The sequence below is a fragment of the Silurus aristotelis genome (assembly GCF_946808225.1).
Source record: "Silurus aristotelis genome assembly, chromosome: 20".
NCBI lineage: Eukaryota > Metazoa > Chordata > Actinopteri > Siluriformes > Siluridae > Silurus > Silurus aristotelis.
Window position 1 is genome coordinate 6,422,592 of NC_139593.1, and position 72,089 is coordinate 6,494,680.

Consider the following 72,089-nt stretch of genomic DNA (forward strand, 5'->3'; position numbering starts at 1 on the left):
GCAAATTCTCTCTCAGCACTCTGTCGTACACTTTCTCTAAATCCACAAACACACAAAGGTCCTTCTGACCTTCTCTATACTTCTCCATCAACATTCTCAAAGCAAATAAGGCGTCTGTGGTGCTCCTACTCAGCATGAAACCATACTGTTGCTCACAGATGGTCACCTCTTCTCTCAGCTTGGCTTCCACTACTCTTTCCCATAACTTCATGTTGTGACTGATCAACCTAATTCCCCTGTAGTTACTGCAGGTCTGCACATCTCCTTTCTTCTTAAAGATCGGTACCAGCACACTCCTTCTCCATTCCTCAGGCATCCTCTCACTTTCCAAAATCTTGTTGAACAATCTTGTTAAAAACTTCACTGCATCTCTCCTAAACATCTCCATGCTTCAAACAAACAAAACAACTAATCCCCCAAAAGATTATTCATTTGTAGTATGACTCTGGTAAATACTGTTTGAGTTGAGCTTTATTTAAACCTTAAAAGTACTCCAATAACTTTACATATCAAGTAGCCTAAATAAAGACATGAGGACTGCTTTTACCTGCACCAAGCAGGGGCAAAATTTCACCACTGAAAACAGAGCATCTTCATTAGCAAAGCTGAGTGGAGCTGTATTGTTTCAGAGATCTTTGCAGGACAGTTACACTGTTGATCTTTTGCACTTGCGTCCATTAGGAAAGGTCATGTGCTGTAAGGAACAGAAGCTAATTGGGCATCTGCTGCAGTGAAAATCGTGTAAATTGGAACTGCTCAATGTGTCCTGCGAGGACCAGTGGACCTCCTGCCTCACCATGAGTGTTCTTATACATCGAATATCCAGTTTATTACATACATCAGTCTAATAGCTCATATTATACTGCCTATATTGTTTACTGTTTTACTTAATGCTTTCTGTATTATATTTTTTGTCCTGTTTTTCAATCTTTCTTTCTTTCTTTCTTGTTTGCTTGCTGCCTTCCTTTCTTTCTTGTTTGTTTGCTTGCTTCCTTGTCTATTTTCTTTGCATGTGCTGGTATTTTTGAATATTTTCTATCTTTATTGCATTGCATTGTCTGGGATTATTATATCCATCCATCCATCTTCTCCCGCTTATCCGATGCCGGGTCACGGGGGCAGCAGTCTAAGCAAAGATGCCCAGACTTCCCTCTCCCTAGACACTTCTTCCAGCTCTTCCGGGGGGACACCAAGGCGTTCCCAGGCCAGCCGGGAGACATAGTCTCTCCAGCGTGTCCTAGGTCTTCCCCGGGGTCTCCTCCCAGTGGGACGCGCCCGGAACACCTTCCCAGGAAGGCGTCCAGGAGGCATCCGGAACAGATGCCCGAGCCACCTCAGCTGACCCCTCTCGATGTGGAGGAGCAGCGAATCTACTCCGAGCTCCTCCCGAGTGACTAAGCTTCTCACCCTATCTCTAAGGGATCGCCCAGCCACCCTGCGGAGGAAGCACATTTCGGCCGCCTGTATCCGGGATCTTGTCCTTTCGGTCATGACCCAGAGCTCATGACCATAGGTGAGAGTAGGAACGTAGATTGACCGGTAAATCGAAAGTTTCGCCTTGCGGCTCAGCTCCTTCTTCACCACGACAGACCGGTACATCGACCGCATTACTGCAGAAGCTGCACCGATCCGTCTGTCAATCTCCCGTTCCACCCTTCCCTCACTCGTGAACAAAACCCCAAGATACTTAAACTCCTCCACTTGCGGCAGGAACTCCCCACCAACCTGAAGTGGGCAAGCCACCCTTTTCCGACTGAGGACCATGGCCTCGGATTTGGAGGTGCTGATTCTCATCCCAGCCGCTTCACACTCGGCTGCAAACCGTCCCAGTGCATGCTGAAGGTCCTGGTCTGATGAAGCCAACACGACAACATCATCTGCAAAGAGCAAAGACGAAATCGTGTCGTCACCAAACCGGACACCCTCCGACCCCTGGCTGCGCCTAGAAATTCTGTCCATAAAAATTATGAACAGAACCGGTGACAAAGGGCAGCCCTGCCGGAGTCCAACATGCACCGGGAACAAGTCTGACTTACTGCCGGCAATGCGAACCAAGCTCCTGCTTCGGTCATACAGGGACCGGACAGCCCTTAGTAAAGGGCCCCCGACCCCATACTCCCGGAGCACCCTCCACAGGCCGCCGCGAGGGACACAGTCGAATGCCTTTTCCAAATCCACAAAGCACATGTGGACTGGTTGGGCAAACTCCCATGAACCCTCCAGCACCCTGTAGAGGGTATAGAGCTGGTCCAGTGTTCCACGGCCTGGACGAAAACCACATTGTTCCTCCTGAATCCGAGGTTCTACTATCGGCCGTATTCTCCTCTCCAGTACCCTGGCATAGACTTTCCCAGGTAGGCTGAGAAGTGTGATCCCCCTATAGTTGGAACACACCCTCCGGTCCCCCTTCTTAAAAAGAGGGACCACCACCCCGGTCTGCCATTCCAGAGGCACTGTCCCCGACCGCCACGCGATGCTGCAGAGGCGTGTCAGCCAAGACAGCCCCACAACATCCAGAGACTTGAGGTACTCAGGGCGGATCTCATCCACCCCCGGTGCCCTGCCACCGAGGAGTTTCTTTACTACCTCGGTGACTTCAGCTTGGGTGATGGACGAGTCCGCCTCTGAGCCCTCAGCCTCTGCTTCCTCAATGGAAGACGTGACGGCGGGATTGAGGAGATCCTCGAAGTATTCCTTCCACCGTCCAACGACATCCCCAGTTGAGGTCAACAGCTCCCCACCTCTACTGTAAACAGCATTGGTGGGGCACTGCTTTCCCCTCCTGAGGCGCCGGACGGTTTGCCAGAATCTCTTCGAGGCCAGCCGATAGTCCTTCTCCATGGCCTCACCGAGCTCCTCCCAGGCCCGAGTTTTTGCCTCGATAACCACCCGGGCTGCAGTTCGCTTGGCCTGCCGGTACCCGTCAGCTGCCTCAGGAGTCCCACAAGCCAACCAGGCCAGGTAGGACTCCTTCTTCAGCTTGACGGCATCCCTTACTTCCGGTTTCCACCACCGGGTTCGGGGATTGCCGCCTCGACAGGCACCGGAGACCTTACTGCCACAGCTCCGAGCGGCCGCTTCGACAATGGAGGTGGAGAACATGGTCCACTCGGACTCAATATCTCCGGCCTCCCTCGGGATCTGGTCAAAGCTCTGCCGGAGGTGGGAGTTGAAGATCTCTCTGACAGGAGGCTCGGCCAAACGTTCCCAGCAGACCCTCACAGTACGCTTGGGTCTGCCGAGTCTGTCCAGCTTCCTCCCCCGCCATCGGATCCAACTCACCACCAGGTGGTGATCAGTTGACAGCTCCGCCCCTCTCTTTACCCGAGTGTCCAAGACATACGGCCGCAGGTCAGATGAAACGACCACAAAGTCGATCATCGACCTGCGGCCTAGGGTGTCCTGGTGCCACGTGTACTGATGGACACCCTTATGCTTGAACATGGTGTTCGTTATGGACAAACTGTAACTAGCACAGAAGTCCAATAACTGAACACCGCTCGGGTTCAGATCAGGGGGGCCGTTCCTCCCAATCACGCCCCTCCAGGTGTCACTGTCGCTGCCCACGTGTGCATTGAAGTCTCCTAGTAGAACGACGGAGTCCCCAGTCGGAGCACTGTCCAGCACCCCTCCCAGAAACCCCAAGAAGGCCGGGTACTCTATACTGCCGTTTGGCCCGTAGGCACACACGACAGTGAGAGACCTATCCCCGACCCGTAGGCGCAGGGAAACGACCCTCTCGTTCACCGGGGTAAACTCCAACACATGGCGGCTGAGCTGGGGGGCTATAAGCAAACCCACACCAGCCCGACGCCTTTCACCATGGGCAGCTCCAGAGTTGTAAAGAGTCCATCCTCTCTCGAGGAGTGTGGTTCCAGAGCCCAGGCCGTGCGTAGAGGTGATCCCGACTATCTCTAGTCGGAACCTCTCAACCTCACGCACAATCTCAGGCTCCTTCCCCGCCAGCGAGGTGACATTCCACGTCCCTAGAGCTAGCTTCCGTGTCCAGGGATCGGGTTGTCGAGGCCTCCACCTTCGACTGCTGCCCGATCCTCTTAGCACCGGCCCCTTACGGTCCCTCCTGCAGGTGGTGAGCCCACTGGAAGGCGGCCCCACGTCGCTCCTTCGGGCTGAGCCCGGCCGGACCCTGTGGGGGAAGGCCCGGCCACCAGGCGCTCGCATACGAGCCCCAACCCCGGGCCTGGCTCCAGGGTGGGGCCCCGGCTGCGCCATACCGGGCGACGTCACGGTCCCTGATGTAGTATCTCTCATAAGGGGTTTTGAACCGCTCTTAGTCTGACCCGTCGCCCAGGACCTGTTTGCCTTGGGAGACCCTACCAGGGGCATATAGCCCCGGACAACATAGCTCCTAGGGTCATTCGAGTACTCAAACCCCTCCACCACGTTAAGGTGGCAGTTCAAGGAGAGGGGATTTACTTTGCGTTTGCGATTTACTTTGCGATTTACAAAGCGTTTACTTTGGATTATTATATTTTCTTATTTATTTGATTTGTTAGACATCAATTTACCACAGGAGTATATGCAATGTAAATGTGCTTAGCTTTTCTAGAAATACATAACAATTTAGAAGTTAGCTATGCTAGTTGCTATTAAATTAACTAAAATGAATCCTAGATTCAAATGAGACGGTATATAGCTTTTTTTTTTATAAAATCTTTTTTATATAGCTAACCTTATAATCTAGCTAGGTAGTTATGCCATGCACTTACTGCTATTTATACTGTTGTTATATTAACACAGTGAATGTGTTTTTGAATTAGCAACATTAACTTGTTAGAGAGCTATGTAGTAGTTAGGATTTGGGCTGCCAAGAAACTTAGATAATTTTTTTTTAATTTTTTTTTTTTATGTTTATTATTAAGCAATGGCTTTTGTTTTTTCAGTGATAAGTGCCCACAAAATTTCCTGTTTCCAAAAGTTATAGAAAATGCAGACCCCTTTGTAATTGCCAGTGTTAGTTTGTTAGCTACTACTGTAGTTTCTTGCTTCTAAAACATTTTCTATATCTAGCTAGTTGCTAGTCTGTTGAAGAAGGTTGAAGAGAAGTGTGTTTTTTTTAAAAAAGATTTTTGCCCATTGGTTGTTCACTTCTTTCTTCCCTATTTCCTGGTTTTGAGGTGTAATTGTACTTGTCTGCTAGTTTCAGTCCATGACATGTAACCATTTAAATCTAAGTGATCTAATTCACTACATGACACCTTCAGGGTGATTTAATTGATTTTATTACTCATCAGCCCTGAAACACCTTGTTCAAAAGATAGCAGCCTCGTTTGTAATAATCATAAAATCAATAAATCACGTCCAGATACCCTGAAGTACCTAGTGCAGTCAAGGTGTAGAGAAAATCCTATGATGAATCAGGATGAAGAGGAAAAGGGGGCTTAGGAATTGCTCTCCGAAGCTGTTTATCATTGAGAAGATACTCATATTAGGTTCACCAAGAGCTGACTGATTGTCTAATGTATTTGTCTACACAAATGCAGTTCGGCATGTATATATTTTTTTAAATCACTTCACTGCAGCCGCTCTGGAAAATTAAGATTTATCTGTGACACGTGACACCATAGATTAACGACCTGTGATCACAAAGCTGTGTATTAATGTTGCGTGACTGTAGTGTGTAAATAGATCGTGCAGTCGGTTTCTAGGAAAGACCTTGTCTCAGGAGCATACAGGAGGTGTCTGGTGGCAGGCTTCTGTTTTTTGTTGTTTTTTTTTAAAGCTGTCTATCAAATCCTGTCACAGGGCTGCATTTTAATGCAACGGTTTGCCCTTGTCTCTGAGCATGGCCATTTCTGTCTCTCTGACAGCGTTTGTTTTTGTTTTTCCCCCGGTCTGGCCCTGCCATTTACCTTTTGCAGAAACTATGAACAAGAAAGCGATAGACCATGTTTCATAATCAGTCATCAGTTGTGACCTGGTGATAATAGGTGGTCAGTTTATTGGTGTGGCGTGCTAGTGCAGTAAGTACCATACTTCCTTGTCATAGCTCCAGGTTCCCTGGTGCAAATCTGAACATGGAACATTGTCTGTTTTGCATTATCTCGCCTCCTTGGTGTTCCCCTTGTTTCTTTTGAAGTCCCTAAGGCATGCTGTTAGGTTTGATTGGTTATGGTAAAGGTAAAGGCTTGGGGATTTGTGCTGTACTTAATGTCAACAGTCTACTACACTGGCTCAGGACCACAAGTTGCATTTATTCAGCTATCACTTCATACCTCAACAACAATCAGGTTTTCCGCAGGTTTCGCCAAGTCAAATTTAGACTTTTTAAGACCATTAGGAATGAAAATCAAGATCTATATCACAACATCAAAAACACACACAAATATGTTGTTAGTGACTGGCCATAACCGAGCCAAAAATTATTATTTTTTTCAAGCCAAATATCGTAATAATGTTTAACGTAAGTGGTACAATCCGAGAGAGATTTGTGCCAATAACAAAAATCTGATTGGCTGTTGCATGTTGGTCTCATTTGTAGTCTTAAAACAGCTAATTTATTTAGACTAGCGAAAGAAAGGACTACACCACCATGGAAACAAAGATGCGGATAATTTCCCTCTTGAATCTGGTTCCTCTAAAGGTTCCTTCCTCATGCCATCTCAGGGAGTGTTTCCTTCTCACAGTTACCACTGGCTTGTTCATTAGGGACAAACTTATACATTCTTAATTACCACTTTATCTCTGTAAAGCTGCTGTGACACAATGTCCATTTTTAAAAGCGTTATATGAATAAAAATGTATTGCATTAATTTACATTTACATTCATGGCATTTGACAGACACCTGTAGATCCCTGTGTGAAGAGTCTTGCAGCAGGTCTTCTATGTAACCTGAAAGATGGTGAGATCATTCGGTTTTATTTGAGATTTGGAGGTGGCTTGGTGCAGTGTGGGTGAGAAGTGCTGTGAGGTAAATGGCTGGTCCATTTTTGGCTTACTAGGTAAGCATCAGTGTTTTAAATCCATCCAGATTGTATTCCTTCACCACACCTTGGATAGTTCCTGGACTAATCACGACTCTGACCAGGATAAAGAAAATGAATGAATGTGCTTTGACAGAACTAAGATGGGGTACAAGTATCAGTATTGATGTATCCCCAGTCTTACCATTTGTTATGTCTCCCATTGTTTGTTCTTGGCACTTGAGCAATTTTTCGCGCAATGAAATCCAACAGAAATTTCTTGTTCTTCTGAAAGACTCGTCCATATTACGTCGATCGACAGGGCTCAGCTGGGCTTTTTTTTTTAATAGCCAAGCTGGAGTATTAATAAACCCACCATATAAACTCATGCTTCATTTCTGCTGCGATGAACCAGAGGGCAGCATCGATCTACACAGTCACACAGCTGTCACATTAATACACCTTCATGCCAAGGAAGCCAGATGCACAATATACACAATCAAGTGAGCCAAGCTGCGTAAATGCCCGTGACTTACGACCACTCCAGCATCAAACTGCGCCCAGCGATGTCACAGTGGGAGATATATTCGGCTTTTTAGTTTTGCGTGTCTAAATTGAGCTTGAGGTCTGACCTCAGAAAAGCACGATGCTTTTCCCTCGATGGCTGCCATTTTGAAACGCACCATTAGAAGAGGCATCTCATTACTGTTTGTAAAGATGCAAATACTTAATCAGTCCTGACATTTTGTTTCTTATCTTTGTTTCATCTTCTTGATCTTTTCTGTTCGGGTGCTAAAAGGACATAGTGGCAGAATAATCCTCATTAAATGTGTTAGAGATTGTGTGAGGAGGAAGCTGGTTGGAGGTTTAAGTTTCCATGTGTCTCAGCGGAAACGCCAGCCTTTGCTCTCCCAGGTTAGCTACAAAAAAATGTTGCCCTGTCAAAAGGAGTGAATTTGAACAACAATAATTTTACAGCTATCCATGGCCAGGAATCAAAAATGCTAAACTGGATTTATTGGTAGCTTAGCTAGCTTAGGTTAGCATATTGCACATGATTCCAGTGACATCAAGCAGCCACTCCTTGGCCCCTGAGCAAGGCCCTTAACCCCACAGCTGCTCAGTTGTATGAATGAGATAAATGTAAGTCACTGTGAAACGGTGTCTGCCAAATGCCATAATTGTAAACGTCTGCTTCTGGGTCACATGCATCTGTGAACTCGTGTATGCAGAAGAGGGAAGATAACACTGTCCTCTGAGGGTATTAAGCTGCCCATTGAGCATCATGAGTTGACTGCCTTTACATGTCTCTGAGGAAACATGTTTGCAGTCTTCCTCTGACTGTCATATGCTTGGGGGGAGCGATGGGAATTAGCAAATTGAACAGAAAAATTTTAAAGGAACAAATTAATGCTACAGTACAGTGTCTGGAAAACCGAAGGAAAAAAAATCCTTAGTTTGCATTGGATTTATTTTTGCTGTTTGTATGATTGCAAGGTTTAATCTTTAGTGCTATCGTCGACTCGATTTGGTCACACAACATTAACTCGTCTCACTTTCACATGTGCAAATTTGGTCTCTTGGTGATATCGCTGCCAAAAAAAGCTTGCCGTATTTAAAAAATAAGTATGTTACAAATTAATTCTAGAAAACTGGAGAGCTAAGAATTAAAAACAAAATGATGTATGGTGTAGATTTTATTTAATCTAGATTTTATTAACCAATTAAATGAAATTTAACATTTTCAACATTTTAAAGCTCCGGCATAAAGGAGTTGATGTTGACGTTAAATCAATAATGAGCTCGTTAAGTAAGTAGAGCTAGTTTATGAGTTGCTCAGGAGCTCCTGGTTACACAACTCCAACTGACTGCATAAGAAATATAAGAAAGGGCATTACACATCATCACACACTCCAGTGCTCATGATATTTCTCACTCTCCGGTGTTTGTAATGTTTTAATGTTTTATATTTACATGGATGGTGTTCCCATTTTAAGTCTGGTTCCTCTCAAGGTTTCTCCCTCATCACCATGTAAGGGATTATTTCCTTGCCACAGTCGCTCCAGGCTGCTCATCAGGTATAAATACACATACATTTAAATATAAGTGAATTCTGTTCTATAATTCCTACATTCTGCGAAGCGACTTTGAGACAATTTATTATTCATTATCATTTGATGTATTGTTTATGGATTCACTGTATATATGTACTGTGTTTTTTTCCTCTCCTCATCCACAGGTTATACTCATACATATACGCCATAAATATGCCACGGTTGATGGAGTAGGACCATTCTCGTTTTACTTTTCATCAACGTCAGAAGTGACCTTTGATCCGTTTGCGGCGGCATCCCATACTTCCTGCCGCACGACTCTCCTCTCCACCTTCTCGGCTGACGTGATTGGTGGCTCTGCCCCCCTTCTCTAAGGGTTATGGCTGCACCTCGACGTTTTAATCAGCTCTAATGGATCTGCTGGCTGGGGCTCAACTTGGTAAAAATCAGCCACACACACACATACACACACCCAGAGACTCCACCCTGTGTAGATATGACCCTCAGAAAGCCTGATGTGCTTCTGTTACTGATAGAGCCTGAACATCTTGTACAAATGCATTAGTGTAATGATAAAAGCTCGTTTTATAGCGAGGTGCTCTTCATAAATATGACAAATGTTCCTAAGAAAACTTTTTAAAGTGACTGCAATGAAAATGGGTATTTCTTATGTCTTTATTGCAAACACTGATACTGTGAAGTGTTATTGGAATGCTGTTGCCTTGAATCACTGCAAATAGTCATCATGAGCGTTTAGAAAGTATTATATATATTGTCATTTTTAAAGAATATATATTGGTGTATAATCCAGCAGGGATGGTATCAGTATTTAATTGATAATATTTCTAGAGGTGTTTAATAACCAGGCTATTTCACTAGGATTTGTTTTCTAAACTCTAGAATTTGAAGCACTGATAAACAACACTACATTAAAAAAAATAGTCATGTCCTCACCAAGTTCTTGTTCCTCTCTCTCTTTATGTGTAAAAACAATGTGGATTCATATTAACCTGTAAACAATGGTACATTATTTACTATATGGACAGATTTGTGCTTCTTAAACATTAACCCACATTTATTCGATTTACAGAGAGGACTGTGGTGAGCAGGACTATCGCATTCCATCCCTGGAATAGGCTAAGAGCAGGAACAAACAGGTCTTCACAAAGAGACAATGGAAACATTGGAGTATAAATACAAAAACTAATCAAAAGGCAAAAAATAAACAGTTGTGGGATGTTATTTCATTAACCACCTCCACACTTCTGGGAAGATGTTCCACTATATTTTGAAATGTCTGTGGAGATTTGTGCTTATTCAGCCACAAGTAAAGTCAGATACTGATGTAGATGAGGTGAGGTGACCTGTGGTGCGGTCAATGCTCCATTTCATTTCATAGGTGTTCAATAGGGTTGAGGTCAGGGCTCTACATCAGGAGATCTTCCACTCTATTATCATGGTGCTGGCATAGGGGCATTGCCATGTTAGAACAGATTTGGGTCTCTTAAGTGAAGGGACACTAGATGTTAACACATCTAGAAACATCCTATACAATTGTGTGCGTATGTGGTAACAGTTTGTTTAAGAAACACATATGAAGAGAAAAGTTGGATGTTCCAATACTTGTGTCTATGTACCATAGTGTAAATCCCCAACAGTAAAACAAGTTAATCTGATATCTGTCCACGTCATTTATTTAATAAAAAACATTTTTTTTCACCAAGGTTCTATGTCACTTGATTACACGGTTTAGATACCAGACGTCAGTTATATTTTGATTGAGTGCCAATCACACCACTGCAGTTCTCCTTCGTCTATGATTGGCATCCTGCAGTGAATAAGTGGACTGTGATTTTTTTATTTATTTTTTATTTTCCCCCACCCCCCTGCAGGGTTTTGTGCTCTTAATACATGGGAGGGGGGCAGGAGTGGTGTATGTGGAGTGTTAGAGTGGTGTATGTGTGTATGTATTAGAGGACAAATAACTGAGGGAGTGAACTGGCAAAAGAGAACGGAACGAGCAAGCTTGTGGATGTAGAAACCTTTTTGTCTGCTAATGAAACAGCACTGATTTATGTCCAATCAGCAAGACGTGAGGGAAAGCAGATGCTGCGTCAAAGCACGAGAGCCGAAAGTAACACGAGGCATAAAATAATGGACGATAATGGAAAAAATGGCATTTATTTTGAATCAAGTAATAGACATCCTTAGGAGAAAAATCCGATTATTTACTATACTCAAATCATATATCTTTGAACCGTTTGTAGGAGTGGTATGTGAATGTCATATCATTTTTTCTCTCATTTCTATGAAATTTCTCTTATTTGTAATAAGGGAACATATTGGAAGATATTTAAGAGAAAATAAAAATTCTAATTTTTTTTTTAGTTTTTTTTATAACATTTAATATTATGAAATTGGGATTATATTTCAATATTGTCAAATTATTTAATTGGACTGTGTGCAAGTAGGTAGTATGTGGAAAATCATACATGTGAGTCTAAAATGTATTGTTACAAAGACATTGATTATTATAATAGGCACCATTAGTTAATTATGCACTGACCAGACGGCCATCTTTATTTTAGGCAATAATCGGAGTTAACTTAAAGCAAGTCAAGTCAGTCAAGTCAAGTCAAGTTTATTTGTATAGCGCTTTTCACAACAGACATTGTCTCAAAGCAGCTTAACAGAAAACAACAGTGAAGGTGAATGGTGTGCGTTTGTCCCTGATGAGCAAGCCATGGCGACAGTGGCAAGGAAAAACTCCCTTAGATGATATGAGGAAGAAACCTTGAGAGGAACCAGACTCAAAGGGGAACCCATCCTCATATGGGTGACATCAAGAGTTTGGTCATAAATCTTTCAACAAGTCACGTGATACACATACTCGAATATAGTTTTTTTAGTGTCTGATCATGTAAAAAATTATACATAATGAACTAGTAAACTTTGTTTCATTCCAGCACTGTGTTGCTGAGATGCTCTGCTACATGTCCAACATGCTGCACTTTTTGCTTAAGAGGATCAGATAAAGGTGCAGTGCTCTCATCTGGAACCAACACGACGCTTTATTGAGATAAATCGGTAGAGGAGCGAACAAACGTGTGTGTGTGTGTGTGTGTGTGTGTGTGTGTGTGTGTGTGAGAGAGAGAGAGATGGGGGGGGGCATTTTTGGATCATCCTCATAGCATTCTTTATCTCTTTCCTCCCCCTCTTTCTTTTATACATATTGCTCTCTCTCCCATTTCCACCCACCATCTTTCTCCATCTCTCTCTCTCCCTCCCTACAAACCCCACTCGTGTCCTCTCTCTCTCTCTCTCTCTCTCTCTCTCTCTCTCTCTCTCTCTCTCTCTCTCTCTCTCTCTCTCTCTCTCTCTCTCTCTCTGTCCATTTTTCAATTAGACGTCTTGCAATTACATTATAGGGGACATCACTTAAGGAACACAGAAATAGTACAGCACTGTTCAGTTGACTAAAAATGAGGGGGGAGAAGAGGGAGGGAGGGAGAGAGAGAGAGAGAGAGAGAGAGAGATGGATGTAGACAGATAGAGGAGCAGTGAGGTTATACAGTTCATATGAGAGAATAAGACAGAGAGACAGTAATATACAAATCGGGTTTATGATTCCTACATAAACAATCCCTTCGGAAAGCAGTAGGGACATTTAATTTTCTTGAAGTGTAGATGTGGATACCTGCATTTTCAGCATTTCATTCATAAAAAAGTGACACATTTTTATCTATTCATAGTTACATTTAATCCCCTTAAGGGAGGTGGTAGCTCATTGGTTATGGCTCTGGGTTACTGATTGGAAGGTCGGGGGTTCAATAGACCTTTCAATAGACCTTTAAGTATGACATTTATGACCTGTATCACATCTTAAACTTACACAAAAATAAACTGACACACAAAAAAACTTGCACTTCCACATAGCTGAAAAATAAAATCTGTTTTACATCTGTGGAACAGTCCAAGAGAGATTAATATCAATAACAGAAAGCTAAATGACTGTTGCATGTTAGTCTCATATGTAGTCTTAATACAGCAAATTATATTCGGACTAGCGAAAAAATACTGCAACCCCACTTAAACAAACAAAAATAAAAGTGCTGTGGGAACAATTTATTGAGCATTAGAGGTAGCGTTACATGGACATCGGGAAAATTAAGACCTCTTTAAAATTAAGTCTTAGAACAGCAAAATTAATATGTTTTGAGGCCTATAACTTTTTGAGACCCCTGGGGAGACCTTGTGTATCCTGGCTGATCCTGCGATCGGACCCCAGCTTCTTAACGTCACTGGAATATAGGAAAAAATTATTTTGCTGTCCTGTAAAGTACATGTGACAAGTATAAAGCACCTTTACCTTTAATGGTAAGGAGACAATCAAGAAACCGAGAAACAAACACACACATTGAGAAATATTAAAGGCCTCCATCCATCATGAAGGCTTGGTTTTAGTTTGACCTCTGACTGGAACAAAGCGTTGAGACTGGAGATTCCTTTCATTAAACATCTCTTAAAATGTTTTGTCCATTTCTGTGGAAGGTCTGCAAATGAAAGTAGTTTGACAAGTGCATTGATACACAGCCAGAACTATCAGACCTGAGGGGAAAGCTTCTACTTTATATTGCTCTTCAGATGTGTGTGTGTGTGTGATGTCTCTTGTGAATTAGTGTATGCAGGCTTGTGCAGGCTTTGTAAAAGCTCAGACCCTCTTCTATATCACTGCTTTTGTTACATAACTGAAGCCATAGCTCATCCCTTGAGGCTTTAGCATGCTGTTCCAGCCAAAGATGAGGAGACGCAAGAGCAAGACACCATTTTAGCATCAAGTCACTTTATTTCTCTGGTTACTGGTTTGTGAGACATGCAACAGCGAAGCATTATCTGAGCTTGAGAGTAATTGAGACACAGATAGACGGTTTACTGAAAAGTCTCCAGAGCCAAATGGAGTTTGAATGTCTGTCTTCTTCCCCAGAGTGCCATGGACCCGGAGTCACGCCCAGCGATATTGATCACTTAAACAGCTCAGGACTAAAACCTAAAGTGACCTCAGTCGTTCAATTATCATAAAGAGCTCTTTGAATTATTACAGCCGCAAAACACCGGACTAGAAAAGGAAATCGATGAGACTTAGCATAACCACAGTGTCAGTATCGTCTGAAGATTCGAGTAACAAAAATCCACCTTTTTTGTTCTTTTTAAACATCCGGTCACGCTGATGTATAACGACACTTAGAAAAGCTTGAGACACTGGGGCATTCATGTGCCAATCTGCAGCTGTATTGTGACTACCCGGGCAAAAATGGCCCCTTTACCTGACTGACTGCTCTTTTGATTTTGCTGTCATCGATCAGAACCCTGGCCTCATGACAGCTCTGGTTTGATGTTGACGTGATCTCTTACCTGACGTTGGGGAAAAAAAAGGCAAACAAATATAGGGAAAAAAATGTCTCTGGATTCTATTCTGGCAACAGTGACATGACTGCTGTCAGGAGGAGAAAAAAGGAAAATGGAGAGATCGAGAGAGAAGGCATTGTGAATACTAAGATGCTAAAATAGAAAAAAGTTGATGTGATGAAGATGAGGAATCTTGTTGCTTGGATGATATGCGATGTGTAGAGCTTAGACCCCCATGCATGTACTGTACACATTTCTGGAGAACGTTTAGATTATTATTTGTCGCACCACATAAGTTAAATATTATTTCAGTCTTTGAGATTACGTGTATCACATTTTACTAAGCTTGAGGTAATAATACATTTTATTTTTGAAGATCTATTCATACACTATATGGAAAAAAAAGTTGTACACCTGACCATAAGATTTATTTGAGCTTTTTGAAAATCCCATTTTACATTTAGTCTCCATTTGCTCTTATAATAACCTCCACTCTTCTGGGAAGATGTTCCACTAGAGTTTGGAGTGTGCTTGTAGACATTTATGCTCATTTAACCACAAAAGTGTTAGTAAAGTCAGGTACTGATGTAGGTGAGGAGGCTTGGGGTAGCTCATCTGTTAAATCGGACCGAACAGACCAGTCTTTACTCCCAACGTGCATCAGTGAGCCTCGGCTCAAGACTGTATAGAGATATATCAAGATATATCAATCTACTGTGTTTTTTAATACTTCAATTAAACTGCCTGTCTTTATTTCTGCTGAATAAAATCATCATCTTTGACACCACAACCCTGAAAGCTGAACTTTATATCTTTATTTGGTATAGTAAAATTTTTTATGAATTTGCTCCTACTTAAGGTGAAGGGAGGATTTTATGCTACAGCATCCAAAGACATCCTATAAAATTGTGTGCCTCAAATTTTGTGGTAACAGTTTGGAGAAGAACTACCTTTTGCTGGAAAAGTCAAATTAGTTTAAAAGAGACAACCGATACCAGTTTCGGTTATGACTGAAGTTTGTAGCTCGGTATGGTAATTTCTTTATTTAGGCAATTTATGCCTGTAGTATAATCATACAAATTTGAAGCTGTTGCCTTCTTAGCATTACTTCCTTTTTTTTTTTTTTGATGTTTAAAGCTGATATTGTTAAGACTTGGGATTTGAGTAGATTTTTTATTGATTTTCTTTTCATTTCAAAAGATGAGTCAATTAGATAAAGAAAGAAATAAATAACCTTCACATCTATGCTAGTTGGTCATGCTTAGCACAGCCATGTGATTTTTTTTTTATTTAATATTTTTTAAGCAATACACTCCACTCAGGAATCATCACAGAGCTTGTAACTGATGATCAGATCCATCTATTGATCAGTCACAATTCACACTATTTTTTAATAGCGTGCTAATACAAAGGCAAATTTTATGCTAATGTTTACCGATTGATCATTTTTCAGGCTTGTTTTCCAAAAATTGAAAACTAGTAAATGACAATATAGGATATTTCCAGGGCAGATTAGAAAACCTGCTATTAGGAATCGATCTCTTCAGGGCCGTTCTGTCTGGCTATTACCAGAAATGGCACCAATGTCATAGCCATGATTGATGTTAGGCCAATGCCCAACAAACAGAAAAAGGAAATGATACATTTGATCATATATAGTTGGTCAACAAATGGAAAATATTTATTTTTTATTGTGATTTTTTTTTTATGTCCAAAATATGAGCATTTTTTCGTTCCGTGCTTATGTGCTTGGTCTGAAAAAACAAAAGAAACAATTTGCCATTAAATATTAGCATATCAGGAAAAGAAGTCATGGTATCAAGCTATCTCTGGCCATTACGGCTTCAGGCTAGCAAGCTACGGTTAAAGATGTTTTGACTAAAAGGAGCCCAGCTCCATATCCGCTCACATACGACTTTCCTTATCGCTCTGATCACATTAAACCTCACGTCTTCTGGTACGATTACGTTCCCCATCACACTCAATTAGCTAGAGAGCTTTTAACGAGGGTCCGATCTGATTATACGGCCTCCTCTGATAAGACTGATGACTCCTTTACAGATGCTGAGGCAGTGAAAGAAGCTGGTGCTACAGATGGCCTTCTGAAAGGGCTTCTGCTCTCTAACAGCACACTGGGGAGCACACTGGCAGTCTCGCAATTAAAGCCAACAATATTAATAAAACGTGATTCGCTTTACAGGACCGTTTGCTTTCAAAAGGAATGTGCCTAGGGCAAAAGCGTTACATTCGCTTTCATCTGTGTTTTAGGCTGGAAAAATAATGGCACAGGACAGAATGTTACTGGGTTTATTAGGGGCTTGATGGGCATATCTCATAAACTGGCAAGTCACAAGTGTGTAATATGAGAAACCATATTCAGAGAACATTAACCTCAGAAAATGTTAGGATCAACACTGTGAAGCTTTTCTGACTCTTCAACTCATTTTACAATTTTTAATCAGTGGTTGCTTAGTGGTTGGACTTTGAATCAGAAGGTCATGAGTTTTAAATCACAGCACTGCCAGGCTGCCACTGTTCTGCCCTTGAGCAAAACTTTTAACTCTCAATTGCTCAGTTGTATGAACGAGATCAATGTCACTCTGGATAAAGCCTGCCAAATACGATAAATGTAATGAAGTATAAGTGAATAACTAGGAATAACTTTGAATAAAACACAATCTTGGACTGTCCCACTGTTAATGCAAGTAGACCACACTTTAATGTAGTAGGCTCAGTTAAAGCCATCTATAACTCCTGTATTATTCTTCTTTCTGCTTGATGTCTTTTGTTACTGTATTTGGTTTAGTGTATCTATGCAACATTTGTACTTTTGTAGCTCAGTTTTGCCATGAAGATAGCTTCAGTTGCTGACAAATCATTAGCATTTATAGTGCTACTACATTTAATTGTGTAGACCTCAACAAAACAGTTTGTTCCTGTTTTCACTTTGCATCATTACAGCATTGGTATTGACATCTTTTTTTCTTTTACTTGGTGGTAATAATAAAAAAATGACTTGTCAGGTTAATAGGAAATAGCTTAATAATAATAATAATAATAATACACTTTCTTTCGGCTTCTCCCATTAGGGGTCGCCACAGCGGACCATCCGCATGTTTGATTTGGCACGTTTTTACGCTGAATGCCCTTCCTAACACAACCCTCCCCATTGATCTGGGCTTGGGACTGACACTAAGGCTTGTGCAACCCTAATGGCTGGGGTCGGTTCCCGAGACCGAGAACCCTGTCAGAACCGCAGCGTAGAGAGCGCCGCATGCTAACCACTAGACCACCAGGGAACCACAATAGTAATAATAATAATAATAATAATAATAAAGTCCAATGATGAATGAAATTACAGCTTATTGAATGTCCTTGTAAAAAAAAAAAAAAAAAAATTAATAAAGATGTAAACTCTAAAAGATTAAATGTATATTGTTTATGTAGAAAATCCAATTATTACTATAAAAACATTAATGTATTAGAATGTGGTGTAAAAATTTATGATTTGTTTAATGAAAATCTAACCAATCAAAAATTTACAGCATTGTACGATAAATAATTTACACATACTGTATTTTTTAGGACATTTTTTTGTAAACATTTTTACACCAATTCTGACCAATCAGAACTGAGCAGTCAACAGCGCCTTCAGAGAACTTGATATGTACTTGTAGCTGAAGTTTTGACAGTGACACCAAGTTTGTTTAATATACAGGATGTATTGAAAATCAGTAAGAGGACAGAGCCCAGACAGTCACTGTCACACTCAAAGACTGAGCTCTATAATTCTATTGTTGTAGAAGAGGTGATTGATTAGACTATAAAGCAAGACACATGTCCACTCGCCATCTCCCCAAGTTGATTGAATCAGAAGTCCCCATATTTCAGAGCGTTCCATTAATAGGCCGAGTCGTCTGTGGGATATGACACCATATGTAAATCAGCTAGCTGATAGAGCATAGAAGCGAGTAAACGTATAAACCCTAAAGACTATTTTTACATTCGGTTGATTGATTCGTGTGGAAACTCATTGGGAGGGTAAATCCTGTGCGTGCACAATAACCAGACTTTTTTCAAGTGCTATTCCGGATGCTCACAAATAGCCCGCCCTTAGATCGATTTGATTTATATATTTTCATTCTGTGGATATTAATCAGGAGAAAGTGCTCTTAGTCATTGTTAGAGAATGGAATCTCTGGCAGCTCTGGCGACTTAACTGAATTAAACTTTCGGTCCAAGGACATGATGGGGGACGAACAAGGGACGCAAGAGGATCCACGTCACCATAGTCGTTATCATCATCATCATCATCATCATCTCCAACCCCCCAGCCTTCACCACCCTCAAGAAACTGTCGCAGCAGAGAAGTAAACGCCCAACGCCAATCCCAATCACCCCCCCCACCTTCCTTCCCCTACCCCCTCTCCACCTCTGGCAATATAATCAGAGCACTTAGTGGAATGTACGTCAAACAGGAGTTTTTTATTTATTTATTTATTTATTTTTAAAGCTACATTCGCTTTCAAAGCTGGGGCTTACACGCAGCAACGAGACACAATCCTCCAACTTTGTAATACATAATTTATTCATGGTTTCTTTTACATTTAGAATCTTTTTTATGGCTTAAATAAATAAATAAATATAGATTTTTTTTTTTTTAAGCCTAAAATCTTTTTTTCTTCACCAACTTGGAGTAACTCCAAGAACACAGTAAAATAAAATTATTGATTTGTACAACTTTAAAATATATTAAAATATACAGTTTATATGTACACATTATCCACACACACACACACACATCTGCAAAAAGACAACAAATGAACACCGACTCAAAAATCACAGCACGTATCCTTTACAAGACTTTTGCAGCATCGACTACCTTTCTTTAGAAAGTTTCTGCTGAACCGTTTGCATATCAAGCTGAAATCGAAATGGCACCCGCATTTAAATATAGTGCACTACATAGGCAGTCGTTTGAAATTTCTAATTGAACAACGCATCTAGTTAAAGCGATTAACATAGCGCTCCCTTATTCTGTTCTTAGAATTACACAAAAATATGAATATACTGGATGTAATTATCTCACAGTTATGCCATATGTTGTATATCATTAATTGGACTGAAAAACTTGCTAGATTAATGGAACAGCTAATATAATAACATTAATACATACATTAAATTACAAGAGAATAAGATGGCAATACTGTTTAAAATGGAACTCTAATTTTGGGTGTATAGCTTTTAAACCTGTTTGCTAATGCACACTGTATTTTAATTCATTTTAATAAATAAGTCCTGACCTAGGATAAGGTTATGTAATAAATATTGCCTCAATTAGAATGGGGTGTAGTCACAGTATCTAGGATTTCTCTCAGCGAAGAGGAGCAAAATTAGTTTATACATACCATAGTGAAGCGTTCTGAACCTTCATCAAACCTGTGTCAGGTTGACATGATGTAATATGTGATGAATATGTCACAATTCTTTCCCACATCTGCTCCTGTTTTGCTATTCTGACTGATCCTGTGGCAGCAATGTAAAATCCAATACATACAGTTAAATTGTCCATTTTCATTCGGTGTCAAGGGCGTACATCTGACGAGGTGCTGTCCTTCCCATCATGGCCATAGTGCTAATTGGAAAATTATTCATTTACATGAATAGGAGACTCTGGGCTGGTGTCCTCCTCCTCTTCAGTCAGGGTTTCCTTCCTGCTGAAGGTGCTGGCCAAAGTGACGCTAAGACGTTGCCGCACCGGCGCCATCTCACTTAGCCCGATAACATTCCTGTTCACCAGTGTGGTCCTGTCCATGATCTCAGCACTGTGTTTGGCCACTACAGCGTCCAGGAAGTCGTACTTGGCTGACAGTGTGCCGCTCTCGAACAAGTACTTGAACAGGTAAGAAAAGGCTACATTGCCCAGGAAGGAGGCCAACATAGAGACCGTCTTATAGGGAAACCTCTGCAATATCAAATTCTCCACTTCCCCTGTGCTGTGGTGCACCTTTTTGATAATGTACCACCCTGGGTAGAAGATAAAAGGGGGCAGTTTGAGGTAAGGCTCACCTCCACCAATGCGCAAGATTAGGCCAAAGACGTATCCTGCCACCGAGCCATAGGTGTTGGTGCCTCGCACAAACAAGACACTTAGGAGCTGTGGGAAGATGATCACGTAGACCAGGTCTGAGCTTAAGTACCAGAGCCCGTACACTGTACCCGTCAGGAGAGCCATGGCTGTTGCTAGAGCACCGAAAACGAAGATGGTGATCCGCATGACCCAGACTATCTCATTGTCTGATGCCTAGAGCACAAAAAAAAGACCAAAAATGGTCACTAACTGGTTGGATTGTTTTACTGTTTAATGTACAGTTTTAATGCAAACTTTTTTGGAACTCAAATGGTTGAATGGTAAACTTAACATCATGCTCTGCAACACTTATGTAATGAGTGCTTACAGATTGGCGGAAGGCCAGCTTGTAGATGTTCCTGGCGAACATGGAACTGGCTGAAAGGATGGATGAGTCAGCAGATGACATCACTGCAGCAGATACTGCCCCCAGCCCGAAGAAGGAGATGTAGGGTGGGCACAGGTACTGCAATACGATTGGAAGAATCATTTCTGACTCGTCTTTCTGCATGGGAGGGATTGGCCCATAAGTCGTCTGATTCCAGTCTACAAACAATAGCACATAGATAGATACCATAACTGTTACTTTCAGCCCATAATTTCTCTAATAATTACTGTATTAGGTAGAAATATTCATTTGCATGCTAGACATTCCTCTAATCCTCAAGTGTTAACAATACACACTTCATAAATACAGTAGGGGGTGACCCTTAGATATCAGGATGCTAAACAGCAAAACTTGTGGCCATTAATGGCAAACTTGATAAGAAAATTGGGTACAAATCTGCAAAATACAAAACTGTTTTCAGTTGGACTGAGGTGGTCTGGCCATTGTTGAACTGACCAAAGACTTTAATATTATTTCTGTCTATTTACTTCACTACCTTTCAAGGTCAAATAGACCTCAAGGTCCACTACATTTTGCGAAATCAATCGTTCCTTTTTATTTAAGAGTCAATAAAAACTGTTCAAGTGCGCAGCAAGCCACCAATCAGGGTCGAGCACGTGCTCTGTTTTGAACTTGTTTTGATTGTCTCTTGGTGGCATCTACTCATCACCAACGTACAGTTCAGCATCAGTTCAATAGCAAGAAAAATATTTTAAGAGGAATATATATTGAAAAATACTCCTAAATCCTATCTTGCCATAACACTTGTGGCCTTATTTGCGTGATCTTTTTGAAGTAGTTGAAAAGAAGGTTTTAAGCTCATGAAAATTTTAATAATGTAAGTGTTTGACTCATTATTATTCTATTAATAGATCGGTGTGCTGAGAGTAACACATAAGCTAAGTTGATTAGGCAAACAGCCTTGTGACAAAAATAATTATAGGGACATTATTGCCATATTAGATCATAATACTGTGGATACTTAAGTACATTTAAAGGCAAATAAAAAGTTTAAATGGAGCGCTTTTACTGCAGTAATATTTTACCTACTGTATCTTTACTTTAACTCAAACACATGGTTACATCCACCACTGAATTTAAGACAAATATGTATATCAATCAGATACACTGTCCTACTGATGATACTACTCGTAACATCTGGTTGCATTGATATTTCCTAAAAACCCAGGCTTCACTTCCACTTTGATAGTGAAAATCAGTAAAATAAATCTGATTCGTCAGGACTGCCTCAGATGTAATATTTACAGAGTTCACATCATTAAACGGATAAACCCTCAATAATAGATGAGAGAGACCAGCTGTTGTTATTTACACGTTTCTTTAGAGATCTGACGGGAACATGGCCGCCACCCTGTGTTAGTACAGGCAGGGAAAAGACCTCCCTGTTGTGAGAGTTCATTTTAGAAAAAAAGAAAGGAAAAAAAAAAATATTTGACAGTAGCAATCAAAAAATGTCCCATGTGAGGTTCAGCAGCTGGCACATAATCTTCAGTACATTCATGCTCTAGTGCTGTTTAGGTACCGAGCAGGAATGAGATTTCATGTACTAAAGAGGTCTTAGGCTAGAAAAATTGCTTCATCACCTGTATGATTGATTTAAAAGTCAATGTAGAATGAAAGCCTGGATAATACAACAGTGTCATATTATAAATGAGGGGACTGGAACATTTATTAAAAGGGCTGGTTGTTTTGAAGAGTGTGGGATAATGTCACTGATGGCTGCCATACTGTTATGCTAAGAAAGCCAGCATCAACTAGCATTCTTATTGAATTTCATCTAGTTTGAGTTAACTTAGCATTTGACATGAAACAGAAAACAATGCATTATCTTATGTAGGCTGGCTTGGCTTTTGCTAGTTACAAGCATGGACCAAAATAAACTAGCAAAATCCAGACCATTGATCCCATCACATATTGAGCTGATTGTCTCTACCAGAGAAAAATGAGAAATATTGCACAGTGATGGGGGTCCTAAATGATCTTGCTGCTGTTTAAAGATTGCAAGTTAGAATAATAGCGCTGAAGCTATCTTGCCAGGATTTAGCTGGTTTGCTTGTTAGCTGCCCCATGATGGTGTAAAAGTGGCATTTTACAGAAGGACTTATCATGGCAGATGCTGCCCTTGAGGAATGTTTGCCATTTTTGGTAGCGGTAACCGTGCTTTAGCTTTGGCTGCTTTTGCTATGCATTTGATTTATTTTCTAATAACAGCATGCACCACATGTCTTTCACCTTCTTTGACACTACTACTTTAACTGATCCTACGAGAATCCCAAACCATGTACCAGCTCCAGTTGGATCCCACTTAATGAAGATTTCGGACATAGGACTTTGAGAATAAACAACCTCTAAATCAATACTCAATGTTCTCCATCATTGAACCTTTAAAGGCTCTGGCAGGAGCTCCTGGTTCCACAACTGGCTGTATAACACTATAGACGGGGCTTTACTTAAAATCACAAACTCCAGTGTTTGATATTTCTCACTGTCTGGTGTTTGTAATGTTTTAATGATTTATAATGAAAATAAAATTTAATTGAGCAACTATTTAATTTGCAGGGTCCATATGTTTCAGCTGACCTGTGGAGGCACCAATAGCTCCGATCAGGACAGAAGGGATGGCCATAATAATGCAGCCGAAGGCAGCCAAGAAAGAAAGGACCTGGGCATAGGTAGCTGAAGAGGCAGAAAGAACCCGTTGAAAATAGACTTGCCAGGGAATTCCCCCCAACATCTAGGAACAAGAAGGGCATTGTTAAATACAGACATCAAACAGCAAGACAAAACAAAAAGCAACAGTTAACAGGCTTTATAGCTTTTAGATGCAAGTCGACACGAAATTTCACAGGCTACATTATGTCAAGTCACAATACAAAGATCTGTTTTGCTTTCAGCTATAGTTTGATGATCATGAGTGACCCTTCATACATTGATGGGGTTTTCTGGCCGTTTCCTGCAGCACAGACACGACAGAATTGCTTGCTTTACAATTTCATTACAAGCCCTTGACATTTAGAAATACATATTGCTTTCTTTTTTGAGCTTTTTATTTAGAACAAGTTACAGGGTTCAATTATATTCTAGCATTTAATGTTATTTAGTAATTTGGTTTGCTGTATGTGTGGCAGCCAGTGAAATTCTAATATTTTCTTCTACAGTATATACACTATATGGACAAATGTATTGGGACACCTAACTGTTCCAGCCATGTGTGGTTTTTCCCCTATTTTTACCACAATTTTTCACTGAACTAGAAGAACCAAACCTGTTTCAGCATGGCAATGCTTATTCGCACAAAGTGAGCTCCATGGAAATATAGTTCAAGTGTATGTTTATTTATTTATTAATTTATTAATTAATTTATTTATTTTCAACCTGATAATTTGACAGCTGGTATCTGATCACAGTTGATTAGGTGTGTCTGTTTCACTACAGTATGTAGATATAATTCGTATCAAAGCAAGATAATGAAAATTGCACTTAGCTAGCATGCTTAGCTAGTTCCAAACACCTTATTGACAGTTCTCATTGATTGGTTCCGCTTGAGGCATAAAATGATGCTTGTAGGAAGAAAGCCAAGTCAAGGTCTTAGTCACAGTATATAGAAACATGTTGCTATATATAGCAACGTGTGTGTGAGTGTATAACATAAACACGTTAATAACTCGTTAATGCAAATTCATTTGAATAGCACTAGTTTTTTTTAACGCTCAATTAATGCAGTGGGTATTTCTGTTTGTCCATTTTTATAAAAAAATAAATATAAAGAAGGTGAAATTCTTTACTCAGATATACATATAAAAAAAAAAACTCAACTAAAAAATTACTGTAAGCATAAACAGTAAACATGTGTTTTACTGATGTGCCAAGTCTTAAATCAGCAACAAAATCCCCCAAGATGCACACATCCGGCAACTTAAACCATCCGTGTGGAAACATAGCAAAAGTTCCATTTGGTGTCCTGATGATTTAAGTCATTTAAAACACCATAATTCATTTGAAACATTTACAAGAATAATTTGACTTCATGCTCTATGTTGAGTTTGGTTTATATAATAATATACATACATTTGCGCAAAGAATCCATATTTGTCCATGCTGATAAGAGTATTAAAAAACTTGAAAAGTATCAATTTAAGGTACATTTATAACAGATAAAAATGTGCAATGATGTATATAATAATAATAACGTATGAATGTGTGTGTGTGTGTGTGTGTGTGTGTGTGTGTGTATACAGTATATATACTTATAAAGAACATATTATTAATTTTTATTCCTAATTATTATTAATAATTATTATATATGTAAAGCTGCTTTGAGACAATGTTCAACTAAATTGAATTTAATATATATACTGTGTATATATATATATATATGAAGCCATAGTGATATCCAATAGGGTTTTCCAGACTTCTTCACATCTATTAGGGCTTTAATATGAAAAAAAATGTGAATTTCAGTTTTCAATTAAAATGACATGATAGTAAGTTGCCAAAATCATCACTAAAAACATATAAAAAATTAAAAAAGAACAGTGACAAAACTGCAATGTACCAGCATTGGACATAAAGTAAAGGGTAAAGAAATAATTGTGCCCAATAAAATAAAACCGTAAACTAAATGGAAAAATCTATTAAATAAAATGTCTGTTGTTTATGGCAAATGTCTCTATGTTAAAATAATCGAAAGTGAACTAGACTCACTAGAAGGAAGAAGTTGTCTGCCCACATCCATTTATCAGCGCTGTCGATCGTCCCCAGCCAGGACTCCTGGTAGAGGCTCTTAACTGCAGTCAGGCCGATGTCAGACACAGCAGGGTTGGACAGCGCGAACGGGACACTGATCCACTGCCGAGAAAACAAAAACACTTTCATTTGCTTTGTACACATTCTGTTTCAGCTATAGCTATAAAAAGTATTTATTTAATAAAATAAACACAAATATAACACAAGTATCAGACTGTCGAATACGAGTTCCTTTTTACACTCAAGAATTTTGACACCAGTTTTGTTGGTTATAAAAGCTCTTAGGTTAACTTTGTTTAGTAATGTCTGGCAGGTCAGGTAGAACATATGGTGCTAAATCGTACTTATTTTGTACTGCAAAAATATTGCCATCCTTGGTATAGAATTGCCTGTGAATCTATGAGACCTCAAAACTTGAACTGAAGTCAATATATTTTGTACTCTGCCTCCAATATCCTGTGTTTCAAACAGAAGCTCCTGAAAAGAAATATTTTAGCCATTTGGCCTTTCAGTGACCTTCACCCTGGTCAGATCTATTCGAAAATCCAATCAGTCTAATATGCTGGTTGAAATAATACTTCAATATCCTACATTCAGATTCAGATAATTGAAAGAATTTTTTTCCCATTCATGATTTCCCGTTTCGCTGGGTAGGAATATTATGCGACAATATGATATAAATTTCCTGACTGTAGGATGAAGAAAGGTTTATCTTATAGTATCTTGACACAGATGTCAGATTGTCGCACTTATTTGTTAGCATGATTAAATATATACATACAATGAGTCAAAAGAGAAACCTGCATAAAGTACCTAATGGCCATAATTTCATTGTTTAAAACATACTCCATGTGGGTGTGAACAGATTCCTAAATAGTATCCTAAACTCACAGAATTCCCACAACTGTATATAAAGATAAAACATAAATGTACCAGTCCCAGAAAGATGCAGAAGAGCTGAACCACATCTGTGTAGGCCACTGAGTAAACACCACCCACCAGTGTGTAGAAAATGGCGATGAGAGCAGAAATGATGACCGACATGTTAATATCAATGTCCACAATGACGCTCAGTGTTGCTCCTGTTGAGAAATAAAGTAATGGTGTGTGATTTATAAATTAGGCACGCTGTCAATGTTAATGCCTTAGTAATGAATTTGGGGAGGTTTTGCAAGGCTTGTTTTTTTCCAATAATCTTCTAGGACTGTTGATGTATATGGGTTTCATTTTATTTACTCTGATTTACACACCACACAACATTTATGCACCATTTATTTGTTGTTCAGGGCAAAAATCCTAAATGTTGTATGGATGATGGATGAGCTACGTAATATATAAAAATGGGATTTGCAATATTAGAAAGACACAACAGGAAAGAGCACTATTGTCTATTCAACTTCAACTATAGATGAATTTCATTGTTCTAGACATGTTCTAAAAATCTCTTTATTTACTCAGAATGTGTTTTGAATTATCCTCATCCATATGGACCGCTTATTAAAGCATAAACGTTTGCTGATAACATAAGCTGGTAACTTTTTGATGCATTAGTGAACATATACAGGTATTAAATATTTATGGTACACAGGCTTCAATTAAAAAATAAGACGTCCAGGAAATGCTGGACAGCTTCCTGGATCCTGGATACTGGAGTTCACCCTATTCTGTATGTTTTTAGGGTTTTCCTGCAGTAATCCACCTGATTCTACACTGGTTGGTTATTAGCTGCTGAGCTAATTAGTTGTTAGCACAGGAATATATGATAAAGGGCTGAGATTTTTGGGCAACTAATCAGAAGGTTGTAAGGTCAAATACCAGCATTGAATAATGGGTCCTTGATCATGATGGTTAAGCTTCTAACATTGCATTAGATGTTAGATGAGAGCTCAGAACCTAGATCTTGTTGTTGGATAGTTACTTATGCATTTAGACAGATGACCATCCTACTAATGTACTGTACAAATCTAAACACATTATGGCATAATTAAATAATAAAACATCCTTTATGCAGAATCCATGAATTCTTCATTTCTTAATTTTTTTCCCCTTTGCCATTGCAACCAAAGTGCTGTAAAAAAAAAAGCTAAACACACTTTATGCAATGTAATAACATTAAACAAAGCAAATATAAATTTTTGAACATCTGTGTGTACTGTATGTGTTTCCACGAACTTTCCTCTCTGTGCCACTGATGATATTGGATTTTTTTTTCTTTCTCTAACTCAGGCTCTGGCATTGATTGAGCTCCCAGTGTTCCTTACCGAGGGCTGATAAGATGGCGGCCGACCAGAACATCTCCCCCATGAATGCGGGGATGAAGAGCAGGCCACCCATGCGCTTTCCGTACAGCTGCTGGAAAGGGTCCAACATGGTGACGTAGCCACGGGAGCGCATGGGCTTGGCGAAGAACAGGCCACCTTATTGTCAGAAGAGAGAGAAGAGAGTAGATATGGAGACGATGATGATGATGATGATTGGCCATGGATGTGAGATAATGCATGTAGAGTACTCAGAGAGAGCACATGGTGGTGCAAAAGAATAATAAGGATTTGAACATTGATATAAATAATAATAATACATTTCTAATCAGAATAATTTTTATTAATAATGATCCTACCTAATACAAGACTCATGGCGTATCCAAATGGAGCCTGCGCCCAGGCCAAGCCGAAACCTGGTAAATACACATTCTCAGCAGTGCCGTTAATGTATCCACCTCCCACCCATGTAGCTGCAAATATAATACAGCACACACACACACACACACACACACACACGGGTTAAACACATCTATTTTACCTGACACCACGAATTAAACGCAGAAACATGCTGATATTAAATAAATTAATATATTCAAAGTATCTACAGCCTAAACTCCACGGCACCAATCTTTAATTTCTTTATTGTCACTGGTGATTTCTACTGGTGAAACTTTTTTTCCCATGTTTTTTTTTTTTATAATATATACTGATAATTAGATTCTGGCTCGTTCATAGCGATACACCCCTGTTGTATATCTAAATAAAGAGAAGCCAAACATGGATCTTCTCATGTGAAGGGATCAAGGACATGCATAGAAAATGTAGCAAAAAAAATATACCTGAGCACAATATGTTTAATGTTTTACTTATATCTTAAAAAAGATGCATAAAAATATATTTATTTCACTTTTTTCCTTTTCTTGAAGAAGCAAAGCGCATTTCTTTCTCTTTCTTTTATAAAATGAGGAGAAAAAGTGTTTTGTGTTTCGCAAAAAAAATAAAAAGTATTAAATCATTTTACTAATGAAGAGACATGATTTAACACAAGGATTAAACCCATGCTTTTCTCCTCCCAGAGTCGTACCCGTCATGGTAAACGCTCCCACAAACAGTCCGATGTCTCGTCCCCCGACCATGATGGTCTCACTGCGGTCTGTTCCCTCCTCCACGCCGGAGTTCTTGTTCTTCCAGGCGGCCCATATTCCCACTCCGAGGATCAGCAAGTAGAAGATGACGATCGCCACCAACCCTTCCACGTGGATGGCCATCTTCACTGCGCTTCCGAACACCTCAATGACATGGAGGAGACCTGGTGCGCGGAGAGGAGCGAGGAGCGAGGAGCGACCACCACACAATGGATCAACAGTTCACAAGTGTGCGAAGGGATTTCAACCCAACAGGAGATTAGTAAAAAAAAAAATACATATATATATATATATACACACACACACACTTTTTGAAACCTTATTGCAACGTTTTTAAAATAATTATTTGCTAAAATTATGGAGATTCTTTTCCATTTTTTATTTTTGTGAACATTTGATGTTTACTTTCCATCATGCAAAATGCCTGAAACTCCTTTAAAAAGGCAAAGCAATGCATCATAACGTCTATTTCATGGTTTAAAGTCTATTTTGGCAACGTGTCTGTATCCTGAGCTGAGTGAATCCCGAGTCTTACCTTTCTTTTCGGAGTAGCGGATAAACCCCAGGCACCGACCTGCAGGGAAATGAGTGCAGGGTGTTGCGGTGCGCGCATTGACGCACGGAGCGCAGTGGTGGAGGAGGCAGTGCTCCGCGCTTTGCGCGCTTATACGAGAGTAAGATTTCGTCAGAAGGTCGATGACGGACGTCAGAGTTGTGAATGGAGGCCTTGCAGTTTAAAGATGTCGAACAAGTCCATTGGAACTCAGCCAGCGGTCAGAGCCAAAAATAAAACAGGTTTGGCTTCACCACATTTAGTTTTTTTATTAATATAAAATGCATTTACTTTTATTCATCGATTTCAATTGTTTTGAGGTTCATCACAAGTATGTAAATAATAAAAGATGTAGAATAGTCTTTAATGTTTTTTGAGATCATTTTTCTATGCAACCAACTAAGAAAGAATTGGACTGTGAATCACTCGTGGACAAAGGAGTCCAAATTGGAAATTTGTCTCTAACAAAAGAACTTCTTTTACACAGTTCAGGAGAGAAGATGTTTTCAGACTGCCTCACCCCCACAGTCAAACATGGAAGTAGATGCTTAATGTTTTGGGGATGTTTTAAACCAGGGTGGATTGGAGACTTATTCTGGGTAAAAGAAACCAACATGGCTACCATTCCGTATTTCAACACCATGCAATTCCATCAAGACATTGAGCCGAAGCATACGTCTATGCTCTGTAAGCGTTATTTAGAGAGTCTGGAGTGTTATCTCTCGTGAAATGATCTGCCCAGTCATTACGCCAACTGTAAATCCTATTGAACTGCTCTGGGATGAACTGGATCACAACAAAGGAATCTCCAAATAGTAAAGAGCACATTTGACAAGTTTTACAAGAGGCACAGCAAAGTATTTTATCCAAATGTTTGGAGAAACATTACATTATTAAATTGTGTTGCATAGAAACTAAGGGAACATGCATGTGTCTCTCAAAAACCATAAAAGAAGGTGTTTCCATGGTTATTTTACAATCACTTTAAATAAATTGTCTCCAAAATAAATGAAAAAAGCTCTTACAGTAACCTGACGGTGAAGTAAACTGTATCAAACTATTGATATATAAACTTTCAGACAAATTATTAGAACATAACTTTTCCAGCCATATGTGGTTCTTCTCCAAACTGTTATCACGAAGTTGGAAGCACACAATTGTATAGGACGTCTTTGGATGTGGTAGCATGACTTTTTTTTTTTTTTTTTTTTCTAAAAGCCCACGCCTGCCAACACTTTTGCAATTTTATAAACACTACCTCATCGTGACACTTGACCACATTCTGACAGCCATAAACAATTAATTATCCTCTGTGGAGGTAAACACTTTAAATAAAAAAATTAGCAGACCATGGTCATGCGGGAAAGGGTGTGTTTATAATAGCTCTCAAAAATATACGAGGAGAGGAACTTGCGGAGAGAGAGAGAGACAATTTACCGGTGACAAGACTCCAACTTGGTCTAGCTGACCTTAACTCACAAGAGTCGACTAATTTGACTCAACAAAAAAAAATAAAAAATTCGGACAGCCTGCCAAGATGCTTCCAATTACGAGCGTTGGGCCTCGGACACGCTTCCCATGCAGATGGTAATGTAGCGGAAGGAGATCCTCATTTCCTGTTCAGCATCATACTCCATAAAAACACTGCAGCAATTTGAATTTTCTAGAAATTGAGTCATAAAAAATGTATAACCGTGCTTTTTAATCTGGATAATGAAATTAAAACCTGGGTGTGCCTTTATGACCTACATTTCACTTTGCCCAAATATGGAAATATTAAGAAAGCAGATATAAATCAATTCATTTTTATTTCCATAGAGACTTTTTACAATGGGCAGAGTTTCAAAGCAGCTTTACACAGATAAAGTGGTTATAAGGTTATATAAAATAATGAGTACGTTTATTGTGTAGAAGTTTGTTCCTTATAATTGTTTACTGTAATAAGTGAGCGCAACTGAGGCAAGGAAAAACTCCCTGAGATGACATGAGGAAGAAACCCATGAGGAACCAGACTGGGTGGTGGCACCGACTGTCCATACATTACAGTTCCATTGTTGAGGTGTGTAGTAAAAGGTGCTTAAATGCAGAACTGTTGAACCTGTGGCCCCGAGACATTGTAGTTCTGATGATATTAATTACAGTCCAAGTTTACCCTCAAAATTTTTTAGTTGCTCAGCAGATTCATGGATCTTTAGGCTGTTGATGTGGAACCATCCCCAGCTGCACAGAGTGATTTCCAATTGAAGAGAACTGGGGCTGTTGCTATTGATTCTTTTAGTAATCGAGTATTTTAACAATGATTCCATCGTTTAATCAAGTAATCAGATAAGAAGTACTTTTTTTTTTATTATAGAGCAATACTACTTAAAAGAGAGAAAATAAAGACTGGTCTCTTAAAATGAACAAGTTATTTGTGCCCTTTTAAATTATTTTTATAAAATTTTTATTGCTGAAATTGAATACAAGAATATCGGTGAATATATAATAATCCTATTTAGTGCATTTAATGGTGGCCGCATAGAATAGGTTGGGAAAATATTAGTTTAATGAAACTCTAATATTTTCACTCATATTTATTTATTAAATCTCGCACAGTAGTGTGATGTGGTATTCTGGTCTCTGGAAAAGCTGCTTGAAATTTTCCATACACTAAATAAATGCATTTTCGGTTTCTCAGACCAGAACTAAAATTCTCAAAACTACTTGTTCAACCTCCACATCATGTCGTCACTTGTGCACATCAAAAACAGCATTTTTTCAATTGCTTTAAACAAATTGATTGTGTACAAGTGTCTGCTGCTTCCTACTTTATCAATTGTTTGTTATGTTGATCAAAACATATTATACTTCTTCTCACCGGAATAATCTTATTTCCCAAAACATTTCTGCATCAGTTCAAGTCATTGAATGCTAAATGGTTGAACCAGTTGTCCTCATTTGTCAAATCTTATCATCTTTACATTTCTATTACATTAGTTTTTTGGTAAATGTGTTGAATTGATGAATTGTGCAGATGAATCTTGAATGTCACTAATGAAGGCGAGTGAACGGCATCAGATCAACCAATGATCAAGTAGTTCTCTAAAATAGGTCAAAGGTTATTCTCATGAACCTTTAATTGGAAAGTGTATACAAAACACAGAATTACAAATTCTGAAAATGGATGAGCAACCAAGAAACGAACAAACACTAATACAGGACAGTAAAAGTGTGAATCCTGTCCGATCTCCTGCAATCAATATAAAGCAAATAAATTAATTTGTGCTGCTGAAATTTATAGATGCCACACAGATGAAATTCAGCCCTGTGCTTTTTCAATCACTGTGATCCAGCCCATAGTTTATATCAGGAAACACTGAAACTGTGCAGCGTCACACTTACAACAAGACTAAACGTTGTGACGATCTTGTTTGTCAACAATGACAAAAGGACTTGTTATTCTGATGGTAATGAGATTTCCATTGATACAAATACTTACTTTTGAAAGATGAACTAAGGATTTTGAGAAAGGTACAGGCTTTTGCAAGATGCTTGTCCCCAGCGAACATGACATTTTTTAATTCATGTATCTTATTATTGTTTCATCTTACACTAGCAAAAAAACTGCCATGGAACCTCAATGAAATCCCCTCCTATTGGTCAATCACTGTTTTTTTTTTTTTTGTTTGTTTGTTTGTTTTTTTGCAAATGAAATCTAGAGTCTATTTTTCTCTGAAGTTATGCTAGTACTTCCTGTCACTGTTCACGGGTTTGCTGCTGGTAATGGATTATGAAATTTTCCAGCTCCCTAAACTGAGATATTTATATGAAGACATCCTGTAACCACTATTTTTCCCCCTTTACTCGTTCTGCAAAAAAGGTGGATCAATAACGTTGAATGTAAACGGGACTGATGTAATGCATATTCAGATCCCACTGTGCTCTCATTATTTCTTTTTCCTAAGGTTTGCATATAGAATGTTCTTAATGACAGCTTTTCGCAACATTCCATATCACAACATTTCGTATCGTCACCCCTTTATCTAATCTCTCTCTCTCTCTCTCTCTCTCTCTCTCTCTCTCTCTCTCTCTCTCTCTCTCTCTCTCTCTCTCTCTATATATATATATATATATATATATATATATATATATATATATATATATATATATATATATATATATATATATACACTGTACTTATCTTAGCTAGCTAGTTTAATATAAACACCAAAGACTACTAATTCTTAGAATTAACTTTGAAATTTCTTGCAGAAATCATGTCATCTTAGTGCAGAACATCAGCAGTGAGGATGGGAAGATTTAATAAACATTAACTAAAAATCCTCCCAGCTACTTTGCTTTAAAAAAAAAAAAGAAAAAAAATGTGTGTATATATATATATATATATATATATATATATATATATATATATATATATATATATATATATATATATATATATATATATATATATATGACATGATTTCTGCAAGAAATTCTAAGTTTCTCTTCTGCAAGTTAATTCTAAGAATTAGTAGTCTTGGGTGTTTATATTAAACTAGCTAGCTAAGATAAGTACAGTTGGCAGGATATTTGGAAAAAATCCCATTCTGTTAGCTAGAGCACTTACTCAGAAGCATTTCTGAGACTGTATAGGTTTTATTTGTATATGATCTGTTATAAGAATGGTTTTCTAGCCTGCCAAAAGAATCTTCAATACAGATGGTATCAAAAGGTTTTGAGACTGGTTTTGTTTACAAGAAAGTATTTATTTACATTCACAAACTATTACCTTCAAAATAGTCAACTTGCACAGCAATAAAGCGCTTCCAGCATTCCTGCCCTTCTGGTGTCCTGGAAATATTTTTTTCGAAGCGTGTCAATCACCTTCTTCGATTCACGCTGGATCTCTGTAACGGTGTCAAAAATGGCGACTTTTGAGCTGGATCTTCATCTTTGGCATGTCAGCGAGAGCCAAATCGGGCGATTAGGGTGGGTGTGGAAGTGAGATCATGTTAAGGTGGACAGACTAGCAGAAGTGGTAATGCAAGTGGTCAGAATAGCACCAGTTGCACGGCTCCCGATGGACACAAGATTCTGTCTGTTGACGCACTGACTTATGAAGGTTGGTGCTCCCTGTGACTGTGTGTGCAGCCTTGTGCTGCCATCTGTTGGCGTGTTACAAAACTAGTCGGAACTTTTTTAAACCACTTCATATATACTGTAGGCTACAGATCCAGCTGTCTTATAATATACCATATACATATCTTTCCAATTTTACTTATGTTAGCTAGCTACACCCAAGACTATGAACATTCCTGAATATTAACTTTGAAATTCTCACAGAAATTGTCAGCACAGTGCAGTTCCTTTCAGCAGCGAGGATAGAAACTAAAATTAACATGACCTAAAATTATCTTAGAGAATCCTGTCAAGCATAAGTCATATCTAATAAATATTAGCTTCTTTACTGTTCTAGCTTTAAGTAGCAAAAAAAGAAATTGCCGAATGTGGACAGGAAGTGGATTTCAAAGAGGTTTTGTACTGGTTTCGTAGTCTGTGGAAAGTATCATCACATACACTGTAGGCAGGTCCAGCAAATGTTGATGTATGTCAGAAAAACAGCATGTGGCTGGGTGGGAAACTCGGTCTGTTGGGAGTTGTTGTGCGAGTGGCGCGTGTTCGCTCGGTGCAGGAGACCACAAAGCTTTAATGAGCACCAGACGCATCTGTCAAATGCCCTTTGAAGTGTGCACTAAGCACAGTCAAGCATGCAATACTCACTGCTAATGGCAAATTAACACCAAAAGTGTTTACACAGTCTCAGTAATTCATGGGTGTGGCTACATGGGCAGTACTCAGGATAGATCGCCTTCAATATATACCTTTTCACCCTAATTTCTACTTCAAATTCTCCTATAGTTTGTCACAAATGGAATCTACAATGTTTGAGAAATCACCAATAAGAGTGGAATTATATGCACTTAATACATGTTTTGTGGATTTTGCTCAAGATATTCCTGAAGGTTGCAGACTTTCACCGACACCTTGAATAACTACAAAGCCAGGTCATTAATAGCATCATTTTGTACCAAAGTAATAATAATCCTGTTTTGCCACCTGCTGGTGTGCTTCTAGAAACTGTGTTTATATATTTAAATAAAACGACATCATCCGAGTCCATTAAACAGTAATTTCACTCTGACTTTTCTCTGTAATACTTCTGGTGAAAGATAACAGGATGTTGCAATATTTATGATAGAATGCTGCCGCCTTGTGGCAAAAAGTGGTCCTGCATCCACTATTATAAGAAAACTGAAATACAGTTAAGTAGTGATTGCAAAAGAATCATCCTCAGTCACATGCTGATATTTTCCTTAGAGTTTATTATATATATATATATATATATATATATATATATATATATATATATATATATATATATATATATATATATATATATATATATATCAATTACATTTTCTAATAACTGTCAAATGAGGTTAAAGATTGCTGTGCTAGAAGACTGATGCAACACTTTGGAGCATGCACATATGTTTCACGCTTGTCTCTAAGTTTTTTATCCGTCAATTTAGTTGAAAGTGAGTTCAGCACCTAACTTTCTTCATAACTCATTCACGTTCTGGTTTAACCCTTAAGATAATTTTATTTACGTGTCTAAGAGATGTGGGAAAGGTAAAGCGAAGGTGGGCATTTGTTCTTTACTGAGTTTTGTTACTGAACGCTTTTCCAGACTTGCACACTGGAAGCTTGGGTTCTCAGGAGGAATGTAGAGATTTGAAACAAACAGGCAGACAGGCTCATTAGTGCTGGACAGCTGTTGAGGGAAAAAAATTTTCTTCTCCCCACACTTTCCCCCTGGTGGTTGATCTCTTTTCTGCTCATGAGTTAAAACTTGCCTCTATGAAGAAGTGAAAATGCAACCAAAGGCTTTGGCAGGCAGGGGACCACAGGCAAACATATCCAATGTTTTTACATTTGTCTCCTTCATGTAGATTTGAAACAAGTGATCTTTGAACCTGCATTACACATCCTTCGTATAATCTGATTCCTTCAAATCTTAGTCCAGACTGAACATTTTAACAACATCGTGAATCATTTCTATCTTTTACTCTGGAAAAAAGTTTTATATTAATTAATGATGATAATTAAAATTGTGATCACATGCAATCAGAGTCTTGGTGTGTGTTTCACAATAAAGGAAGGAGTCTCCAGTGTCAGACCTTTTGTAAGTAGGAGGATGTTTGGTTTCTTTGCAACAAGATGTTTTTATTGTGTAACTTTTTATTAATCATGTAACTCGATAGAGCTGCAGGGGGAAAGGTGGAATAGACCACTGGGTCGTTGATCCATTGATTTATCTTTCTGAGCCCCCAAGTGTTTTATTCATAATTCAACAAATATGCAAACGCACCCTGGTTGTCTGAAGTAATTATTTGTTTATGGCTACATATCTATTTATAAAACACTTTATTTATCTTGTACATAAAACAGAATTAGAGCCCAAAGACAACAATCTTCAGTCAAACCAGATCTATTTCTCAGATGCTGTGTAGAGAAACATCGCTCTTTAACCCGAGAGACGCCTCTTCTTCAGTGCTAATTCCAGAAGGCAGATGGGTTGCTGATGAGATTGCGTTTACGCCGCTATGGAGGTCTTAATGGAACAAATCTGATTAGCCACAACTGAAGCTACAGGTCAGCCCTCCTTCTGCAGCTGTTCATTTATTCACACCGACCAGCCCACTGACCAGGGTCACACTACAGCCTTCACTCGTTTATATACATTACACCAATTAACACCAAATCATACTCTTTACTGTAGGCCTCATTTATATTACAGGTTGGTCCATTTCTGTCATCACGAAGTTAATCACCATAATTTATGTGTGTGTGTGTGTGTGTGTGGGTGTATATATATATATATATATATATATATATATATATATATATATATATATATATATATATATATATATAACATTTTAGTTACAGTTGCTGCAAAACTGCGGTTGTGGTTTATATAGTTTTGTGTTATATAAAGTGTGTGATGTGGCTCCATATCAGTGGTTTTACTTTTTATTTCTTTACTTTTTTTTTTATCTGTTTATTATTAATCTTGGATTATGCGGCTGCTCTGCCATACAAATCCTGGAACTAATAAGCCAAGCTGCATTCATAATAAAGATAATACAACCTTCCTGACTAACCAATTCAGTTAAGAATTTAATAGTGTTGTGGGAAAATGTTATGTATAAATGTGTATATATAATTCTAAATATGAATATAAAATCATTGTATTGATTAATCACATTAATCATTAATCGCATTAATCGTGACAATCGCATAATTGTCACGAGTTGTGAACTTGTGATTAATCGCAGCTTAATCGATTATTATTATCTGTTCTAAATATACCTTAAATTAATTCTTTTAACGTATTCAATACTCTAATCAACATGGTCATGGACTAATATTGATGCTTTCTGCAAATGTACGTTTATTATTAGTGAAACCAAACTCAACATGAAGACAAAATACTCTTGTAAATATTTTAAAGTAATTATGGTGTTGTAAATTACATAAATCATCAGGACAACAAACTGAGTTTTTGTTTCCACACGGACGGTTTTAATTGCCGGATGTGTGCATCATGGCGGCTTTTGGTGCTGATTTGAGACTTGGCGCATCAGAAAACAAATGTTTAGTGATTAAAAAAAAAAATGTTGATACTTTTTTTTGTTTTTGATATCTGAGGAAAAAAAGGACGTCGTAAATAATTGTGTGTTGTGTTGAAAATACCGCTTTTATACTTTATTAATAAAAATATCCAAACAGAAATGCACTGTAACTAGACGTGTGAAGTGATTTATTTGGTAGATTTATAAATACATAGAAATAAACCGGTACACCATTCAAACTGCAGTACGAGACGCTACTATCAATTTTAGAGATAATTCCTTATTATTTATGAACTGCTGACTCTACAAATCACAGTATGAAACCCATTTGAGTGAAAATGAGTAGAAAACTAATATTTTTTAAGCACAACACACTATATATTGTAGCCTTATATGGATATAAATATAAAATTAAGCAAAGCAAAAAAAAAAAAAAAGAAAAAACATCTGCTAAAAGTTTTTTAGTAACTTACACATTGTCCCTGCTCTGAAACCATGACATAATAAATACATATGTGTGAACTGTTTTGCACTCATATTTCTTTTTTTTTTACAATTTATACACACTATAACTAGTGATAATTGACCTAATTTTCAAGAAAATGATCTTAAAAACAATATGCGTGGAAACAAACTCTGCGATGCAACAGAATTAAAGCATCTGACACTCCTGAACCCTGAGCTTCGTGAACAGCCGACTCAGCATGCCCCGTGAGGAGGTTTGGTGAAGTGGACGCGGCGACGTTGTGGAATTCTCTTCCGGATACTATAAGCGTTTCATGTTCTCATGGTTCGGATTTGATCTGTTTGGGAAAGGAAGCAGTACAGTTAGTAAACACTCCGTATACAAACAAGCGATTCATGAAGTTGGGGTACATTGAAAAACTAAGACTTGGACTACGTTGTAGACACGATGCTAAAGTCTAAAAATTGTATTCACGATTTTAGATGTTATAATTGTATTTGAAGGTATTTGATCAATGTACCTATAAATCACTAATAAAGTGGACATGATATCACTTCACTACATCACCACAAGTTTGTTTAAATACTTACAGTGCAAACTGTTCTATGGAGGACAAAAAAACAAAACAAAAAAAATACAAATTGTTCAATGATATAATAATATCAGCCCTGCCACTGGAGTCAACTCGGGAGAAATGAAGCATCATTCATTCACATACACTGTAGTTTTACCTGAATAAATAGACAAATCTGTACCTTGCAGCCAGTCGACTCCCTCCTGCAGACCCTCCCCCTGGACAGCATTACTAGCACTAAAACACACACATAATGAAGGTAACAACACAAAAGCCTCTTTTCTACTTAATGAGCAGTTGTGGGCCAACACCAGAACCATAGGATATAAATCTAATCTAACTGAAGGGCCGTATTGTCTTACCAGATGTGCCATGGTTTATCTTTGATGTTCTCCAGACAAAGGAGCTGAGAGACCTTCACTGAGGACAGAGCATCCCGTAGATCCATTTTATTAGCAAAGAACAGGATTGGGATTCTCCTGTGTTTGACATCTGCATACACACACAAAAAATTCCTTTTACTGTATGCAAAACTGAAAATAGTACAATAGGAAAGGTCAAAATGTCTATTATATCTCCAAATGTATAATTATCATTACAACAACTATTTCTACTTCAACAACTACTACACCTACATTATTAGTATTACTACTACTGAAAGAAACTACCGTAATTTCTGGACTATAAAGCGCACCCAAATATAAGCCGCACACACTGAATTTGACAAAGATTTGTATTTTAAACATAAATAAGCCGCACCTGTCTATAAGCCGCACCTGTCTATAAGGTGTCTACACTGAAACTAATGAACTTTACACAGGCTTTAATGAAAGACAGTGTCTGTTACACGGCTTGTATCTAAACAGTAGCCTACCAAGAAAGTCATCGTTCACTGTCCTCCTCCTTCCTTTCACAACTATTTCTCTCGAGAGTTTTTCTTTTGGCATCGTCGTGCGTTTAAAAATCACCATCGGTGAATCTTTTCTCCCGATGCCGTGCAGCTCAGAACACAGGTGAAGTGTGTTTTCATGCCCGGTTGTTTTCAGCGTGATGAATGATTTACATTTCCTGTAGACAGTCCGAGTGAGCGGCAGGTCAAACGTCAGAGGAACATCATCCATATTTATGATGTGGTGCGGCCCGATTCAGTGGGAGCGCATCTGATTTAATATCAAGAGTTTCATTGGTTCACCTGAACCCGTTCCGCAATTTCATTGGTCTAATGTTATGGGGTTCAGTTTTTTTGTCTTGAAGTTTGTGAAACCGGGAAAAACCCATAAATTAGCTGCTTCAAGCCGCAGGGTTCAAAGCATGGTAAAAAAAGTAGCGGCTTATAGTCCGGAAAATACGGTAAACAAAAAACCTATATATACACCTACAATTACTAATTACTTAATACTAGAACTACTAAAACAAACACAATTAACACTACCATTAGTGCTACAAACAGTAACAGTACTACTAAATAGATCAAACAAACAACTACAACTACCATTAGAACAATTTCACTAATAACAATAATTACTGCTGCTCTCACTACTATCACTTCCACTACTACAAAAACTACTACAGGAAAAACAACTGCTACTTTTGCTACCAACATCACCACCACTACTACCTTTCCAACTCCTTACTTCCATAACTGCAACACTAAGCTGCTCACCAGGATGGTTGAGGAGAGTATCGAGCTCTTCCTTGGCGACCACCATTCTCAACTTATCACTGCTGTCAATGACGAATATGATGGCCTGTCCTTCCCTGGTCAAACCGAGACAAAAAAGAAAACGCAGTTCTTCCAACCCTTGTGACATTTCTGCATTTATATGAAAGGTTCAGGACAATGATAAAGTAGCAATAGAGAAGTGACACACGTGTATGACTGAATCTCAGGGTTAGAACGGTCTGTGTATATTTTCATAAATTCATATTCATAAATTCTTTTCAACTTTACATTTTTGAATCCAAAACTAAACTGAAAAGTAAATCGACACCTTCATTCATTCATTTGTTTTATATTCAAAGCAGAAACGGCTTTTTATTTTCTAAACACACACACACACACACACACACACACACACACACACACACACACACACAAAACTGAGAAACTGAGAAATTGACACACACACTCTCACAATGCCAAAAATGATCAGTGCCCCAAACTGCATAATCTAACATTCGATCCCAACCTGGAAGTAATCGTGAATTTCACTGGCATCTTTTCTTAGGATGAAAAGTCTAAGTGCAAATTAGAAACTAGCAGAGATGGAAAGTAGTGAGATGCGTTTATTTGCGTTACTGTAATTGTGTGTTTATTTTTGTTTACTTCTCCTTTCTAAAGCAATCTTTAAAATCTGTAATTTTAGTAAAAGTAAATACATTTTAAATCATATTCGTTACGGAGTTAAAAATAGATTTCAAGGGGAAAGAAAAAAAATTTAATAAATACAAAATCGCACCCCGGAAACTACTGCACTATAACTAAGGTATATTTGAAATATTTTACATTTTAACCACTAACAGCTTTTTAAACATAGTTACTTTAACATATTTTTCATTTTCAAGACAAAACAAATGAACCCAACACACATACACAATACTGGATATTGTTAAACCAACAATACCAGCAGTTCCACTTACTTGTAATAGTGCTCCCAAAGGTTCCTGTACCTGCCCTGGCCCGACATGTCAAACACTGTGAACGACAGACTGTAAAGACAACAAATCTGGTCAATGCATAATCAATTACAACAATAATTGAAAACAAATATAGCAGTAAAAAGACACCGTCCATGCTCACCTTGAGGTTTTGAATTTCTCGATGCTAAACCCAATAGTAGGGACGATGTCTTGCGCTTGAGCCTGTAGAAAAAAAAAACGTTTTATGTTCTCGAAATAATTGAAAGATTTTCATTCAATTTCCACTTTAACAAAAAAGTGGTTAAAAAGTCATGTTACAGTGAAGTAAACGTTAAACACGTGACATTATGTGAATAATTACGTTGGATGGCTTCAGCTGATTAATGATGGTGGTCTTTCCGCTGTTGTCCAGACCCAAACAAAGCACGTTGACCTCCTTCTTCTTCAGCCCCAGCCACCCCGCCAGCTTGTCGAAGAGCCCCATTGGCCTTTTTTGAAATTTGTGACTCTGTTCAAAGCAAAAGGTTCAAAGCTCAAAGAGGGGCTCAGCTGCACAACGCCAGTGTGCTGGTGCTTCATAATCTGTAAACATTCAGTCAAAGGCTTGCAAGGACATGAAAAGCGATAAAATAAACACACCACCCTGGCAGGTTTATTTTATTATTTATTTATTTTATTTTAAACATTTCTGTAATAAGGGAGCAGGTTGTCGTTCTAGTGCCATCTGCTGCACGTGAGAGAAATTACAGGTTCTTATTAAAAGGTCATGATTGTCCACAATTGGTTAAAAAAAAAAAATCTTATTCAATGAATTTTGAATAATACAGAGCCTGTCAAAAGTTTGTAAACAAGCTTTTATGTGGTTTTTTGGTTTATGTTCCTTTGGTTTCTATGCGACGAACAAAGTAATTTAACGTACAAGATTTACTTTGATCAAACAAACATATAAATGTCCAGATGTTCGACTTTATTTTCATAGAGAAATCTTTCCAGATCATGAAGAACACTCCAGATGGCTGTATACAGCTGTAAAGGTTTCAATATTTGGCAGAATAAAATATCTTCTTTCAGAAAGTACTGCAAAGATGTTCAATCTCAGCTGATAAGAATACATTATTTATTACCGTATTGTAAAAGTAAGTGAATTAGCAAATTCCGACCCAATGCAACTGTTTTTGCAATCGACGTATTACACACTGTCACCGTCCTTGCTGTTTATAATCAGTACTGCTTCTGTACTATATAAACCCTGCTTCCTTTCCATTTTTAATATGCACCATGCTATAATGTATGCTTTAACAGCTGGCTGCACACGTGTTTTAATTCAATTGTCGCCAACTGTCGTGATCAGCCGTTTTGTTTTACGACATTTAGAATCATTTTACGGCGCCCAGATTTCCCACTATAATCCGATGAGCTTCTTAGCAACTCGTCTAGTTTAGCTAACTAGGCCTTAGTCCTGTTGTATAACTAGTATTTTCCAGCTAAGTTTCATCTTTGCTTGTCGTTTGGTTTCATTTGCCCGATCATTATCCTTTCTCCTGTGTGTACCCGAAGCGAGGTTAGCATGCTAGTTCATCACGCAGATCCTACCTCGATTTCTTTTTTTCTTTTCCTCCGCGAGTTTGGTTGCAGTTTATCGCCGCATTTTACTCCAGTTGGCGATGGAGACACTGAAATCTTATGCCCGAGTCGTAACCACGTGTTAGTGTTTAACACCGAATGAAACGGAGATGCAGGGGAGGAAACGCGGCGCTGCTGCAGGGGTTGCAGGTTGACACGGCGTTGCTTGGCGACCAGACATTGAACTGCGCACGCGCGTACCGCCGCGTGGTCAAAATGAATGTTTACACACAGGTACACAATCACTGAATCGATTCAGAAAAATATATACGATTATACTTTTTTCCAGGCCCTATGTGCTTCTTTCCCAAAAACAGTCAGGATAACTTGGACTTAAGTCAGGATAACGAGAAGAAAAGTCCAAATCGCGAGAAATAAAGTCAGAATTAGGCATTTTTAGCTCTCGAAGTGATGCATGATCATACACCATGCTCCCCACCAGAACCCCTTCCTCTCGCACGAGCTTTAAAGTCATGTTCTTAAATGAAGATACCATAAGTTCGGCCTGAAGGTTCATAAATCGCAGCTTGGACATCAGTGTGTTGCAGACCATCAGTATGAACACATTCTTGCGCTTTCCCGACCAACTTACACTGTAAAACACCTGTATATCTTCATTCCAGCGCAATGTAGGAGAATCTCCAGCGTCAATATTTCATTACTGGCCCATTTTGTGAACACAATCCTATCGAGTTCAGTATAACACGTGTCCTGTAGAATGGCTCAGGTTAATGATGAAGAGTTCCGGCTTTGCTGTGACGTCAGAAGAACGCTATAAAAAGCAGTGCTTTTATCGAACGCATTTTATTGTGTGAACTCCTCTCGAGCGACAAAGCAGTCACTAGGATCGCTACTGCTTACTCTATCAAAATCCTTTACAGACTCCACTAAAGTCTTCGGAGAGGATTTATTTGTAAGCAGATCCTCTTCTGTTTTAATGTCCAGTAGGATGAGCAGCTTCTCGTGTCCTCAGCAGCGTTAAAGCCGTGGACATGATAATGGAGTATAACAGGGGTGGCCAACCAGTCAGAGACCACGAGCCACATCATACACAGGGGCACACATGAACATCACCCATCCCTTCCTCTTACACACACACACACACACACACACACACTGTCAGTTCAACCAAGTCCACAATCAAAAATATATTCATTTACAATAGCGTTTTACTTTTATTATGCATGTTGCTTAGTGGGACTTCTGGCATTCCCGGTCAGAGTGCAACTGTGATTCAATAGCCGTGTTAATGTCCGATATTCTGTGTTTAACAGTGTGAAGGGACAGTTGCACGTCTGATACAATGCGCTTTAGTTTGTCGTTTTCAGAAGACAAGATTTCAACAACGTCACTGAGGCATTATTTAACGAACTCCCCTTTATTGTATGGCTTTTTTAGCCCGTGCAATGTTCCAAACCAAATTTAAAGCTCAATTATTGGGAAAATTGTATCTGATTTTCTGCCTGACTTTTCAAAGTGACCAACTTGTGCTTGTGAAGTTCAGTCCCTTTTGGAAATTCCTGGTTGATGTTAGCATGGAGTGAGCTGAAGTGGCGCTGAAGATTTAAAACTTTGACATAAGGCAGAATGACGTCATTACGTTCAACCAAAAAAAAACCCCACCATATATATATATATATATATAACTCTCTCACTCTGTTAAAAACGTCCTGTGTTCATCTTCATATTTTCGTTTTGCTGTGCATTTTTTCCTGCCATGTTGAGAGCGAAATTGACACAAAATGTTTACTTAAAATGTAAGTAAACAATTTGCATATGGAAGTTTGTGTTTGTGTTTTTTAATGCGTGTTCGCTTCGCTTTGAGTTCAATACGGTATTTTCGTCAAATGCGCATGTGCGTGAGATGAAAATACCGCAATGTTTCCCAGTAGGGACAAGATCTCAAGCGAAGCGAACACACACATAAAAAAAAAAAACACACACAAACTTCGATATGAACGTAAGAGCCGCGGGTTGGCCACCCCTGGAGTATAAGAACTAACGTGCATAGATTTTCTTTACTGTAACATTTCTTAATGTACTCCCTTCTTACTGAAACACACACATATAATTCTGTTTCTTTTTTTCCAGCATCCACACATTTCTTTTAGACTGTTTCAATGCCTGTTACAAACATGCCGGTTTTAAACCCAACACAAATACACCCTGGTTTGCCACTCAACGTTATTGCACCACACATGATGGCAGAGAGACAACCGATCCCATCAGTCCAGGTATAATTATTTATAGACAGACAGACAGACAGACAGACAGACAGACAGACAGACAGACAGACAGACAGACAGACAGACAGAGAAATATGTAAGACAGACAGACAGACAGAGAAATGTGCAAGATAGATAGATAGATAGATAGATAGATAGATAGATAGATAGATAGATAGATAGATAGATAGATAGATAGACAGAGAAATATGTAAGACAGACAGACAGACAGACAGAGAAATATGCAAGATAGATAGATAGATAGATAGATAGATAGATAGATAGATAGATAGATAGATAGATAGATAGATAGATAGATAGATAGATAGACAGAGAAATATGATAGATAGATAGATAGATAGATAGATAGATAGATAGATAGATAGATAGATAGATAGATAGATAGATAGATAGATAGATAGATAGATAGACTGTTTATTACTTTCTGTACTTAATTGTTTCTGAAACAAATGTGAAAAAAGTGTTTCTCTAAAACCCAACTCTGTTCCTTACTTTAGTTTCGGCATCAGGAGAATGTTTTCTTCATGCCTGTCATGCGACCCCAATTTAACCCATTGTTCCATCAAATCCTTCCACATCATTTTTACACACCACACACAATGATGGAGATGCGACAACAATACTTCACCCAATCAATCCAGGTATAACACTCCACTGTAGTTTATATTGAAGCATCAAATCTTCGAATATTCGGGGTCACCCCTAGTATATGTATACAAGTATATAAATATACACATCTATATTTTTCTCTTCAATTAATCTACACTCAGTACCCCATAATAAAAAAGTGAAAACAGAGTTGTCAGAGAAATGTCTGGAATTTAATGAATAATTTAATAAAATATCACGTGCACATCAATATTTAAACACTTTGAATTTGTTTGTTGAGATGTTTCTACCTTGTGGAATGGTTTATTGATTGGACATGATAAAAGGTTTTACAGCTGACAATGCATATCAGAGCAAAAACCAAGCCATGAGGTCAAAGGACCTGTCTGCAGAGCTTAGAGACAGGATTGTTGCAAGCACAGTGACGTCCATCATTCTCCAGTGGAAGAAGTCCAACCAAGACTGTTCCAAGAGCTGGCTGCCTAGACAAATTGAGCTATCTGGTGAGAAGGACTTTTGTAAAAGAGGTGAGCAAGAACCTGATGGTCACTCTGACTAAGCTCTGGAGATCCTGTGTAAAGCTTGGAAATTACAGAAGGACAACCATCACAACATCTCTCCACCAATCTGGGCTTTATGGCAGGTTAACTAAGGGAAAGCCTCTCCTTGATGCAAAACACATGCTTCCTTCACTCCCCACGTGCATCAGTGAGCTTCGGCAAGCCCACGACCCTGTAGACGGTTCACCACTGTTTCTTCTTCAGAGCAGTTTTGATAGATACTGACCACTGCAGACTGGGAGCATCCCACAAGAGCTACAGTTTTGGAGATGCTCTGACCCAGACGTCTAACCATTACAATTTGGCCCTTGTCCACCTCGCACAAATCCTTACCTTACCAGTTTTTTACCTTTTTAATATATTTACATGCATTTCTAGAATTCTGCCTTTACATTGACACTATGGGGTACTGAGTGTAGTTTAATGCAAATGAAAACATCTAATTAAATGATGGTAATTTTTTTTGTTTGTAATTTTTATGATGTTGTCTAATGCATTTTTCATCTTTACTCCTGTTAATAAACTTTATTCTTTCTTTTGATTTTTATCGTGTTTATCAGCAGAGTCCAACAGCTGGGAGAATTTCCAATGATGCTAGTCTGATGACCGGTAAGGGGCATATAAACTTAAATTTTTTCCATTTCTGCACAGTGGTGCAGCGAGTAGGTGATTTGGGACAGGCCATGAGATGTACCCAGAATGTCCTAAGGTTGGTTGTTTTTCTTGTTTCAGCTAGAGGCTTTTATTCCTCTCCCCAGCCTCCTCGGCGCGACCTGCCACTTCTGTCTATAAGGCAGAGTAAACCGGTAAGTAATCAACAAAATCGTTACTGAAAAAATGTTTAATGTGCTCATAAAATGTTATTCCTCTATATGTTTTCATGGTGTGGATGGAAAGAGAAATGGCGTAGGGGTGATTCTGAAGGAAGAGTACCGTAAGAGTGTAGTGGAGGTGAAGAGAGTTTCTGATAGGGTGATGAACGTGAAGCTGGAAGTTAAAGGGATGATGACAAATGTCATCAGTGCTTATGCTCCACAAGTGGTGCACATTTATTTTAAGAAGAAGGAGGATCATAGTGTGACGTATAAGAGTGGAGGAATGTGCACACAGTTGGAATATGTTTAATGAAGGAGATGCAACCTGAAGGAGATTGGAGACTGTAAGGTGTTGGCAGGCGACAGTGTAGCTAGACAGCATCAGATGGTGGTCTGTAGGATGGTTTTGGATGTAAACAAGAGGAGGAGGAGAGTGAAGACTTAAAGAAGAATAAGATAGTGAAAACTGAAGAAGGAAGACTGTAGTGTGAGATTCAGGGATGAGGTCACACACAGGCATGGTGGTGGTGGTGAAGAGGTGCTGAATGATTGAACAACTACTGCAGAAGTGATGAGGGAGACAGCTAGAAAAGGTACTTGGTGTGACATCTGAAAATAGAAAGGAGGACAAGGAGACGTGGTGGTGGAATGAGGAAGTGCAGGAGAGCATAAGGAGAAAGAGGTTGGCAAAACAGAAGTGGGATAGACAGAGTGATGAGAAAAGTAGGCAGGAGTACAAGGAGATGCGGCAGCAGGTGACCATTTGTGAGCAACAGTATGGTTTTATGGCGAGGAAGAGCACCACAGACGCATTATTTGAGGTTGACGGACGAGGTCAGACAGGAGTCTTCATGGACTATGATGTTTGCGGATAATATTGTTAAATATATATATAAATAATATTGTATAAGAGCCTGGAGGGCTGGAGGTATGCGCTGGAGAGAAGAGGAATGAAAGTTAGTAGGAGTAAGTCAGAGTACATTTGTGTGAATGAGAGGGAGTGCAGTGGAGTGGTGTGGCTGCATGGAGAAGAGGTGGAGAAGGTGGAGGAGTTCAGGTACCTGAGGTCAACTGTGCAAAGTAATGGAGAGTGTGTTAGAGAAGTGAAGAAAAGTGTGCAGGCACGGTGGAGTGGGTGGAGAAGAGTGATAGCAGGAGTGATTTGTGATAGAAGGGTATCTGCAAGAGTGAAAGGAAAAGTTTTTAGGACTGTGGTGAGCCCTGCGATGTTGTATGGTTTAGAGACAGTGGCATTGAGTAAAAGACAAGAGAGGTAGTAAAGCTGAAGATGTTGAGCTTTTTGTTGAGAGTGACGAGGATGGACAGGATTAGAAATAAGTTTATTAGAGAGAGAGAGTGCAGGTAGGACATTTTGGAGACAAGGTGAGGGAGGCGAGATTTAGATGGTTTGGACATGTGCAGAGGAGGGACATGGGGTATATCAGTAGGAGAATGCAGAGGATGAAGCCACCAGGAATGAGCAAAAGAGGAAGACCAAGAAGGAGGTTTAATGGATGTGGTGAGGGAAGACATGCAGGTAGTTGGGTTGAAAGAGGCAGATGTAGAGGACAGGGGGGTATGGAGACAGATGATATGCTGTGGCGACCCCTAATGGGAGAAGCTGAAAGAAAAAGAAGAAGATGAAGATGTTTTACACTTCTAGATTTCTGAAGACTGTCTTTGTTTATCATAAGGTTCTCCTCAACTGCCTCTATATCTCTTGTAGCTCTACATTTTATTTCATTGTTTAACTTGTGTTCCCTACAGATTAGAATTCAAGACCCCAATAAAGGAGGCCAAGACGTCTCCCTTGATGAGCTTCGGAGAGGAAGAACTGTGCTCTCTGTGACACAATCTCCTCAGCCTGAACCTCAGCGTCCAGTCCAACCGGTTGGAATTCCTGAAGCGTCTGTACCAACAACCTACACTGGAAAAATAATCGTTCGGACCGAAATTGTGGAGAAGGATGAGAACAAGGAGGAGCAGACTGAGAAAGTCATGGGGCAGAACAAGCAAGTTGCTTCATCCACCCCAAAAACTTCTAAAAGTCCTACATGGTCAGAAGTTTTGAGGGGAGAGAAGCGGACGGAGAACGTTGAGACAAGCAGGGAGGAGAAAACACAGGCTGAGAAGCCTGAAGTGCGAAAGAATCAACAACAGCTGTCTGAAAACACCAGGAAATCTCAGCTCAGCGACTATGCTAAGGTAAGGTCTGTCTGCAGATCACAGGGCTGAGAGGGCATGGGTCCATATTTGGACATGGTGTTGTGTCTTTGGTTTTACTCAAAAGGTTTAATTGCTGCTTCTCAGACTTTTTATGCACAGATGTGTTCGGTCTCAAATGTTTAACTTTTTGATGAATATTGACTTTGTCTTCTGTTTTGTAGAAAGTTGAGCTTTACATCTGGAACCTCGACTACAGCGTGGACAACAAGCGCCTGTACAAAGCTTTCCTCCCATTTGGAACTATCATCCATGCCAAGGTCAGCCATCCATTCTCTTCCTTTTCCAATCACCTGTGTGATAATAGCTGCAGCATGTAATGCTTATTCTTTGCTTATTGTATCTCCTTGCTGCCTCCTACAGGTGATGATGGAGGACGGCCGCTCCAGGGGATTTGGCTATGTCAGCTATTCCTCAACAGCCGAAGCAGAGACAGCCATTAAAGAAATGAACGGGAAGATGTTGGGAAGGAGGGCATTGAATGTGTCTCTCTCTAAAGCTAGAGAGGAACGACCGCCTTACCACACTCGGGGAAAGCAAATGAGCAGTCGACCAGCCAAACCCCTGCAGTCTTCTCAAAAGGAGACATAAATGGATTGGTTCTTTATTACAGTATATAAATTTTGGTGTAAAAACAAACAAACAAACAATAAATCAGTGTAAATGATGGATGAACGGATGGATGGATGGATGGATGGATGGATGGATGAATGGATGGATGGATAGACAGACAGATAGACAGATAGATAGATAGATAGATAGATAGATAGATAGATAGATAGATAGATAGATAGATAGATAGATAGATAGATAGATAGATAGATAGATAGATAGATAGATAGATAGATAGATAGACGACTTTTCAGTCAGAGGTAATTATTCATTTTACTAACAATACCTTTGATTTCAGGTTTCTCTGAACTGTCACTGGGTTTCAAATTGTTATTTTGGTACTACTGTTTACTACACACACTGGTGGGCTGTCAGGGCCAGCAAAGCTTTCTCTGCTGGCCTAAACACTATCAGTACTGACCTACATTTACAAATCTAAATTCTAATATTTGTTCCATGAAATTTTATGAATTTATTCCCAACAGTTTATTCTCTTAATTTCATAGCATTTCTCTTGGCTGCACTGCTTCCTGTATGTATATGTGGATCTTAGACTTTTTTTTCCAATCAGATTTCAGCCTCTATGTGCTGTCGATCTAACCTGCCCAGACCTTTAAAGTGAGTAGTGCTGTTTTTTTTTACCTTAGTCTATATAAGAAATGAGAAGTGTTGTGCTAGTTACTAAGAAATAGTAACTAGTTACAGTTACTCGTTACTTCATTCAAAAAGTAACTCCGTTACTTTGTTGATTACTTACACCAAAAAGTATTGCGTTACTGTTAAAAGTAACTTTTTAGTTACTTTTTTAAAGAACCTTCTTTAATGTTCCCATTAATCACCTTTTATGCGTTATAGTGTATACAAACACAAAACTGACTTAAACACAAAGTCATTTTGAAACACTATTTTATTGAAGTCAGACCAGAACAAACTGAATATATCAGTTTTCTGAAACAAGAGGAGGATTTCTGGATCAAGGATTTCTGAAATAAATAACAAAACAAGCTGAATAATATATTCACAATCAAAAACTAAAGTGGCTTCTGCATCATAAAAGCTGTTGTGTTGAGCTCTTAAAAATGTTCCTTTCACAGTTAAAGTATGAAAACTATCAACAATGTAGAACAGAACACCGGGTTAGCTTCTAGCTTCTAGCTTCGTTGAGGCATGGAGTTTCTGAAGGTGCTTCAACAGATTGGAGTTGCTGTTTATCGCAGTAGATATGAACTTCGAACCAGAAAGACACAGCTTACATTTGACTAAAAAGTTTTTGTCTTTATACTCAACTAAAGTAAAATAAAGTCTTTGTGTTTACAGTGGTTCATCCAAAAATCTTACAATGTGTCGCTGCTGTAAACAGGTTAGACTGTAGTCTACACTTCAGCCGAAATTCATTCATTAAAAAAAGTAACGGTCACCACACCATACGGTAACGGTAATTAACTAATACTGTAACGGTTAATTTATTTAAAAAGTAACCGTTACAGTATTAGTTACTGTCAAAAGTAACTGCGTTACAGTAACACACTATTGCCCAACACTGGAAATGAGTCTGTTTTTTTAATCAATCAGATTTTATATTCGCCTCACAGGGCAGCTAGCTGGCCCAGAATAGCGTCAGCATTTTTCTGTCCTCTGATTGGTTGGTCAGAGGGAAACTGTTACAGCCAAGTTTGACTGGCAAAACACATCTGTAGCGTGCTGCATACGTTAATATGATAATACGATAAGATAATACATTTCTCTTTATAGGCATAAAAAAGTCTAACTCTATGTTAGACTTTTTTATGCCGACGGAGAAAGAAAAATTTATTTGGTCTCGGACATACTTAAAAATCCATTTTCAAGAAAAGCTAGACATCATGAGGAGAGGTCTGGCAACCCCGAAGCTAGCTAGCTTATCTCAGCCCGGGAAAGGGTTTGTTCGCCACTTCCAGACCAGTGACTATGAGTGGTACCACTGGCTTACAGTCTCTGAGGAGCGAATTATGACTATGCATCTATGGTAAGTAGGTTGTATTTTATTTTATTGTTTAATGTTTTTGTCATGTTATTAGACAAATATTGATTCTGAACTGCTTCAGATGATGTAGGTGGCACAGTTGTGGTTGTAGTGTAGATGTTTGGAGTCTTAACTGGGATTCTTGATTTAGTAAAATGGTATTCACCCTTCATATGTGAAATGCCTCTCTTTTTGTAATACCAAGTGTTGTTATATTGCGTTTCTGTATAGTATTAATAGTTTCTATAATTGCGACATGATAGTGGTGGTATTAAGAGGTGGATTATGTTGGCGAAATCCCCACTGAAAGCCCAGGTACCAAATGCACGGCCCTCCACTGACTACACAATCTTCCCTTTCTTCTTCTTTCGGCTGTTCCCATATGGAGCTCCACAGCGGATCATCCTTCTCCATACCCCACTGTCCTCTACCTCTGCCTCTTTCAACCCAACTACCTGCATGTCTTCCTTCACCACATCCATAAACCTCCTCCTTGATCTTCTTCTTTTCCTCCTTCCTAGTGGCTCCATCCGCAGCATTCTCCTACCAATATACCCCATGTCCCTCCTCCGCACATGCCCAAACATCTCAAGCACACCTCCCTAACCTTGTTTTCAAAACATCCTACATGCGCTGTCCCTCTAATGAACTCATTTCTAATCCTGTCCATCCTCATCACCCCCAATGAAAATCTTAACATCTTCAGCTCTGTTACCTTCAGCTCCACCTACTTTTAGCCAATGCCTTTTCACATAAAAAGGTTAAATTACCTTTTGCACATTTATGGTGCCATAATTCGCATATCTCATCATTTCGACCAAATATCTTACTATTTAGATTTAATGTCTTTTTCTTTTAGAATATAACAGTATGTCACAAGACAAGTTACAGTATTTCAACACATTTTTCAAGATCTTATATACATTATTTGTAGAGGCAGTTTTCACAGATTGGTGAATCTCTGCCCACTTTTACTTCTGAGAGACTCTGCCTCTCTTTTTATACCCAATCATCTTAATTTACTTCCTTTATTGCAACATTTTCCTCTGCAACATATACTTCCTTCTTTTTTTTTACTTTTCCAGCCATTTGTTTGTTTGTCCCAACATTTTTTTCCCCCCAAAATTGTACATTTTCTCAGTTTAAACATTTCATATTATTTTTATATTCTATTGTAAATAAAAGGTGTTTATGAGGTTTCTAAATTATTGGATTCTGTTTTTATTTACATTTAACACAATGTGTCTCAACTTTTCTGGAATTGGGGTTGTAATCAGTTTTCCTCAATAACATTTCAGTATTTATTACATGATATTTTTTATATAATCTTTACACATTATATCAATATATTTAGATTGGACATATAAAGATATCACACACAATACTTTCAAGAACATACAAACGTAATATAATGAAATGATTAAATGGCAATATACGTACAGTGGAACCCACTTATCTCGACCTCCGTTAACTAGCCAACCCTATTAAATCGGCGTTTTTGAAGTGGAACCGCCGAATTCTCGCTTTGTCTTAGCATGTTTTTAATCAGTTATGTCGATTCTTTTATCTCAAAGAACTCTAATATCTCGAGCACAAGGGGGGGAAATTTGCCACTTAACGCCGTTTATCTCGATCCGCATGACCAATCGCCGGCTTTTGCCACTTCACCATCTCACTACCGTATTTTCGCGTATATGAGACGCGTCATATAGAAAGTTTTACATACCCCTCACCCAGGGTGCATCTTATATACGAGAAAATACAGTAGTGTGTAGTGAGACGGCACTGTGCAGCCGCAGAAGAACTCGCGGAAGTGGCGGAAAAATCAAGCCTTACAGATGCTACAGGTGTAGGATAATTTTCAGAGCTGTGTGTCAGAGTGAAATGACTCGAGAATTTAATGTTGACACTGGTTAGTTGTTTGTAAAAACGAACTACACCCTGCACGTTTTTTTGTGATTTCGTGAGCGATCTTTGTGTTTGCAATGTTGGAGAATATAATAAAGGTTGGTTTTGAGATCGACGGTGGTTTGTATTGTATACTGGTGAATCTCTGCTGTTAGTTGGTGAACATATGCCTTTTGTTGTTAACAAAAATGTATGTAGATTTTTATAGCATGCCTTCATCAAACAAATCACGGCAACGCTGTTGTGTAAAAAAATCTCCGAAAACACGTGCATGCACATTCTCATTTATTAACGCACATCATGTACATAAAGAAATTTCAAGCACGTTAATATATTGCCGCCATATTGGTTTTCGTTTATCTCGTTATCATCATCGGTTACCTCGACGCTTTTTGGCGTCTCCTAGGCCCTCGACATAACCGGGTTCCACTGTATATATATATATATATATATATATATATATATATATATATATATATATATATATATATATATATATATATATATATTGCTTTTTAATGGTATAAACTTAGCGTTGGCAAGAATGAAAAATCCAGTAGATATTGCCCTGATCTATAAATCCTGTTTCCATTTATGGGCTTGTTAACCAGCCCTGGATGAGCTGCATGAGGTGTCACCAAATTATATATATATATATTATACTGAACAAATTTATTAAGCAACTGTTATTAAGTAATTGTTTTTGCATGAGCTGAACTTAAAGATCTTTTTTATGTACACAAAAGGCCTATTTCTCTCAAATATGTTTCCAAATCTGTTAGTGAGCACTTCTTTGCCAAGAGAATCCATCCTCCTAACAGGTGTGGCATATCAAGATGCTGATTAGTCAGCATGATTATTGCACAGGCGTGTCTTTGGCTGGCCACAAGAAAAGGCCACTCTGAAATTTGCTGTTCTACTGTATTGGGGGTCCGGGGCAGTCTGAAAACCAGTCAGTATCTGGTGTGACCACCATTTGCCTCACGCATTTTGCTCTGTACAGTGAAAACCGGGATTCCTCCGTGAAGAGAGAACACCTCTACAAAGCGCCGGATGCCATAGAATGTGAGCATTTGCCCACTCAAGTCGGTTACGACGACAAACTGCAGTCAGGTCAAGACCCCGATAAAGATGACGAGCATACAGGTGAGCTTCCTTGAGATGGTTTCTGACAGTTTGAGCAGAAATTCTTTGGTTATGCAAACCGATTGTTGCAGCAGCTGTCAGAGGTGAAGATGCTGGATGTGGAGGTCCTGGGCTGGTGTGGTATACTGAATTTTGTTCAGTATACATCAAACATTTTAATGATAACACGATTTGACTTTTTGAGTACAAGACTATAGAAATGCATTTCCCTGTTTCCTAGCTTTTTCCCAAATCACTTCACTAAAACAGAAATAAACATGCAAATTATGGCACAGGAGATTCTCAACAGTTCATTTCTTTAATTCTTGTTCATTTTCTGACTAAGGATTTGTTTTCAAGACCATTAAAATCTTAATCGTTGGCATTTTGGACTTGACCAGGAGTGAAGATTCCTTATATTTCTATAAGAACCTATTTTATGGTGGTACATTTTGCTAAAAAACCTGTTAACCCTGGCTAATGAGATTACCACAAACACAGTTGAAGAAAGGTATGTTTAGAATCCCTCAGAGTGAGCTGCCAGACAGTAAGCTGGATGATTGAATGTTGGTAGCTTTGAACTGCCTACTCTTATTCCCTACATTGCAGTGTGTAGGACAAGTCAAATATGATGATAACGCTGTCTTTATCCACTATAATATATGGCCAGGAGACACATCTGCCCTTCAACTAAAAGGCAAATTTGATCATTTTCTAAAGCTCTTAAGGTGGTAACTCCGTGGTTAAGGTTTTGATCGGAAGACCTGGTATCATAGGGCTGCCCCTCTCGGGGCCCTTGAGCAAGGCCCTTAACACTCTGTGAACCAGGGGTGTTGTATCATGGAACGTCTGAAGATTGACTGCTGATTTATATTATATTATATTATATTATATTATATTATATTATATTATATTATATTATATTGCGTAGCGGAAGACTCTGAGACTTGACCTCCTGATACATAAATTACTTGCAAATGTAATATTATCATGGGGCCATGCCCTCAAGGTGCACTGGCACCCTGTTCTTATTCTACCTTTTCTTTTCTTCTTCCGCTTCCTCTTCTGGCCGGATTTGCATCACATCATCTTGTCACCCTGCAGTCCATTTGTTCATTCAGCTCTTCATTCCTACAGTCAGAGAATTCCACCTCTGTCTATAAACATTATAAGTGAAACTACAAATCACTTGAATCCCTTTGCACAAGTTTCCTGTAATTACTTGCATGCTTGTGAACTTGACCCCCTGGAAAATGTTGCTTGCAGCTTTAATCTAAGTTTTTTTCCTATAACTGGGCAACTGCTAATGACAGCTTAGTCATTGAATTAGAATAGTCTAATAGCCCTGATTTACATAATAGTCACACTGGCTCATAGTATCTTAACATATTTAAATGAAGTAAAGAAACAAGTGCACAAAGCCATGAAGCTACAATATAAATGCAGATACGATATAAATGAAGAGGCTCGTTGATTAAGGTTTTGGGTTACTGCATGGAAGGTTGAGGGTTTAAGCCCCAGTGTTGCCAAGCTGACACTCTTGGGCCCCTTGAGCAAGGCCCTTAACACTCTGTGCTCCAGGGGTGCTGTATCTTGTCTGACCCTGCACTCTGACTCTGCAGTCCGACTCTATCAACTTCTGAAGATTGATAACTTGTAGCTAAAATGTTCACATAATCAAAACATACACTATATGGACAAAAGTTTATTTTCTTTCGTGGCCACTGGGACCAAAAAAGTTTGGATTTTTTAACGTTCTTTTTATTGGAAGAGCAGAGAGCGCACTAGTCAGAGCTCGCAACCCGCATCTGTAGCAAACTGCACAAGTTAAAATATATTTGTGTGTATTTCATAGCTGTTTTTTTTTTTTTTTTTATTCCACAGAGGCAGACAGAAGAAAATAAATTGATTTAGTCGCACAAGGACATTTTGCTGGACATGGTGAGGAAAGGTCGGCCAAAACAGTTCAAAACAGTTGTTAAGCTTCTTCAGTAACCATTTATAATTTTTGCGTTTTCTTTTCTGTAGAATTTTCCCAAAAACATACCATTTGCCTTCATTTCAATTCCCCAGGCAAACCGTAATGCATAGAAAAAATGTGCCGCTGTGGCTACAATAAAAGGAGACGTGTTGAATTATGTTCATTGGGTTTCTTGCTTTAGTAATGCCATTGATTCTCAGTGTATGAGATTCCTGTCTGTGATGCTCTGTTATACTGTGGTTGTCAATAAAATTGATGTTTTTTATTGCCATGGCATCATAACGATTGTAGTAAGTGGTGAATAAATTCAGGCAGGACACCACTAAAGGATCAGGTGTAAAATGCATGACATGCCACCGGTAAATGGCAGTGGTTCTCACAGTGGGATCTGCAGACATCTTTTGGTCTGGAGAAGCAAAGCCAGGGTGTTGAGTTATGATTACATTACAAGACATTTACCATAGCCAAAGATACTGTATATTTACATTTACATGTATGGCATTTGCCAGACGCCCTTATCCAGAGCAACTTACAACTGAGCAGGGGAGGGTTAAGGGCCTTGCTCAAGGGCCCATCAGTGGCAGCTTGGTGGTGGTGGGATTTGAACCTGTGTAACAAAGTCCAATGCCTTAACCACTGAGTTATCACCTCCACCTGTATAGTTGTTCACCTGTCTAACTGATTCATTGATTTAATTTGAATAATTAATAATATATCTTAGACTTTATATGTTAAGAAATTCACAATATGCTCTCAAGTTCCAGGCAATTGAAAGAACATGAACTTTTTATACAAAAATATTCAGTACCCTTTACATATGCAATGTTATAGTACATGCCGCAGCATTATCCAGTGGCATTGACTGTCTGTATTAGTATCCGATGGATTCACTCTTACGGGACCTGCGGAGACGCATTCCGTCGAAGTGTCCTGCTAAGAAAAACGAGACGAAAACACACAAAGCATCCATCGTCGTTTATTTCTTACAAACATCCAGCCTAATTGATCCACTTAAACCTCTTAATTACTCCATAATAAATTATAAAAAATAATATACTATAGTATTACTAGTCCCTATTCATTCTAGCGTGTGCAGAAACGATTCATCAGCTTTCCTTTTTGACGAGTCCTCGGTGTCCCGAACGTGTGCTCCTCTACAGGGACAGCCTGTGTGCGTGTGCGTGTTTGGTTATAAGTAATACAGTGCATTAATAGGAGAATACACTAGACTGCAAATAGTGTGTGTCAAGTAAGCAACAAAGGGCATTACTGAATTATTACTGCTAGGTAAGCATGATAACCTGTAAGGTGTGTGTGTGTGTGTGTGTGTGTGTGTGTGTGTGTGTGTGTGTGTGTGTGTGTGTGTGTGTGTGTAAATGAGAGCGAGAAAGATACCAAGGACTTTCTCTGCTACACACAATCCTACATTCAATAAGCGTATTCCTATTTATACTATAACCCGAGCCGAATCTAACTCGCCGTGAATTCGGAATACCTCGTCTCCGTCCGACTAAATAAATAAGTAAATAGATAAATAAAGATAAAATAAAAGAGCTTTGTTAATCTTGTGCATCACAGCAGAGTATGTAGGTCTGTAAGGTGAAGGCCGGCATGTACATTTGAATGTGTGAGGTCCAGTGCTGAAAAGCGAGACCATGGCTTTCAATCTTTTCAACAGGTCCAGAGCGTTCTTGTGCGGCGCGGCATGGCGTACATGACTGCCTGAGGAGGTCGTGGTTTCGTGTGGCATTTTCTTTTCTTTATCCTTTTAACAATTCTCTACTGCCCCTCCCTTAAAATCTTCTGAAAAGACTGCACATATTGCTGCAAGAAAAAAATAAGGAAAAGAAAAAAAAAATACATAAAAAATGAAATAAACACCCCCCCCCCCAACATACACATGTACATATAAATACCAGCATAAATATCAGATGATAAACGATGTTAAATAGCGGTATACAAATCGACACACTCGACATTCAGCGTCTTCTCTGGTTCCTGGAAGTAAATAAATGATAAATATCTATTAAGACACGTACTTTGTTACATTAAAATAGCAAATCTACTATTTCGAAGTTCTCCGACTGTGAATCCAGCCAGTCACGGAACTCGTGTATGACTGACAGATGACATCACCGTAGCACAGCGACAGCGCCATGTTTTGTTTTGTTTTTTCAACCCTGATTGGTTTCGTCCATCTCCCAGAGACTCTTTGTTTCCCCCCCTCCCTTTGATTGCTTTTTCATTTGGAAGCCTTCGACGGCCAGGTTTGGAGAAAGTTCTCTCATCGCGGTTAATAAAACAGCCCAGGCCTGACTATTTGTGTATGCATGTGTGTTCATGTGTATTTGTGTGTATGTGTGTGTGTTTGTTTGTGTGTGTTGGTGTGGGCCGGTCCGTCTCATACGTGGAAGCCACTCTGTTGAATGTGCAGGATTTGCAGTCGCAGTGTCTGTATGCTGCTCACTATCCTCCTCTGGTGGCCGATCAGAGACACGCCAATCCTCCTGACGTCGCTGCCGAGGAGACAAACGACACGAATACTTTGTCAGGTAAAAAAAAAATCTACATTACACCAAAGTATTGAGATCTTTTGAATTGCAACACCTCTGAGACTCTACCTTCAAGTTCTACATTACACCCTATACAACGTATCAAAAAGGTTTGAGACTAGTTTTGTAACATGCCTACAGATGGCAGCACAAGGCTGCTTATACAGGGAGCACCGACCTTCATTAACCAGTGTGCCCAAAGACATCGTCCTATGTACATCGAGAGTTGGTGCTATTTTGGCCACGTGCATTACCATGTCTGCGATTTCAGCAAGTTAGAACAAAAACATTTTCAATTCTGTGTGAAAATGGGCAAATCTGCAGCGGAGACGTATGGAATTATTCAGCAAGTTTAAGAAAATTCTGCAATAAATCGTTTGAGGTATTTTGAGTGGCACATGCGCTTCAAGAGCAGAAGAACATCACTGGAAGACCTTCAATGAGTTCGACCCCGATCATCGGAGAACAATCTACAAATCAACAATCAACAAACAATTGCTGCTATCGTCGGTGTGTCATACGGAAAAGTCCAGGCGATCCTCACATGTAATTTGAACATGCCCAGGAGGGGCGCTAGTTTCAAAACTTTTTGATACCACCTTGTAGACATGATCCACAACCAAAAACTAATAAACAAATAATAATAAGATTTAAAAGACATGTTAGATAGGAAATGTATGGAGATATTTATAGAAAGGAGTCTACAGTGGTAGTGCTTCAGAACAGTTTATATGACAAAATGTATTTTTTTTTCTTTATTCTCAGCAACTATAATCATAATAATAATAATGATCTTTGCTGAGTTGGCAAGTAATTTACAGAAGTCTCTGTTTTCAAAGTCCACACTGAGATGAGCTTTCAAATGTAATCAAGTGTTTTTAAAAAGCTACGTTTCTGTTGACTAAAAACGGCATGTCAGTGTGGACGGAAGACCAAAATGTAGATAAACAAATATGTTTTTAAATGAAAATGTATTAGTGTGGATACGGCCTAAGTATACAGTGTATAAAAAAAAAATCTTAGGTGTTTGTAATGCAAAAAAAACAAAAACAGTTATGTCTTCACATTATGCTTGACACTCTATGCAATGAGTTAATTGTACGTTTTTTTTTTTTTGTTTTTGTTTTTTTGCTGATATCACAATAAGGGTGCAAAATAATCTGATATATTTTATATATAAAAAAAAAACTGTAATTTTAATAATTCAAACATTTTTAAAAACATTTCCCCCTGAGGTTTATTCGTTTTATCACTTTCTCCTATTATAATTTGTTTTGCAGTTGTCACACAGTCGTACTCACTCGATGCTCATGCTGGAGATGGAATCCAGAGTCGTGTACCCTGCAGCTATGAAGTTGCTCTTGTACTGACTCATTTTGATGGAGTCCAGCCAGTCGCCGATGGAAATAAAGAGAGGATAGTCAGGCAGGTCTTCTGGGGATTCTGGTAAACTGTGCAAACACAAAGGACAAAAAACGGACACGTTTTAAAGGTGTACAGAGAGCTGATGGAGATAGAACTCGGCCTTATAAGTCGACAGGTTGTGGTGGGAAACAAATCGAGCCGAAAAAAATGCATATGGCATCACAAATTCACCCATAGAAAGTGGCAAATTGGTCTCATGTGTTAACGAAAGCAGCACGAGATCACCTCGGCAAGGACGGCACTCCCACCGGGAAGGACTGGATAATTAGCTAGAGTCGATAAAGTTCGTCATTAACATTACCGGGGTCATCTACAGACATCTATAATTTATAATTATTACAACCATTCTGCACTGTTAGTTCTGTATGAACGTTTAAAATTACAGAGCAGATTGTACATTATCATTTCATCAAATTGTCCAATCTGTAAATGATGTAAAGACTGTATGCTACAAGACATTGTGCAAATAGTAAAGCCATCGATGGCTGTCATTATACAGCGACCAGGCACACTGTTATGGTCACTGATCAGGCATAATATTATGTTGGTCCCCTTTTGCTCTCAAAAGTCCCGACACGTCAAACATTAACAGCATTAATTTCTTCAGCAATTTGAGCTACAGGAACTCATCTGTTAGATCAGACCACACGGACCAGTCTTTGCTCCCCACGTGCATCAATGAGCCTCGTAACGCCCATGACCCTGTCCCCAGTTCACGACTGTTCCTTCCTTGGACCACTTTTGATAGATACTGACCACTGCAGACCGGGAACACCCTGTAATAACAGCTGCAGTTTTGGAGATGCTCTGCCCCAGTCGTCTAGACATCACAATTTGTCTCTTGACAAACTCGCTCAAATCCTTACGCATGCCCATTTTTCCTGCTTCTAACATCAACTTTGAGGACAAAACTTTCACTTGCTGGTTATAATGTCAAAATATTATGCCTGATCAGTGTCTATAACTGACTTGCAGCTAGGATTAGGGTTGACACGTACAAAATGATGCATGACAGAAGTAGTAGCGTATTGGCTGGAACTGCACCTACCTGTGGACATCCTCCACCAGTGTGAGGAGACTGCTGGGATTGCGGATGAGCTTGTCCAGGAAGCTAAGGATGTCATGGAAGCGAGGCCGCCTGCTGCGCTCCTTCTGCCAGCAATGAACCATTAGCTGGTGCAGAGCCACGGGGCAGCCCATGGGCGCTGGAAGCCTGTAACCCTCCTCTATGGACAGGATCACCTGCAGGGAGGATACACACCGTAGACATTTACACACTCGGGCTCATCTTTCAATCTGGCATCTGAATAAAGTTTTAAAGGATACAACTATCAGTGAACAATGGCATGGAATTGCAATGCCTATATAATGTCTTTGCTTGGATCAACAATTCAACATCAAATTAAGTCTAAAAAAGTAAAAGTATTGATCATTGACAATATGTGACTAATGGACGCAGTTCAGCATCCCACTGTCCTGCACATCAGACCTTTATAAGGAGTTTTCTTCATAGGTGGATGAAGTAAACATACCATGTATTTGAGTTCAAGTAAAGATACACTCTGTGAAATATTACTTAAGTATTGAAAGTACTATGATTTATTATGGCGATAATGTTCCTATTACCATCAACTCTTATGTTACTTTTAGCACACCAGTCTATTAATATAATGGTATTAATGAGTCAAACACTGATTGATACCTAATAAAATGATCATGACAGATGAACCTTGAAGCTACTGTAAACAATTTCCTTTAGAACCAAATGAAATAACAGGATTTGAGAGCAGGCAGTTTTATTTGTATTATAAACTCCAACCCTGATTGGTGGCATGCTACATGATTTTTTAAGTTTGTCTTTAATCATACATAAAAAGGAACGACTGATTTCATAGAATGTAGTTGAGTAAAAAGTAATATATTTGATTTTGAAATGTAGTGAAGCTAAAGGAAAAGTCTCCCCAAATGAAAATACTTGAGTAAAGTATACGTGGAAAAGCTACTCAAGTACAGTAACAAATTACGTTTACATGTTTACCAGAACACAGGGTTATGCTTGTGCTTTTGCTACAGTTTCCCATTTAACACTATGCTTTTACTCCAAAGTAGTGAGGAACAGCACGTTTTTTTCCTTAAATGTGATGGAGTAAAAAGTAACACATTACACATTCTAATGTAGAAATGGAACTGTTTCACAAATGCAAATACTCTAATAACGTCCTGATGCTTGCAAAATCCACTTATATACAATAATAAAGTAAAAACACTCCCCTGACCAGACTACCAGACTAAGGATTTACAATGTCAAATCAAAATTGTCAGGTTTTGCCCATAGTCAACTGATTAAGGGCAATGCGGATAAACATTCATAAAACAATTCCATATAACAGTTTAAAGCCACGAATTACAGAACATTATACAAAGATTGGGCGGGCACGAAAAATAAATAGCAGACAGGATTTGCATTTCACATGTTGGCAAATCAAATTAAATTGGCAAAATTGTCTGTGTGAGTGTGCTCTAAGTACAGTGCAACTTTAAAAAACAATTACAAAAAATGTACAGAATTAAATGAAAACGAAATTAAAATGAAATAAATGAAGATTATACCTTTACGGACAGACATTGTTCAATATTTAAATTCCTGCCACCAAGATTCTTCTATGTCGGTCACAGAAGGTAAATGAAACTGCAATCTGTCACGGGGGAGTATCTTTCTTTTCACATTTTTTTACAGAATTATCATCATAGGGTGTATAATAACTTATTGGGAGAAAACTGGTAGTTCTATGTGAAATCAGGCATCTCATCACTTTGTTGATCCCAATTCTGTTTTCCCAACCTCTTTCTCCTTATGCTCTCCTGCACTTCCTCATTCCACCACCACGTCTCCTTGTCCTCCTTTCTATTTTCAGATGTCACACCAAGTACTTTTCTAGTTGTCTCCCTCATCACTTCTGCAGTAGTTGCCCAATCATCCAACACCTCTTCACCACCACTGAGCCCCTGTCTGACCTCTTCCCTGAATCTCACACTACAGTTTTCCTCCTTTAGTTTCAACTATTTTATTCTTCTTTCAGGCCTCACTCTCCTCCTCTTTTTCTTCACCTCCAAAACCATCTTACAGACCACCACCCGATGCTGTCTAGCTACACTGTCCCCTGCCAACACCTTACAGTCTCCAATCTCCTTCAGGTTGAAAGGTGGTTCTGTCTCCTGCATAAAACATAATCCACCTGTGTGCACCTTCCTCCACTCTTATATGTCACCCTATGCTCCTCCTTCTTCTTAAAATAAGTGTTCACCACTGCCATTTCCATCCTTTTTTGCAAAATCTACCACCATCTGCCCTTTCACATTCCTCTTCGTTAGGTCATACCTACCCATTACCTTCTCATCACCTCTGTTCCCTTCACCTACATGAACATTAAAGTCTGCCCCAATCACCAATCGTTCATTCCTGGGTATACCTTCATCCACTTCATATAATTCACTCCAGCATCTTTCCTTCTCCATCTCACAACCCACATGTGGAGCATAAGCACTAATGACATTTATCATCATCCCTTCAACTTCCACTTTCACAATCATCACCCTATCAGAAACTCTCTTCACCTCTACTACACACTTACTGTACTCTTCCTTCAGAATCACCCCTACACCATTTCTCTTTCCATCCACACCATGATAAAACAGTTTAAACCCACCTTCAATGTTCCTGGCCTGACTCCCTTTCCACTTGGTCTCCTGAACACACAACATATCTACCTTTCTCCTCTCCATCATATCAGCTACTTCTCTCCCTTTATCGGTCATAGTACCAACATTTAATATACCAACCCGAACCTCCACTCTCCACCCTCTTCCACCCTGTTGTCTCTGTAGATGCCTTCCTCCTCTCCTTCCCCTCCTTCAGCCAACAGTAGCCCAATTTCCACCGGTACCCTGTTGGCTAAAGATACCTGTGGCGGTCATTGGTAACCCGGGCCTCGACCGATCTGGTATGAAATTCTGATATAACAAAACATAATGTTTATATTTATGTTTGCATATGATACAGTTTGTTCAAATTTATATTTAAATACTATAAATTCCTGGGAATTCCTATACATTCCTGATAAGTTTCCAACTTGGAAATTTTCCCAAGTCTCAATAGAAAGTTTCCGGAAATTTAACAGACATTTTCCACCCCTTTGCAACCCTAGGAACGACTGATATGGTGGCGAAGTTTCTTTTTATTTCACCGTGTCGCATTGTGCTGTTAGATGGTCCAGCATGAATATACTGTAGTGACTGTAGTGATTTGTAAAGATGATGTGTTCTAATGTGAGTCTGGTTTTCATTCTCATAAAGTCTTTCTCGCTATTAAAGATCTATATCTACATCAGGAAAGCATGCACTGTGAATGCAAAAAAAAAACACCTTAACAAATAAATTAAAAGTGAGCTCACATCCTGATTGGACATCTCCCAGTATGGCCGCTCTCCATAAGACATCACTTCCCACATGACAATGCCGTAGCTCCAGACATCGCTGGCTGAGGAGAACTTCCTGTACTGGATGGCCTCCGGAGCTGTCCAACGGATGGGAATCTTCCCTCCCTGAAAAAAAAAGGTATCAATATCTTTTCACTTCAATCTTCAACTTCATCTTCGTACACTTCAGGTCAGTTCATCTTTCTTAAAAAAAAAAGATCAGTCTAGTTGTAAGAGGGTTTCGTGTCATCCAGAGAAGATCCCATTTCCACATAATTCACTACTCCTGAAAATTCAATACGTGAGGATTGTGTTAGCCGACCAAAGACTTTCTCTCATACGGTATTAAGAGTATATTTTTGCAGACACTCCATTATCTTCTCACGCTATCATCCTACAGAAATGGCTCTCAAAGTCCACTTATACTCCACACACTCAACTCGGTTACACAGCCTGGACCTGGGATAAACCGCTTTTGGTTTTTTGAGTCCAGCTGCATAGCCGGGTCTCAGACTCATAATCCAGACAAATTAAAGAAAATGATAGCAAAAGACTGTTTTGGAGCCAGTATCAGCATGGAGCCAGAGATCATTTGACCAATAATACAGAAGTGGAATGTCGTTTTGGGGTTTCTCAAGTTCAATCTTTACCAATTCTATTTACCATAAACTTTTTATTTAATCAGTGTTACATGAGATTTAGCACCAGTGTGATTCAGGAAAACATAAGTGTCGAAACAAAGCCAGACAGACAGAAAAATATCAGATAGATAGACAGACAGACAGACAGATATATATATATATATATATATATATATATATATAGAGAGAGAGAGAGAGAGAGAGAGAGAGAGAGAAAGATAGATATGTCTATATACTAGAGTTTTTGTAGAGCAGGTGTGTGTGTGTATCTCACTGTAGTGGTGTAGGATGCCTCTGGGTCGTCCTCCAGGACCCTGGACAGGCCGAAGTCCGACACCTTACACACCAGGTTGTCATCCACCAGAATGTTCCGTGCTGCCAGGTCCCGGTGGACGTATCCGATGTCGGACAGATACATCATACCGGAGGCGATGCCGCGCAGCATACCGACCAGCTGGATGACGGTGAAGTGTCCGTCGTGCTTCTTCACAGTAAAAGAGACAAAACACACACATGCACACAAGAGTTAGAAAGCCATTGCTAAAGAAAATACAGCCGGTAACAATCTCACCCATATCTGTTTCTAACAGATCAGTAAACAATTTGCCTCCAGATCATCTCTGAATTTTTAACCAATAAAATATTAAAATATTGTTTAATGTTTTTATGTTTAAATGCCCAAGAAACTGCTAAAAATGGTGTAATGTGCATCTACACCTTAACCTCTTAAAAATGCAACAATCTATTTATATTCATGATATGAAAACAGCCCACCTTTCCCAATGTTAGTATGGTTCTATTAGAAAAAACAGCCTTTATGCCAGTATTATTATTTACTTATCTTTTTATTTTTTTTTTTCTACAATAAATGAAAGGGCAACACGATGTACTGTACTTTAGCATATTTATAAATGTACAGTATATAATAAAAATTCTGTCATTATATACATTTACTATTGAAATATGTATATATTGCATGTATCAGGCATTAGACCATTGTCATTATGCAAAGAAATTTCTGCATACTTTTTTTTTTTTTTGCTATGTATCAGAACTCTGAAGGCATTTCAGCTTCTCCTAGTTATTTACAGTCACGCTTGAAGAAAATACTACCACGCGTTTTCACGTTAAATGTTTTCAAAGCACTAGCGGAGGAAGATGGATGGAGAAGCAGATTTATTTTTAGCGCTAATCTTCCACTGGTGCAGCGTGTGAGGGAAGTAAGACAAGGCTAAAAAAAAGCATGTGGATTCCTGACTGTGAGTCTGACAAACATCTCGAAACAGTCGAACATTCTAAATAGTTGAAACAAGTCCATCTGATAATATTAATTCGTTAACTAAATAAATAGGCGGAAATTGAGGGAGAAGTGATAGATAGATAGATAGATAGATAGATAGATAGATAGATAGATAGATAGATAGATAGATAGATAGATAGATAGATAGATAGATAGATAGATAGATAGATAGATAGATAGATAGATAGACTTATGAGGAAGAAGACAGCCAGTCAGACGGACGGACAGACAGACAGACAGACAGACAGACAGACAGACAGACAGACAGACAGACAGACAGACAGACAGATAGACTTATGAGGAAGAAAACAGTCAGTCGGACGGACGGACGGACAGACAGACAGACAGACAGACAGACAGACAGACAGACAGACAGACAGACAGACAGACAGACAGACCCACAGATAGATAGATAGATAGATAGATAGATAGATAGATAGATAGATAGATAGATAGATAGATAGATAGATAGATAGATAGATAGATAGATAGATAGATAGATAGATAGATAGATAGATAGACTTATGAGGAAGAAAACAGTCAGTCGGACGGAGAGACAGACAGACAGACAGACAGACAGACAGACAGACAGACAGACAGACAGACAGACAGATAGATAGATAGATAGATAGATAGATAGATAGATAGATAGATAGATAGATAGATAGATAGATAGATAGATAGATAAATAGATAGATAGACTTATAAGGAAATAGACAGACAGACAGATAAAGAAAGTGTCTTTATCTCACAGCTGCATTTGAAAGATAAGCAACTTTCGAATATTAAAATTCAATTACACAACAATGCCCCTGTACACAAAGCCATCTTCATGATAGCAAATGCTTTTCTTAAGTTGGAGTGAAAGATCTCCGGTTACAGTGCCATGATCTTAACTCTATTAAACACCTTTGGGGTGAATTGGAACACTTCTTGCACACCAGGCCCCCTCACCTCACCTACAATAGTACCTGAATTTACTAACACCCTTGTGTCTGAATGAGCACAAATCTCCACACTCCAAAATCTAGTGGAACATCTTCACAGAAGAGCGGAGATTTTTATAACAGGAAATGGGGACTAAATTTGGAATTAGATGTAAAAAAAAAAAACATACAAATGTCATACTCAGGGGTCCACAAACATTTTTCCTTATAGTCTATTAGGTATATATAAAAGTGCTGGCTTAGAGGTGTGTGTGTGTAAATATACCAGACTTCATCATGCAAGTCAAAAGTCAACACAGGTGGTACTATACACGGTGGTAAAAACGAGACAATGTTCCTCCAGAACCCTGGTGCTACACTAAACCTAGAGCTACAAAACACAACATAAAGCAACTTAAAGTGCATCGAGTGCAACCTAGTGCAAACAGTGCAGACGAAAAACAGTACAGACAGACAACAGTACAGACAGACAGACAACACACAAGACTGTGTGGGACAAATACACATAACACAAGATAGCACCAACCAGTAAACCTACTGTATACTCTAAATATACAGTACTGTGCAAAGAGGACTATAAAGACTATAACCAAGAGTATATGTAAATAGTTCAAAATCAGCAGGAATAAATGTGAACAGTGTGAACACCGGGTTAATAATTCTTTAAAGCTTGTTCAAATTTTTCATTACCCTCAGAAAAGAGTCCAATGAGCCATTCTCCATGTACTCCACCACGATCATCACAGGACGGCCTACACACACACACACACACACACACACACACAAACAAAAAACGGCATAAATTAATCATGAACAATATAACAGGCGGTAAATAGAGATTGATGAAATAACAAGAACGGAGGAATAAACCATATTCCTTCTATTCCTAAACCTATTAGGAGTGGAGTCACCGAATAATCAGTTTCAGCGACTCGACTTCACAACAGGCTCCTTATTTTCTTATAACACAACCTTTTGCGTGTTTTTTTTATCCCCCTTATATACCACAAGCAAATTTACAATGCAGTGTCAAATCCAACACAAATAATCTTAATGCTGATGGTGATTAGAACATTTTTTCCCTGATTATACTGTATGCCAAACTCCTGCCATCACAGCTGGTCATTTTATTATTTAAATACTCATTATTCCTGTTTTATCTTTTGAGGCAATTAAATGTGAACAATTCAACCATTTATCATGATTTTTATTTGCAAGCAGGGTATAAAAATCTCTATTCCCATAGCGTGTGAACCGAAACAGTAAAACAACGAAAACAAAACACACATTAAACAACTTGATAGTCAAAACAATACTTTCAGCAGTTTTTATTTTAATTATAGATGCTCTCAGTTTCTATTCTACGAAGGCGTTTTACTGCCATGTTAAAAGAAATAAAATAAGATTACGAGATTAAAGTCCTAAAAATATGAGTCAACTTTTTTTTTAGAATAAAGTCGACATTTTTTGAGAATAAAGTCAAAATGATGAGAATACAGTCGAAATATTTCGAGAGTAAAGTCAAAACCGCAAGACTAAAATAGAATTTTATGGAGAGTAAAGTAAACATTTGTGAGAATAAAGTGGAAATTACAAGAATAAAGTAAAAAATTATGAGAACAAAGTAGAAATTACAATAGAATTTTATTGAGAATAAAGTTGAAATTACGAAATTGCGTAAGAAAAAAGTAAAAAAAAAAATGACGAGAATAAAGTTGGAATCTTTTGAAAATAAAGTCAAAATTACGAGAATAAAGTCAAAATTACAAGAAGAGTCAAAATATTTTGAGAAATAAGTAGAAATTACAAAAATGAAATCAAACTATTTTAAAAATAAAGTCGAAATTATGAAATTGCGAGAATAAACTAAATATTCTGAGAATAAAGTCATAGCAATACAAGATTAAAGCGGTAATATTTTAAGAAACGTTCGTTGTCTTGTGGTGCATCAGCATGGAGTTATATTATATAATTAGTAGGGATGGGGGAATTAACGCGTTAATCTTTGCGATTAATTTTAGATGTTTAACGCGTAAAAAAAAAAATAACGCAATTGACGCAGCACTTTTTTTTTTTTTTTTTTTTTTTTTTGCTCGTTTCCATGACTTCCTATTGCTTATTGTGAATGTGCCGAACAGTCACCCTGTCATGATGGAGATGAACAAAGATGGAGTTTTAGGAGGAATGTTTACATTTAAAAAGTTGCCTGATGGCCTGTTTGATAAAACAAAGATGGTGTGTACGATTTGCAAAGCTGAATTCAGATATTATAGAAGCAATTCGTCTTTAATCTACCATTTAAAAGCAAAGCACCCAGGTGCTAGCAACATAACTAGCGAGGCTACAGGATCGCCTCGCCAATTCACGTTACTAGAGTGCTACAGTAATCGTGGCAGGCCATTGACCAAACCTGTCACTGATAAATTAACCGATGCTTTAGCTAAATGGATAGCTAGAAACTGCCGCCCAGTTAGCACTGTGGAAGACGAGGGACTGAGAGAAATCATGCAAATTGCATCGGGAGACACGTCTTACAATCTACCCTCGAGAAGAACGATTATGTCGAGAATACACAGTTTGTATGACAGCGAGAGGGCGCGAAGGATGGACATATTAGAGAAAGCAAAATATGTCGCTCTCACAGGAGATGACTGGACATCGGTGAGCAATGACAACTACTTGGGTGTCACAGCGCACTTCATAGATGAAGAGTGGCGATTGCGTTCGTTTGCCCTTACTGTGAGTCAGACCACAGAGCGCCACTTTGCAGAGGCATGCGCTGAACATGTTTTGGATGCGCATGCGCACAGCTACTCTGTGGTTCTGTGGAGAGTCTGTTTACAGTTCAAATGTCATTAAAATGTTATGTCATTAAACACTTTGTGTTGTTTAATTTAATTAGGTGATTCTACATGTAAATATTGATGATAACAAGCTTGGGGGAAAACACAATTAATTGCAATTAATTACAGAAAATTTGCAATTAATTAGTTAATTTTTTTTAATCGATTCCCAGCCCTAATAATTAGTTAATGGACACTGCATCGGTTATGTGG

At 38.8% G+C, this 72,089-nt stretch overlaps 4 protein-coding genes across 4 annotated transcripts in view; 1 reads left to right on the plus strand and 3 right to left on the minus strand.

Moving 5' to 3' along the window:
- Positions 1-18,891: 18,891 nt before the first annotated feature.
- slc5a7a (solute carrier family 5 member 7a) lies at positions 18,892-29,771 on the minus strand. Its single transcript, XM_083522769.1, has 9 exons — positions 29,611-29,771; positions 29,015-29,239; positions 28,287-28,400; positions 27,931-28,086; positions 26,603-26,751; positions 25,628-25,771; positions 23,504-23,657; positions 20,843-21,060; positions 18,892-20,688 (listed from the first exon to the last, which is right to left on the minus strand). Exons 2-9 carry the CDS (start codon positions 29,196-29,198, stop codon positions 20,032-20,034), a joined length of 1,776 nt encoding a protein of 591 aa, XP_083378895.1. The 5' UTR covers positions 29,199-29,239; positions 29,611-29,771; the 3' UTR covers positions 18,892-20,031.
- Positions 29,772-38,480: 8,709 nt separating this feature from the next.
- Positions 38,481-43,851, minus strand: arl6 (ARF like GTPase 6). Its single transcript, XM_083522885.1, has 8 exons — positions 43,583-43,851; positions 42,351-42,497; positions 42,150-42,211; positions 41,990-42,058; positions 41,013-41,107; positions 39,712-39,841; positions 39,531-39,586; positions 38,481-39,112 (listed from the first exon to the last, which is right to left on the minus strand). Exons 2-8 carry the CDS (start codon positions 42,471-42,473, stop codon positions 39,087-39,089), a joined length of 561 nt encoding a protein of 186 aa, XP_083379011.1. The 5' UTR covers positions 42,474-42,497; positions 43,583-43,851; the 3' UTR covers positions 38,481-39,086.
- Positions 43,852-45,543: 1,692 nt separating this feature from the next.
- Positions 45,544-50,656, plus strand: LOC310715632 (uncharacterized protein; the record flags this gene model as incomplete). Its single annotated transcript, XM_083522150.1, has 7 exons — positions 45,544-45,846; positions 46,356-46,499; positions 47,588-47,636; positions 47,760-47,833; positions 49,610-50,047; positions 50,230-50,325; positions 50,429-50,656. Exons 1-7 carry the CDS (start codon positions 45,733-45,735, stop codon positions 50,654-50,656), a joined length of 1,143 nt encoding a protein of 380 aa, XP_083378276.1. The 5' UTR covers positions 45,544-45,732.
- A 7,997-nt stretch (positions 50,657-58,653) lies between these two features.
- Positions 58,654-72,089, minus strand: part of epha6 (eph receptor A6) — a 194,162-nt gene continuing 180,726 nt past the window's right edge. Inside the window, exons 12-17 of the mRNA XM_083522744.1 lie at positions 69,724-69,785; positions 67,061-67,270; positions 66,122-66,271; positions 62,719-62,912; positions 61,547-61,696; positions 58,654-60,209 (exon numbers count right to left, since the gene is read on the minus strand). Of these exons, the coding sequence (XP_083378870.1) occupies positions 60,095-60,209; positions 61,547-61,696; positions 62,719-62,912; positions 66,122-66,271; positions 67,061-67,270; positions 69,724-69,785 (881 nt within the window). The 3' untranslated portion in view covers positions 58,654-60,094. The remainder of the gene's footprint in view (positions 60,210-61,546; positions 61,697-62,718; positions 62,913-66,121; positions 66,272-67,060; positions 67,271-69,723; positions 69,786-72,089) is intronic.

Bases quoted from the DNA above. Each gene is read 5' to 3' on its own strand.
- slc5a7a (XM_083522769.1), bottom strand. From the start codon at position 29,198: ATGGCCATCCACGTGGAAGGGTTGGTGGCGATCGTCATCTTCTACTTG. The intron at 28,087-28,286 runs GTAGGATCATTA...TCTGACAATAAG, and splicing joins CGCCATGAGTCTTGTATTAG to GTGGCCTGTTCTTCGCCAAG. The intron at 23,658-25,627 runs GTGAGTCTAGTT...TCTTGTTCCTAG, and splicing joins CAGACAACTTCTTCCTTCTA to ATGTTGGGGGGAATTCCCTG.
- arl6 (XM_083522885.1), bottom strand. From the start codon at position 42,473: ATGGGGCTCTTCGACAAGCTGGCGGGGTGGCTGGGGCTGAAGAAGAAG. The intron at 42,212-42,350 runs GTAATTATTCAC...TTTTTTCTACAG, and splicing joins ATCAGCTGAAGCCATCCAAC to GCTCAAGCGCAAGACATCGT. The intron at 39,587-39,711 runs GTAAGACAATAC...TGTGTGTTTTAG, and splicing joins GATAAACCATGGCACATCTG to TGCTAGTAATGCTGTCCAGG.